The sequence below is a fragment of the Microtus oregoni genome, unplaced genomic scaffold (assembly GCF_018167655.1).
Source record: "Microtus oregoni isolate MIOR12 unplaced genomic scaffold, Mior012 000007F_ref0000211, whole genome shotgun sequence".
In the NCBI taxonomy this organism is placed as follows: domain Eukaryota; kingdom Metazoa; phylum Chordata; class Mammalia; order Rodentia; family Cricetidae; genus Microtus; species Microtus oregoni.
This window is the reverse complement of record NW_024543066.1, coordinates 56036681-56108386: the sequence shown is the minus strand read 5'-3', so window position 1 is coordinate 56108386 and position 71706 is coordinate 56036681. Positions and strand designations below refer to the sequence as shown.

At 43.6% G+C, this 71706-nt stretch overlaps 5 protein-coding genes across 5 annotated transcripts; 1 reads left to right on the top strand and 4 right to left on the bottom strand.

Annotated features, from left to right (window-relative positions):
- Nucleotides 1-12812: 12812 nt before the first annotated feature.
- On the bottom strand, nucleotides 12813-13133 carry LOC121450397 (late cornified envelope protein 3D-like). Its single transcript, XM_041655237.1, has one exon. It carries the CDS (start codon nucleotides 13131-13133, stop codon nucleotides 12813-12815), a length of 321 nt encoding a protein of 106 aa, XP_041511171.1.
- A 5524-nt stretch (nucleotides 13134-18657) lies between these two features.
- On the bottom strand, nucleotides 18658-18978 carry LOC121450376 (late cornified envelope protein 3D-like). Its single transcript, XM_041655191.1, has one exon. The coding sequence runs from the start codon at nucleotides 18976-18978 to the stop codon at nucleotides 18658-18660; it is 321 nt and encodes a 106-aa protein (XP_041511125.1).
- A 12692-nt stretch (nucleotides 18979-31670) lies between these two features.
- On the bottom strand, nucleotides 31671-31973 carry LOC121450379 (late cornified envelope protein 3D-like). The gene has a single exon (XM_041655194.1). The coding sequence runs from the start codon at nucleotides 31971-31973 to the stop codon at nucleotides 31671-31673; it is 303 nt and encodes a 100-aa protein (XP_041511128.1).
- A 20788-nt stretch (nucleotides 31974-52761) lies between these two features.
- On the bottom strand, nucleotides 52762-53064 carry LOC121450378 (late cornified envelope protein 3D-like). Its single transcript, XM_041655193.1, has one exon. The coding sequence runs from the start codon at nucleotides 53062-53064 to the stop codon at nucleotides 52762-52764; it is 303 nt and encodes a 100-aa protein (XP_041511127.1).
- A 7627-nt stretch (nucleotides 53065-60691) lies between these two features.
- LOC121450377 (late cornified envelope protein 3D-like) lies at nucleotides 60692-61012 on the top strand. The gene has a single exon (XM_041655192.1). It carries the CDS (start codon nucleotides 60692-60694, stop codon nucleotides 61010-61012), a length of 321 nt encoding a protein of 106 aa, XP_041511126.1.
- Nucleotides 61013-71706: the final 10694 nt, after the last annotated feature.

The window sequence follows — 71706 nt, the reverse complement described above, 5'->3', positions numbered from 1 at the left end:
TGGATGCACACATCCATACACTCATGTGTGTACCACACATGCACCACAGCACCCACACACAGAGAGTGTGTTGGTTTTTATTGTCAATGATCTATCTATGTCAGACCTGCTTATTTGTGAACTGAATTTGTAGTGGTAAAAGCCCCCCCCCCCCTTTTTCCTTGCTTCCCCCGCAAAGACTGTTTTTCTACCAGTTTGAAGTAATTATATGCACTGGAAAGCTAGGAGGAATTAACCCCCACCCTCTCTTCTATTCACTTACATGATTTTTCGTTCATTCATCATGGTAAATCTTTCAATCATTAAAGTTGTTTGATTGTTTATGGTGATATCTGTGGCACTTTTAGGATGCAAAAAATGTCTTAATGAGAGAATTCAATGCAATGTAGTGTGATGAGGGATTGACACCGTCCCATGAAATGAGCACTACACAGAGATGACAGCTCACACTGACAAAAAGCATTGTTTGGACTTAACGCTGAAGATTGTGTTGGTCAAGCTGAGAACACAGAAAAAAATATTTAAGTTGAATGACACCAAGGGTGAGGGCAGTGAGATGAATCTGTGATTTATAGCAAACAATTTTGCACGGATGGACCTTGAGGAGTTCAGAGAAGTGAGACTATCCACATAGCTGCTCAGAGAACAGATGAGGTAAAACATCTGGAGCCTTATCCTACAGGCATGGCTGAGCATGGCATTATGAAATATAGTATTTTTATTTATTTTATTTTAATTTTTATTTAATTTCCCATGTGTATACAAAGTATTTTGATCATAGCTAGTCACCATTCTCCTTACTTCCTTTTGCACTGGGCCTCATCCCCAACACATCCTTCTTCATGTACCATTTTTAAATTTTTAAAAAATAACCCACAGAGTCCAATTAATGCAGTTTACTTGAGTATAGTTGTGGGACCATCCACTGAAGCATGAACTGTTTACCAGCTGCTATACCCTCAAAGGAAAATATGATTGTCTGTCTCAACAGCTCCTCAGCTAGGGATGGGGTCCTGTAGCCCCTCCTGCATCTATGCTGGGATTCTGACTGGCTTGATCGTGCACAGGTGACCACAGCTGCTCTGAGCTTACAAGCCCAGGATAACAGCCTTTTAGAAACGGTTAGATTTCTCTGCTCTTTTCATACATATTGGAAATACCTTACCTTAAGGAACCAGAACACCAACATCTTCTCTTGCTACAGCTGGTCTTTTTTTGGTATCTTCTCCAAATACCAAGTGTCTTCCACAGTTTGCCATTCTTTACCATACTTGACTGCACTGACCAACTCTTGTCCCACCAACCACCATGCAGTATCCTATCCTATCCTATCCTTCCAGTCGTTAGTTATCAAAGCTTCTCTCAGCTCTGCATCCCGCGCCCTTTCTCATTCCCAGAGCCTTAGGCCTTCTTAGGGAAGTCAAGTACTTCCCACTTCTGATCAAAGCTTACCCTTCCATTCTGGAGCCCGCATTTCTATCGGTTCCCCATCCGTTGGTTCACCCCATCCCTCCTCTGCCTCTCCCATCCTAGTTTCTCTTTTAAGTCTCAGCGTTAAACCCCAAGTTCTGGAGTTTTTCTTTCTGTCGAAATTCTCATTCATTCCTTTATTCATGTATGCATCATGACATCAGGTATCTTTCTCATCTGCTCTCTATTGGGGCTCTCACTGAATCCGAAACTTACCTGTTTGGCTGGACTGACTGACCAGAATCTCCAGGAATTCACATGCCTCTACCTCATACAGCTGGGGTTACAGATCTGTGCTGCACCTGGCTGGGGAACTGAACTCAGATCCTCATAGTTGTGAAGCAAGCACTCTACCACCCAGCCCCTGCTGCAGAATCTTAGACATTCTTCCTGTTTGTTTTGTGTTTTCACAGTGGCCAAGCATTCAAATATATGAGACTGTGGGGGCCATTCTCGTTCAAACCACCAAACCCTGCTTACCATTGTTCTAGATCATTCTTTCCTTTGAAATTTGGTTTTTAATCTTCCTGAATTAAGCATTCTGGTAGTTATTATAGACATTTTCATTATGCATGCAGCAGGTTTTAGATCACTATAAAGTCAGTAGCAAATGCACTGCTGAGGGGTACTGATACGGGGGAAAGTGTGCAAAGCACTCTTCTGCTTTCTTCTCTATTTAGCTGAACCTAAATATTTTCTAAAAATATAAAGAGCTTTTTTAAAAGTATGATTCAGATGCCCTAAATACAGAAAATAAGAATTTAAATCATAAAATGTAGAGAGATTGAAAAGAAGCAAACAGTACTAAGAAAAGTTTATTAAATTGTCCTTGAATAAATGGAATAGAGAAAGACTGGCTTTGGATACAAATAAAAGACATAAAATGATAATATTGCAATTTGCATGTATGAAAGTAATTTACTATATAAGATTCTGCAGTGGTCTGGGACTGGTTTGTCTACTTTTCCATATCAGTTCCCAGTCATTAACATTGGTTCTTGGTAGCTGTAGCTGAGAAACTAGAACTCAAAACCTTAACCAAAGATCAGTTTTTCTCTGTTTGGAAAAGCCACTCTCTTTTAAGAGCATGAAGTTTGGAGTCAGTGAGGCAAGAAGGGAACACCTGCCTAGCCAACCCGAGCAGTTGAACCAGTCCTGAAAATCAATGGGGTGAAAGATGCCGTACACAGATCACCCATTCAGGATGCCAGCTCTTTCCCTCAGCATGTATTTCACACCAACAGTGTACAGTTCAAACCAGGAGAAGAAGGGGATGAGGAAGGAAAGGGACCATGAGCATGGGTCTAGCCTTTAACAATGTCTTAGAGGTATACCTACATTGCCCAGGATTGAGGAACATGGCCACACACTCACCTAAACGAGTGGCCAGGATATCTGCTAAGATTTATATGTTTTGTTATTATGGAATAAGTGAGTTACAGACATGGAAATAAATCAATAGCTAAGTGGCAAACAATACGTTTTTTTTCTTTCATTGCATTTGTTTATCCAACAGCAGAGCTCAGGTCACCAGTTTTGGTGCACATTTACCAGTTGGTCATCAGTTTTGGTGACAGGCATATTTACTGGTTGGTCATCAGTTTGGGTGGTTAAGCCGTCTCTCTGGCCTGCGATCCATCTTTGACTCAGCGAGGTTGTCTATTTCTTTAGTTTCCTAATCTTTGCAGTCTTGGATCCCAAATTTCTAGAAAATGACTTTCCACCTTCAGAGAGCTCTGGTTTTATTTCTCCCTTCTACTGAAATATGGGACATTTTCTTTCTTTCCTGTAAGCATGGGTAGTCTTTAAAGTCCTGCTAGACGCCCTTTCCCTAACATTTGTGATGACTATTATGTTACTCTTTCCAATAAGCAGTCCCGCCAGAGCTAGTGGTCGGCTCTTTGGAAGTCCTACACTGTCTTTCCGGCTGAGGGAAACCAAGGTGGCAGGATTTCTGTCTGCCTGGGCAAGAGTATGCCCTGGAGACCACTGGGGAGGGAGCAGTGATACTGTGTGAGTCTGAAGGAAGCCAAGGCCCCAGGGAAGCTGTGGACCCTCCAGCTTTGCCACATACCACGTCTCCTATGCCATCAGCAGCCAGTAGCTTCCCGGGGACGTGTCCTACACGTCTTGATGATTCTTTTGCATCTCGGTACTCTGACTTGTATATGGAAGTTACTCAACAGAGCTGTTGATTGATTGTTGACAGGGCAGTCTATGCAATTTAATCCTTGCTTTGTACTTTATACTCATCGGAAAATTATATCAAGGTGTGGCACATTTCAAATACAAAGTAGCACATTAACCCTCTACTCCACCCAGTCCAGAAACATAGGGAAATGCCTGGACTCATTTTTGGCATTATAGCCATTCCATAATTAAGTTACAAGCAATAGGAGATCAGGGATGATTTAAAATGTTACTTCTGTAGTTCAAAATATGTTTTGGAAAAGCTTTCAGGGATTTGTAGTCCCAAATTTCTTACACCTTTCGCCTTTGGTGGGGTTACTACAAGCCCTGGAATCTGCTCAGTTTTAATCCCTCTGCCGTGACCCGGTTAACACTGAATGTATCAGAGCCGGCGCATTAGCTCCATCCCACCTGATGGTTAATTTCATTTTGAAAATTGTTTTCTACAAAAATATATGTAGTTTTGATATTGGCATAAGCTTTCCATTTTCCTGAATGATTGTATCCATTGAAGACAAGAGCAAATTATAGATTAGCAAAAGATACCTTACATTTTATGGCTGATTGCATGTTTCTCCATATCATTCTTTACACTTGATTTGTTCAATAAACCTATTAGGCTGCAGTGTTATTTGTCATCTTCCTAGTTGTGTATCCCTCTGTATCTCCATCCTGACTCTTTGTTTAATAAAGCATCCAGGCTGTGGTGCTGTCTCCCCCACCCCTTGGTTTTCACTCAGGAGTGTAAGCCTTCTGTTCATTAGAGTAAACACACCTAGCAAGCTTTACATGCCTACATAGTTTTCTATTTCATGCCTATCTACTGTTTATTCGGCCACCTCCTCGTTATTGGACATTATCTTACCTCCAAGTCTTTGCTATAATTAGGTACAGTGTGATGCACATAGCTTATTCACTCAACAAACATTGATGAAGTGCGTTAACTCTGCTCACCACTATGGAAGGAATTAAGGAGGCAGAACAGGGGACACAATTCCTGGTGACTTCTGCTAAGGATAGAAACCGAAAATAAATAAGACAACCACAAACACTGAAACAAACAAACAAGTAAAGAGCTAGAGAGAGACGGGGTCCAGCCTGTAATTTAGGCAATGGTGGTGGACTGTGCCACAGAACTGCAGGATAAACCTCAGATGAACCTGCAGAGGTGGAACACTGTACTGGGAATTATGCAAACTCACACCACGTGGGAGGGCTGACTGCTCAGCATGCTGGCTGGCGCTGGGCCCTGTCCTGAGCCTGGGGCCCACGTTTTGATCCTCCTGCTGTGCTCCTCACCTGCCTCATGGCTATTGTCTGTCATGTGTGCAGATATTGTCACTTTACAGAAAGCCTTTACAGGCTAACCTGATGCAATGTCCGCTTAATTAATTAGTTAATTCTGTGGAAATCTTCAAATCTGAACAAAAAGCGAGGGAGCAATGATCCCTCAACTACAGTGCTTTTATTTCTTTTACCCTCAGTGATTTCCCCCTTGACTATTTTAAGAAAAAGTCCAGAATGGCATCTTTCCCCACCTTCAAATATTGAAGCACTTGTCTCGAACATATGATGTCTGAATAACTTGTTTAAAACGCCATCGCTAGCTGATAGTGAGGTCTTTAATCCATTTGGACTTGAGTTTTGTGCATGGTGATAGATATGGGTCTATTTTCATTCAAAATTGCCAGGGAGAAAATTGAGATCTTGGGGGTGGGGTGGGATGGGGGTAAGGGGAGATGGGGAGAGAAAAGGGAGAAGGGGAGAATGGGGGGAACTTGGGGAAAAAGGAGGATTGGGATAAAGGAAGGTTGGATAGGGGAGCACAGAAGCACAATTCTTAGGTAAGGGAGCCACCTTAGGGTTGGCAAGAGACTTGAACCTAGAGTGGCTCCCAGATGCCCAAGCCGAGGTCCCCAGTTAGTTCCTTGGGCAGCTGAGGATAGGGAACCTGAAATGACCCTATCCTATAGCAATACTGACGACTATCTTGCATATCATCATAGAACCTTCATCTGGTGATGGATGGAGATAGAGACAGAGACCCACACTGGAGCACTGGACTGAGCTCCCAAGGTCCCAATGAGGAGCAGAAGGAGGGAGAACATGAGCAAAGAAGTCGGGACCACGAGGGGTGCACCCACCCACTGAGACAAGGGGGCTGATCTATTGGGAGCTCACCAAGGCCAGCTGGACTGTGACTGAAAAAGCATGGGATAAAACCGGATTCTCTGAACATGGCGAACAATGAGGGCTGATGAGAAGCCAAGGACAATGGCACGGGGTTTTGAACCTACTTAATGTGCTGGCTTTGTGGGAGCCTAGCCAGTTTGGATGTTCACCTTCCTAGATATGGACGAAGGGGGGAGGACCTAGGGAACCCTGACTGCTCTTTGGACTGGAGAGGGAGGGGGAGGGGAGTGGGGGGAGAGGGAGAAGGGTGGAAGGAGGGGGAGAAGGGTGGGAGGAGGGGGTGGGAAATGGGAGGCGGGGAGGAGGAGGAAACTTGTTTTTTTTTTCTCCTTTTCTCAATAAAAAAAAAAAATAACGCCATCGCTATTCCTGAGAGGACTAACAATACTTCAATAACACGAATTAGTTTGTGCTCACATTTTTACAATCATCTTTAAAGTAAGGCTTAAGAGTTGGCTTGTTTGACACACGTTTACACACGTTTACACATGTTTGGTTGCCATGCCCCTGAAGTGTCTTCAGAGGTTTTTCTTCCATATCATTTACTTTGTAAAGAAGTAGCTCACTTGACAAGAGTTACTCACATTTTGCGTTAGGCTAATTACTCTTTCATGCCGTTTCTCTTTCTTGTGATGCCCCCACAATAAATTCAAGTTCAATGTTTTTGGCAAGCATGAATCCAGTGCTATCTTATATTTTTGCTAAGCCGTACAGAAGACCGGCACCATCCGGATGTCCCACTTGAGTAATGTTGGCTAAGAGCGACCTATAGGCTTGGATGCTGTCAGTACCGTCATCCGTCCATCTTAAAGCTGCCCAAAAATTTCTCACTTAATAGTATAAGTGCTTCTCAGTGATTACTTCATCATGGATTAATAATAGAACTTTTCTGTCACTCATTTATCACTTATTACCTGAAATCATGTAGGAGCTTTCTCCCCAACTACTTCATAGCTTGAAATATAAGTTATACAGAAAATGAAGAAACACTTATTAATATTTATAAATAATATATAATTTATAATTAAATCTTCCTGTGGCCAAATTTTTGGGGCAACTAGTTGACAACTTGCCAATTTCTAAAGATAGCTCTTGAAGGTCACCACTATTTCTGGGTTTCTGTTTTGAAGTCCACTGATCAGGTGAGGGATATTTGTCATATTTTCCATCGGGTGAGAATCCTCTAAAATGACCTCCGATGTGCTTTCCACACAGCCTCAGTGGCCTTCCACAGCATCCCTGCTTTCTGGTACCACATGGTGGTTCATCTTGTATATCTCTTGTCTCAGAACTCGACAAGTATTTCTTTAAGGATTCTTGCTTTCTTTTAGAGAGAAATAGCATTTAGAGACCTCAGTGTGGACATCAGAACTGCAAAATGCCACTATTTTTTTTTAAAGTAATGCTAAATCTTTTTAGCGAATAGCTAGAAATATATTTAAGGAGAAAATTATTAACAAATAATATTTTTAATTCAAATTTAGTATTTCAGCAATATACATCATTTCCTGGATTCTCTTCTTATAGTCTAGTATACTGAGAATAATTGGTATTTTATTTACTCTATAATACAGCTGTGCTATTTTCTAAATGATAATGATATTATTATTATTATTATTGATAAGACCATTCAATACTTTGTATGTTTTATCTGAGACTTATTTGGTCCTTTAAATAAAGATACATAATACAAATATTTAAAGTTGTTTGAAAAAATTATTTTTTTTCTCTGTAGTAACTTGACGTAGTTACTCCAGTTGCTTTATTTTTGGCATTTAGAGAGTTTAACAATTTTATTTTTGTTGATGCATATAGCATTTACATGAACCTACAGATGCACTTAACAAGGTCGAATTTCTTTTTTTGACTGCCCTCTATTGTGAAGTTAAATATTTTTTATTGAGGTTTAGCTTATATTTTCTTTGTCGTTATCCTTTATTCTCATCCCCAACGCTCTTATTTAGGCAGGAAATCGGTGATTATAGTAATGGAGGAAGTAGCCCTGCGACGTTGGAGCCCAGCTTTCCTGTGTCACACTGCCCCCCACCGTCTGCTCCAGGCACCTCAAAGGGAGGAGCCATTAGCTCACACTAGGTGCTGGTTAGATGCCCAGTTTCAACCAACGCCTTGTGAAGTACCTATGAGAGCTATTTTTGGACTCCACATACTGCTGAGTGCACAGACAAACTGTGACTACACAGGTGTGTGCTGTCACTTCCTGCTAACACTGCTATGATGAAGGACTGAGGGACACAGTCCTCATCACAGATGCTGAATGATTCCTGAGGCAAATATGGAGACAATTCACCTGAGGAGAGCGGTCCTGAAAGGAATAAAAATCATGTTCAGGGAACGACTGTGATTTCTTGAAGTCTTGGTTGTCATCTGGGATCTTTTAAGAGTAAATACTGGTGAAATACCCTCCAGATTTAAAGATGAGAACACACATATTATTTTCTTTCTAACTTAATTTAAAATGGTATTGGCAATGAGGCAGAAAATAGAGGCTATAACTTCCTTAATAAAACTTCTTAACAGGGTAAGTGCACATGCAAGGCCATTAGATTTTTAGGGTAGGCATTACTAACCACCAAGAGGTCCTCAGAGTGCTTCAGGTCCCCTGGCTTGCCCAGAAGAGATGCTGGACTAGCCATGGCCATGCTGGTAACTTTCTTCTAATGTCCATGGGAGCTTCCAAGTCACCTTCCTGTTTAGGTCTGCTTCCAGAGACAACCTAGAAGTAAAACATCAATCCTCCTGGGACTGTCCTCCTCACCCCTCTCTCTAGCTCTACACCTGCTGTTCTCCTTCTTCTCCACGCCCCCCCCCCAGTTTCCTTACTTCTTTTTTCTCTTTTCTTTCTTTCTTTTTCCCTCTTTCCTTCTCTTCCTGCCCTCCGCTCTCGCTCCTTCTCCCCCCCCCCGCATCCTCTCCCTTTCTCTCCCCTCCTCTCTCTCTCCTCTCTCCTCCACTCCCTCTCTTCTTTCCCCTTTCTTCCTCTCCCCTCTTTTCCCTTTTATGGATGCTGTTGGGCATCCAGGGAGGTTTTTAATCCCTTCATGTCTAAAGAATGACACACACATTTTAAAATAAAAACTTGAGCGATTTTTCCCAGTAGTTATCAGTATGTCAGATGATAACTGTCAGGTTTTGGAGCCTCCCCCACTTCCATGAGTACACCTCCCCATGCACAATTCCAGTACCCAGAAGTATATTTACTAAAAGAGATAAATATACATATAAAGAAATTAAGTCTATATTAGTATTTAAGACCATTTATAGTCCTGTTGCGTATTGTCTTTGCCTTTTACCTAATTTATAAAAATTAAGAAATATTTTGTGTGCCTTAATGTATTAGGAGTTCTTGGTCCTTGTTAAGTAAGTATGTACCACTTACGCTGTATAGTCATCATAATATTGCTGAACATATGTTATAAAAACTTCAGTCAGCTGGTACGTCCATTTACTTAAAACAAATAAACAAAACAAAACACACAGAAAAAGCAAAATAAAACTCATTCCACTAGTTTTCACTCTCTGGTGTGAAGTCACACACAGTCAGCTCAAGAACTCTTTCCAGAGACCTGAGAAACACTGGCCTCAGGTGGCCACTAGGTGGCTCTGAGCCAGGAATTTCTCATAGTGGCTGATGCTGAACACAGTAACAGGCAAGACTGGAGTGGTAGGAGACTGGGCATTCATGAGTTGGTTTCTGTGATTTCAAAGTGATCCTCTCTCAGGCCCCAAGCTCACTGCCAGGCGGTGGGTTGGGAGAGTGGGCAGGGTGAGATGAAGATTTGGAGTGACAGGGAAGCTTTTATTTCCTTCCTTCCAACTCCAAATTTTCTGCTTCTCCCAGGGCAGAAAGAAGAGTTTTAGAAAATTCTCGTCTGGTGCCAATTTCAGTCCTTTGTGTGTGCTGTAGGCTAGGCATGCTAATTCTGTTTTATTAGTTAATTTATGCACTTGCCCTAAAGCTACTGATCTCACCTTATATAGCTAGCACTGCTGTCCTGGGAGAAGAGGGCTCACAAACGAACACAACAAAAATCCTTTTCTTGGGTGACTGAAAGGGGAGTGAGCCAGACCAGCATCCAAGTAGCTCAGATCTATGTCATGTACATGAATGGAATGCCTCTGAATCTTAGGTCAGAGACTTGGGTGGCAGTGAGCCCAAGGAGCAGTGAATCCAAGTCCTGTCACTTGCTGTTGTTGGGATGGTGGACCAGGTAAGATCACCATCTTGGTCAACAGTACCTGTCAGAAACGGAGGTGTTGGTCCCATCTCTGTACAAGGGCAACACGCAGAGGCTGGACACCCAGGTAGAGCTAATGAGATCTTAGAGGTAACAAGGGTCCACAAGGAAGAGATAAAGGAGTGGTAACAGTGGGACAAATTGGGGAGTCAGAGGGTACCATGGGCAATCCATGACTGCAGGAAAAGTAGTAGTTTAATCAGGAGAGCAGATATTGGAGGCTCAGATATTCCTAGGATGTACTGGTGTATCTGTTCTGTTCTGATTCTTGTAATGATGTGTTACTGAATAATGATGAATTACTAAATAAACTCAAGCATGAAACACAAATGTGTATACATGTGATGTACGGGGGGGGGGAGGGAGGGAGAGAGAGAGAGAGAGAGAGAGAGAGAGAGAGAGAGAGAGAGAAACAGACACATGTCAACTCTAAAACTTGCCACAATGTGTTCTTATGCAGTGGTTGTGTAAAGCCAGGGGGATCTAGAGGAGGGAGACGGCAGTGAAGTGATTTCCAGAGATCAAAAGACCACAGAGATGTTTAAGGCCAACTCAAGCATAAAACATTGAGGCTCTGTGTTAAGATGACAGCACTGGAAAATTAAAACAAATGTAATGAACACTGTATGACTATCTAGGCAGTGGTAGAATCCATTTTCAGAGATTTGGGAACTGTAGACTACTAGGAATAATTTGTATAAACTGGATTAGCTTAAAGGAAATCACAGCAAATATGAATGATGGTTGACTGTATATAATGAAGTTGTTATTCCAACTTTGCTTCTTGGACATAGACCCCCACATTATTCACAAAATTTTCTCAATACTATCATGAAGGAAAACATCAACATTTCTAAGGGACTCCACAGTGAGGTATTCTTTCTGACATTATTGAGTCCTTGGGCATTGCTCACAGGGTCAGAGGGATGCCTGGGTCTGACTGAGTGTGGGCTTAATATTGTTTCACCCCATCCATTCACTAAAGATCAGTGGTGCCGCCTTGGAGCAAGAACAGGAACTGCTGCTCTCCCAGCATCACCAAGTGTTTCCAGGCTGTGGGAATGCTGTGCCTACTCTTGACAAAACTCACAAAGAATTCAAGTTGGCATTGGCTTGTTCATTATATCACCATGACCATAATCATAAGTACATTTAGTGTTTTATCTTTGAAATTTCTTCAACTGTCCTGTCAGCAGAATACTTACAATGATGGAAGAGCTATAGTATGTGGATTTATATAAATTATATATTTCCTCATTCTAGCTTATTGTAATATTGGAGGTATATTTCAGAAAGAATATAGTATCTCCAAAAATCACACTATAGATATTTGAAAGCATATATAGATATAAATTTGAGAATGAGAACCATGTTGTCTTTATCTAGTAAATGTATGTAGTAAACTTATCAAAATCTGTAGAAGTGGTCCCCACCTCTTAGGAACCAAAATGTAACATGAAACAAGCTAAGAACTTCCAAGAAATGGGCTGGGATACTTATTACCCCATGAAGGCATGAGCACAGGGACGTGGGAGGGAGTGGAGCAACCCATCTCCTGTTGGCAGTGTGTCCCATGCTGTGCTAAGTTGTTCTGGCCGTTGTGGAAACAGGCTTGTACCAGATGTGCCACCGGCCATCATCAAATCTAGCATAGCTAGATGCAAGGCTTTGCTCGGTCTTGTGTCTTGTCCCTCGCCCTATTAAACCTACATAGGTGCTTATTACACAGCAGGGGGGAGTAAATGCCTTCACTCTCGGGGGCTGCTGTGGCAGAAGCATGCGGCTGCTTGAGACCATAGAAGCACCAGCTCAGAATGTTGTTTCATAGAGTAATTGAGAAATTATGTCAAATAATTAAGGTCACTCTTTTGTTTCAGTTTTTCTAAATTTTTCATTCCAAATGATAAGTAAATATTTTATTTAGAAAAATGCATTAATAAAACCAGAATATTTTTTATTTTCAATTTTTTTTTAAACCAAAACTCAGCTTCGTTCTCCCCCCCCCCCCCCCGCCCCGGCACTCACAACATCTTCAGCATTAACCCTGTGGCACCCTACAGGTGCTGCTGGAGAAACTGTGTGCAACCCCATGGCAACCTTCTTTGCTTCCTTACTTTTAGCCACCTGTCTTCCAGTTTTTGCTTCCTTTGACTTCCCATTTTCTGTTTCTTTGTGGGGGATCAAGGAACACCCATTCTAATATAAATCTTCCCCTTCTAACAGAATCTGAATACAGTCAATGCACTTTTCATACATGCTACAGGGTCATCAGTCAGATCTCCCACAGACATGGAGTCAATGCCAGTGACCCCTCCTTTTCAGGATGCAGCAGCCCACCCGGCAGTGCTGTTCCTCTCTCTGTCCCATGTGCTAGGTAGCACTGACTAGTGGAGCAGAGGACAGGAGAAGCCACAAAGGAAGACACGAGAGCCACAATGGGGTTGAGAAACAAGTTCTTTACTTCCACAGGGTCAAGAACAGAATATTAACAGACTGGGAAGTTATCACAAGCTCTCCAGATACTAGAGTGCTTACTGTGTGAGCATGCAGAGAACAGGATGAGCCAGGAGAGCTCTGAGCTCCCTTGCAGAAACATCTCAGCTCTTAAAGGGAACAGAAAAACTGGGAAAGAGATCCGCATGTTGGGCAAGGTTGTTAGACTCGATTCTGGAAAAGTTTATCTTCCGAACTTCACTGTCCAGGTCAGCAACAACCCCGAGAGCTGTGGCCACAGCCTGAGCCCCCAGACTGCTGACCACTGCCACGGTCACAGGAACTGCCACGGTCACAGGAACTGCCACGGTCACAGGAACTGGAGCTCCTGTGCCTGCATCTGTGGGACCTGCGCCTGTGGTGGCTCAGGAAGCAGCCTCCCTCAGAGCTTGGGACACTGCAGCCCCCAGAGCTTGTAGCACAGCAGGAGGAGGCTGCAGGCAGACACTGTGCTGTGCTCTTTGGGGGGCACTTCGGGGAGGGGCACTTGGGAGGAGGCTGGCACTGCTTCTGGTTCTGCTGGTAGGACATCTTTCAGGAGTCAGTCTGGGAAAGCAAAGAAAATGTCTTTAGACCAGTGTGTCCCTTGGGAATGGTTTCATAAAGCCCTATTCCTAAGACTTGCTGCTCCCTGAGCTGTGATCATTTCAAAGGCAAAGGGTAACTGGTCTGCATGACCTGCAAGCCACTGTCTTCCTGTTGCCCTGCTGGCAGGAGGGAATGCTAATACTCCTAAGTAGCTCTCTGGTGAGCTGAAGCAAACACAGACAATGGGAGAAAGGCTCTTGAAGAGTTCTCTGGGCAGATGCAGACTCTCAGGAGAGTGCAGGGAATGCTGGGAGCCAGAACTCTGCTGTGTCACAGGCTCTGATGCACCCACACAGGCCCCTGTCTGTGTTCTCCTCCCTGTCCCTTGTCCCCAGCAGGTCCTCTTCCCACTGCCTTCTCCATAGACACTTCTGCTTCCTCCTCCCCAGTCAAGGCTGGCTTGTCTTCTCTGCACACCCTAGATGAGGCCCTCTCCCTGGTCAGGTACTCACCAGATGCAGCAAAGGCAGGAGGAGAAGGCTGAGCTGAAGAGGCTGTGGATGAATGGTCCAGGGCAGAAGCCCTTTTATCCTTGGCAGGCTGTGATGCACAGCCCAAGCATGCTGCTGCTTTCCCAACTAGGGAGGTGACAGAGCTCCTGGTGTCTTCCTCATGTTTCCAAGTTTCCTGACAAGAGAGCATTACGTCACCTCTGCCTTTGCTTCCCTGGTACCAGAGACCTGCCATTTCTTCTTTCATGCATCCCGCTAGAGCTTTAACCTGTCTGTCTCTACTATTATTTTTTCTGTGCAGTGTGAATGTAGAGATGCATAGAATACATTTCCTGCTCTTGAGCATGTCAAATTTAGCTGCAGAGAGAGAGGGGTGTAGTGTGTGTGTGTGTGTGTGTGTGTGTGTGTGTGTGTGTGTGTGAACATCAGATCTTGTGGACCCAAGAGCTCCAGCCTCTGAGGCACTCAGGAGGAATCAGGACCTGAGGAAGGGTCATAGCATCAAACATCCCCAGCTCAGCAAAGACCTTCATCTTTCTGGTCATAGGGCAAGGCAGGTTGCAACAGAACAGGAAGCCCTGACATTTACCTATATCTTCTACTTAGGCAACAGTATGAGACTAGTAAAGATAATGTTTGGTCCCCGGCAGTAGAATTCAGAGTAGACTGTGCAGAACACAGTCTGCCCTAGAGTTATTAGCTATGCAACTGCACTAGAAAACACTTTAAGTTATTAAGCATGAAGTCTGCAGTTCTCTGGTGAATTTGTCTAAATAGAATCATGTGTGTTTTCCCTATATGTCGTTTTAATTTTGAAGAAAAATCTTAATATTAAGATACTGACATTTTATAGTTCCCTTTAGGAGCACAGCGTCTCCCCCCCCCCCCCAAGCATTAGAAAATGAGCTAAAAAATTATGGGGAAGAGAGGGAGGGGGATCTCTGGAACATGATGCTTCTACCAGAATTTCTTAGACAATCAAGTCCTGTGTGATGGGGGAAAGTCACTTATGGAGTGTATCTCAGCCCTGAGCAGGAGGGGCACTGATACTGGGCCGTCGGTTTGTTCTTACATCATGGTTATAGACACAGTGTAGAGATGTGGGTAGCTGCCTGTCATTCACTGTGAGCATCTGTATCAGAGCAATTCGAAGTGGATGTGAGAGCTCAGTATTCTGACTGAAGAAGCCAAGCAGCTTTCAAACTCTCCTTTCTTCTCTCCCTCTCTCCTTCCCTCCCTCCCTCTTTTCCTCCCTTTTCTTTCCTTGTTATCTTCTATTCTTCCTTCTCTAGAATGTGCTAAGTCAAGCAGCTTCTTGTAATGCTTATCCCAGGCCATTCACATCATCCAGGGAAGATGGGAAGAGTTTTCCTAGGTAGAGTCACATGACTCCCCAGTTACCAGTGACTCAGCCTTCTTGCACACCTTCCATGCTAAATTTCCATTCTGTCACTCGTTCCATATTTGATGCATCACAATGATGTAACACACCTCGCACTGTGCACACTCTAGAAGTGTCCTTAAGCAGCACACATGAGGTGGGTCAGGCAAACACCATGAAAGAAGCATATGTCACAGAGGCGAGAGCTTCACTGTTGGTGTATGGCCGCAGTTCTCAATGTGTGGGTCATGACCCTACACAGGGGTCACCTAAGACCATCAGAAAACATAGATATTTACATTAGAATTCATAGTAGTAACAAAACTAGTTATGGGCCTGGCAGTGGTGGCGCACGCCTTTAATCCCAGCACTCAGGAGGCAGAGGCAGGCGGATCTCTGTGAGTTCAAGGCCAGTTCCAGGACAGGCTCCAAAGCCACAGAGAAACCCTGTCTCGAAAAAAACAAAAAAAAAAAACTAGTTATGAAGTAGCAACAAAAATAATTTATGATTAGGGGTCACCACAGCATGAGGATCAGTATTACAGGGTCACAGCGTTAGGGAGGTTGAGAAGGTAGTGGAAATGAGAGCGAGGGTCTCTGACTATGTTCTGCAGCCCACATCCATTTGTCAGACTCTGATCAGAACTGTGAGAACAGTCCAGGGCTGTAGCTGTGTGCCCTGTCCCTGGGACGTCAGTCTGATGGCAGGACTGAGAGAGCCTCCTAGACCCAAGGCCATCCACATCAGCAGAGAGATGGTGCTAGGGTGTGGGCCTGGGGTCGTGTGGGGTCATGTAGGGTGAACTAAGGAATCTGAGCTTGTTAGGCACATTCATTTTAGAACTGGGTGTTTCTGAATTTAGACCCTGGATCTCTAAGTAACAAAAACTCTGACGTGAGAGGATAACAGGTGAAGACCTCTCGGGAGAAGAAATAAGAAATTCATGATGTCTGAACTGAAATGGCTCAAAAATTCAAAGGCTCTGAAGGGCCTTGTGCAGGTAGATTAGTTAGGACCACGTCTACCAACAGAGTTGTGAATGGCTCTGGGGAGGGGGTGATGCAGCCAGGCTGGGGTGACAGAGAGCTAAACTGAACACTGAGTCATCCTTTCTGGGTGTAGTTATTGAGGTCTGTAGTGACAGAGTTCAGCAGTGGTTCACCCAGGTTTTGGAAGTTGCAGGGTGGTAAATGCTCTAGGGTTTCCCAATGCATTTCAGTATAACACCGGAGATAGTGGCTCTCTGGAAATCACATTCAAGAGCAGAGCAAATCTTTTAAATCATAAGCAGCAAAACCACTGCCTCAAGATCTCAATACTTTAACCAAACTGGTGTCTCATCTGGGTTTATTAAACACAAACGGCAGCGTCCACTCATTTCCAGAGAACTAGTGTTTGCTTCCTAGGGTGTAGGCCATGGTTTCACTGCTTGTCAAATTAGGAACTGTCATTTCTGGAGCCAAATTCTACTTCTCTGACTCCATGCTGTCCCTGTAGGGCCCAGCGTTGAGTGTACAGCAGACAATAAGAACAGGAAATGAATAGATGGGCCCAGGGGTTAGAACTCTATTATTGTCTCCCTCATGAGGTCTGAGGCTCCACACTCCACTAGGACCTCCTCTTGTTCTTTGTTCCTCCCAGCTCCCCAGGTCTGGGTGTCCCACTCAGCACTTTATTGGTGACCCTCTGTCTTCTCTTTGCCCCAGTAAGAGTGAGCCAGAGTGGAGGCTCCACTGTGCTTTTGAAGTGGGGTTGCTTCTGAACCTCTGAATCTGCTTGTAAAGCTTCTGTCTGATGGCAAAATCTGACACTCTAGTTCTGTCCAGTCTGTGGGACACCGTGAGAGGCTCCACAGAGCTGTGCGACCTTTTCCTGGTATCACTCCTACCTACTGTGTGACATCTCTCAGGCTGCCACAAGTGTGCACAGCTCTTCCTCTTCCTGACTGCTCTCCCTGTCTACAGCCTGCCAATCATCCTGGCTCCTGCGACTTAATACAGACTTTAAGGCCAGAGCTGTAGCTCCTACTTCAATGGATATTTTGATTTTTATACTTGATCAGTAGATGTCTAAAATTAAACTTCTTTCAGGTTTTTTGATTATCAAAGTCTGAGTGAACTCTTTTTCAAATTCATTGAATGCACGATGTGAACCGGAGTCCCCGTTGTTTTCTCCTCCCAGTCTCAAAAATCAAGTCCTTTCTCATTTACAGTTTAATTAGAGTTGGGGCTCTGTGTTATTTCTCTGGTTTTCAGATTAAGGCGCTCTCTTATTCAGTTACAGGAACATTATTTTAACCCAAGCAACACCTGCCTTTCACAGTTTAGGTCATGGCAGGTCTGTGTGGAGGTTGGAGCTCCCAAGTATTGGAGTTGAGACAGTGTAGAGTTCCAAGACCATAAATATTTGCCTTTCCAATTGTCCTTATTTTTACTATGACAACATTTCTCCTCATCTTTTCTCTAAAAATCCCCTTCTGTACACTCCAGTCACCTCATAGACTAAATTCCGAATCTCTGGCAGCATCACCTCCTCTTGGCCTTCTTAAACAATTATCTAAGATTTGCTCCGTTTCCTTGGATCTTCATGTGGTAATTGTATTAGCCACCCCTCCATTGTTTTCTTCTTCTGTCTTCTTTGCTTATGTATGTACGTATGTATGTATGTATGTATGTATGTTTGTTTGTTTTTATTGTTTTTTTTTTGTTGTTTGTTCCTTTCTTTTGCTAGGAGCAGAACTGGACCTCACACATGCAGACACACCAGGAGACCCTAAAGCTTTGTATTCAATTCTTCCTCTGCCTAATGTCTAAGCCTTTGCCTCTTGATTCTGACTCCTATGTAATGAGGACCTTAGAAACAGCTCATTAAAACAAATTAACACAGGTTAGACGTTTACGGGTTAGATCAGGACCCTGTATTGTTTCAGAAGAAAAATTTCTTTCAGAAATTTCAGAACACCAGCCAACAACAGCCCATAACCTTTCTTCCCTCTTATTCTGTGGTAAGACTCTCAGCAGCCCTTCCAGAAGCAGGCAGGAGTGGTAGCTTCCATTACTTCCTGTGTACAACCAAAGATTTGCCCCAGAGGGGGCTGGAGAGATGGCATTGCCTGCTCTTCCAAAGGTCCAGAGTTCAATTCCCGGCAATACGTGGTAGCTCACAACCATCTGTAATGAGGTCTGGTGCCCTCTTCTGGGCTGCAGACATACAAACAGACAGACTATTATATACATAATAAATAAATAAATAAATAAATAAATAAATATTTTTTAAAAAAACATTTGCCCCAGAGATGGTTGTAATGGTCAAGGAGCTAAGGATTCTGGGACACGCCCACGGAAGTTCAAGAGTGGCACAGGATGGAATGAACACGAGATCCAAGCAGTTGCAGGGTGAGCATTTTATTTTTGAATTGGGTATGCATGGGACATATGTAGTCTTCATCTGGGACAGGAGGGGGGACTACGGCGCCCTGGAGAGCAGACAGGAAGAGAAGTCCTTAGGAGAGTCAGAACCCTGTGCAGGTGGAGTCAGCAGAGCCTTCAGGAATGGACAGGCAGGGTGCACTTTCCTTGGCCCTTGGGATTCTTGTTTCCTCCAAACTCTCTTGTCTCAGCCTCAGGATCCAGGTCAGCAGCAACCCCCAGAGCTGTGGCCACAGCCTGAGCCCCCAGACTGCTGACCACTGCCACGGTCACAGGAACTGCCACGGTCACAGGAACTGCCACGGTCACAGGAACTGGAGCTCCTGCGCCTGCATCTGTGGGACCTGCGCCTGTGGTGGCTCAGGAAGCAGCCTCCCTCAGAGCTAGGGACACTGCAGCCCCCAGAGCTTGTAGCACAGCAGGAGGAGGCTGCAGGCAGACACTGTGCTGTGCTCTTAGGGGGGCACTTGGGGGAGGGGCACTTGGGAGGAGGCTGGCACTGCTTCTGGTTCTGCTGGTAGGACATCTTTCAGGAGTCAGTCTGGGAAAGCAAAGAAAATGTCTTTAGGCCAGTGTGTCCCTTGGGAATGGTGTCATAAAGCCCTGCTCCTAAGACTTGCTGCTTCCTGAGCTGTGGTCATTTCAAAGGCAAAGGGTAACTGGTCCTGCAAGCCACTGCCTTCCCCTTGACCTGCTGGCAGGAAGGAATGCTGATACTCCTAAGTAGCTCTCTGGTGAGCTGAAGCAAACACAGACAATGGGAGAAAGGCTCTTGCAGAGTTCTCTGGGCAGATGCAGACTCTCAGGAGAGTGCAGGGAATGCTGGGAGCCAGAACTCTGCTGTGTCACAGGCTCTGATGCACCCACACAGGCCCCTGTCTGTGTTCTCCTCCCTGTCCCTTGTCTCCAGCAGGTCCTCTTCCAACTGCCTTCTCCATAGACACTTCTGCTTCCTCCTCCCCAGTCAAGGCTGGCTTGTCTTCTCTGCACACCCTAGATGAGGCCCTCTCCCTGGTCAGGTACTCACCAGATGCAGCAAAGGCAGGAGGAGAAGGCTGAGCTGAAGAGGCTGTGGATGAATGGTCCAGGGCAGCAGCCCTTTTATCCTTGGCAGGCTGTGATGCACAGCCCAAGCATGCTGCTGCTTTCCCAACCAGGGAGGTGACAGAGCTCCTGGTATCTTCCTCATGTTTCCAAGTTTCCTGACAAGAGAGCATTACGTCACCTCTGCCATTGCTTCCCTGGTATACCAGAGACCTGCCATTTCTTCTTTCATGCATCCCGCTAGAGCTTTAACCTGTCTGTTTATTATTTTTGCTGGGCAGTGTGAATGTAGAGATGCATAGAATACATTTCCTGCCTTTGAGCACTTCAAATTTAGCTGCAGAGACAGAGGATAGGTATATGGTACTGTGCAAGTTTATTGTGTGATCCAAATGTCTCTAAAGCATATATGGATTATTTGATCAGATGTGATGAGCTCCTGATTCTCAAGAGTGTTAAATCACCAAACTTCTGGGGCCTGGGAATGAAATTCATTTGCTAATGGACCAAGAATGGGTCCCAGACCCTGTGCAAGGCAGAACTGAAGTTCAGGTAGTATATGCATGAGAGGCAAAGCCCTGAAGGCTACTAATATCACCCCAATGGAATGTGGTCAAGGAGGGTGTCCATATTTATTCTCTGAGGAATATTTGGTATGGAGTATGAAGGGATAAAATGATCTTGATTATGGAATAATGAAGATGATTGATGAATGGCAATAACTTTTAAACGTGCTGCTAATGACTAGGTTGATGATATGGGGGTAATGTCTTCATAACAATTTGTGAATTTAGCATAATAACTTCCAACATTTATGTACTTGTTTGTAACAGAGAAAAGTTTTTTTGCTTTGTTTGTTTGTTTTTGTACATTGCAGTGGAATAGGCAGTGTTTTGAAAATACCTTCCTTGGGGAGATGTAAAAAGACTCTACTCTTTCCTTGCAAGTTCAAAACAATAAAGCAAAGTTTGACTCCAGTAGGGTGAAGCCTAGTGAAACCATGGACTGAGTGGGCTACTCTAAAGATGGAGAAAGAGGTGCATGCAGGAGTGTGAAAGATCACTCACTGTACTGGAAAGTCTCTGCCCAGAACGGATGATGGCGTCTTCGTAGTCATATAGATGGAGTTCCTCTCAGTTAGTCATCCCAGCCCATACCTTAGCTCCTCCCAAGACGGCCTGGTCTTGTGTAGTTAGGGAAGAATTGCAACTTCACAGAAATAGCTACCAAGAGCTCCTGGAACTTCAGATGAGGGCCCAAGGACCCTTCCATCTCTCCCTCTTCTCTGAAGGGACGTCACCAACCATCAGGCAGCTGGTGATGATTTTTATGTTTTGTTTTGTTTTTTATCAGACACAGGTGATCTGATGAAGATGGATGCTGCTTTGCTCAGTAGCTCCCATTGTATGACAGACAGTAATGAGCACTGTCTGTCTGTAGAGGATGATTTTTATGAAATATGAATCTTCTTTTACCAGATCTCATTGCACTATTAGAAATGGATTTGCCTTTGGATTCATCTGCTATCATAACTATTTGGCTATTTGTTTCCCATATTGCAATCAGAAGTATAATAGAGCACCGTTTATATATTAGATTTGGATCTATTCCTTGTACCCATGTTTGGAAAGGTCATGCTTATGTAAGTATATTAAGGAATGAGTGTATTTTACTTCATACCGTCTTCCCTCCCTCTTCATTTCCAGCTTGTCTCCTGTCTGCTTTGTTGCCTACACAGGTTCGCTGCTACTTTCATGCAACATACAGACACATTTTATGTATGTTTGTGAAATATAGGATCTACCAAAGAAACAAAACATGATATTTGTCTTTCTGGGACTTTCTTTCACATAATGCAATGACTTTCAGCTGCATCCATTGGGTGATAATTTTTAATTGAAACACTTTTATGACAAATCTGGGCTTGCTCTCTATATACTTTAGTTTCAAAAACTACTATAATGATGTACTTTACTCTATTTTAAATGTGGGGATTTCATACTTTCTTATGAAATAGCCACAGAGCCATGAATTGCACTTGGTCTTAATGGATGAGGAATGAATGAAAGTGGAGGGATTGAGTAGTTCTCCTTTCTGATTTTCTTCTGACTTCAGGTATTTCGTGCCCCAAGAATATTTTCAAAGCTTAGATCATTAATAATGCTGAAGTGTCTAATAGTTCAGCATCCTATAGATTGTTACTGTACTAGAAGAGATTATCTGTCACCCATTGTTTGTTGAGAAAAGTCTCCCTGATCTCAAGCACTTGGATATTTGGTCCCCAGTTGGTGGCTTTGTTTGGGGATCTTAGGTGGTGCAGGCCTGCTAGAGGACATGCAGCACCAGGAATAGACTTTGAGAGTAAAAGCCATGGCCTGTTTCTAACTCGCTCCCTCTTCTTATTTCTTTCATTTGAAAATGTGAACTCTAAACTTTCTGCTCCTGCCTCCACGGCTGCTGTGTGGTGCTGTGGATGTCCTGCCGTTCTGAACTCCTGTTCCTCTGGAACAGCAAGCCCAAATCAGCCGCCTCTGTAGTATTTCAGTACCACAATGGAAAAGCAGTTCGTGGGCTTATTAAAGTTACCCTCTCATATCAGTCAGTACTATAGCTGAAGGTCACATTATCATGTAACGGGGAGGCCAGGAAAATAGGATATGGGCAGGAAACTAGCTTAAGGAACGTGTGTTTCTTTAGAAGGTACAGAATTCTAGACCTTTTAAAAGGTTTATGCTGTCCCATAGCCTGTGTCTCCAGTTGGAGGTAACTCCTCTCTCTTGCCCAGAAATCTCCAATACTTTCCCTGATTTCCTTCCCCTTGCTAATTACTACCACTAGTATCTCATCTCAATGAAATTCCTTCTGCTTCAAAAAGCCATTCTTTATTTTTCATTAATAGCCTTCTACCAAACACCATTATTATTCTTTACCCAAATAGCCCCGTGAGAAGGTAGACTAAAATCTTGTTGGTTGGCTTGTTGTCATGATGGAGAGACTAGACTTTCTGGGGCCATCAAGACTTGGCTGTAGGGGACTAGAGAAATGGCTTGCAGTTCAGAACAATTTGTATTCTTGTAGAGGACCTTGGGTTGTTTGCCAGTGCTCACATGCTGGCTCACAAACATCTTAACTTCATTTCTAGGGGATCTAATGTCCTCTTCTTACCTTTATCGGCACCAGTCATGAAGTGGAGCACATGCATACATGCAGACAAAACTCTCATACACATAAATGACCATTTTAAAAACACAGAAATGCTTGTTTTAAGAATTGAGTTCAAGTTATATAATTTGGGAAGTTGAAGTTTTCCTGGAGTTGGCGTTATCAAAAGGCACAAGATATTTAACAATACAGTTATCAATCTTCATCATTGTCAACCAGAAAGATGATAAACCTTCTTCATCAAAATTTAAAAATCTTTATCTTTTTAAACTAGATTCATGAGGCAGGCTAAAGCTATAAATGCTAAAGACATGGTAGTCACTCACATTAGCTAAAGGAGTGGATGTCTGGTGGTATGTGGTTTAGACACACACCATTTTAAGGGCCTTCAGAATAACCTTGGTTGTGAGTTACTCCCTTATGGCCCGAGTCAGCCTGACTATTGGAGGTCTGTGAAATGTGTGAAATGCTTGTATTCAACAGAGGATTATCATAGCATTAGCTCTTAGAACCAGCTCAGCTCCTCCCAGACTGTGGGACTGCTCTTTCTTTTCTTAGCAGTGACTATAGGCCAGTCATCCTAACCATCAATAAAGATACAGTGGTTGTCACAGATCCACAGTGTATTCACTATTCTCATTCTATGGCAGATTGAGCTACTACAGAACAATTAATTATACAGAGGTATAGAGTGACAAAAGAAATTCTAAGTGCTATAGGTATAGAGTGACAAAAGAAATTCTAAGTGCTATAGGGTATATAAGAAGAAAATGATATTTGAACCTATATTTCCTACAAAAACGTCTGTTGTTGCCTCATGTCTATGGTCATCAGAAGCAAGCTTTGTCTCTCAATAGCAGACCTTCAGCTATTTTGCCTATGGGTTATATAGACAAAAGGAATAGATGGGGGTAGGTAGCAACAATTGAACAAGGACATATATTACACTTTTGAGCTAATTCAAAGTATCAACCTATAAGTTCCAGTGTCTTTCAGTGCATAATCTCACCTCTCTTTATGCCACACAAGGTTGCCTGAAAGGCTTTCCTCTGGCTCTTTCCCCAATTGTTTATCTGGGAGATTCCTGAAACACCTGAAGATGGAGATCATTAATCTTATGTCTACTTTGGTGAACTGTCTTGTCTCTCACTTCCTTTTCTTTATGAGATCACGTGATCTACAGTGCATCCATCTTGTGATGACTGACAGCTCATAGCTCTGAGTGTCTGATGGTTCCCTTTCCCACCACCTCCCCTAGAATAAAGGCTCCAATCCCAGTAGTCTCACCCTGGGTAGCCTTCTCTCTATATGGTTTCAACACATACAGGAAATACAGAGACTTGTCTAGCTGGTAGAATCTTGGCAGAATTTTACGGCTTAGTCATTCTAATTGGTACTACAGGAAAGATCAGTACAGGATTTCTTTGTAACATATTTTTAATATTCTTTCCAACAATCCAGGATGAGTGAACAACACAAAAATAATCTCTTTTCCTTACAGGTCAGTCCCTCCCATCCTCATAACATTTGCATCCCAGAAGGAAGTGGCAGCTGGAGAGCCACCTATTTTTAATGCCAATCTGTAGATATGTGCCACAGAGCTTTTATATAAATTACATATAGATGCTTATTCCCTGTTGTGATTAAGTTGTAATATTTGAAAGTATTCATATATTCATAGTCCTCTCTGAGAAAGTTCCAGATGGATGCAGCATGTAGGTAAGCATAGACTAGAGTTTTATTCTAATATTGGGGTGCTATCTAAAGAGTCAGAACTGAAAATCAAGAAGACCTATATCCACTTGTCATTTCCTGAGATACTGTGCTTCAGTCAACACAGCACAGGGGGAAAGTGTAAAACAAAAGCATCCTCTTCCAATTTGACTCTGCTGAAAATAGGACATTTAAAAGGCTCTAAGAAGGTCTTCGCACCAAGGAAGCATCTTGTAGATCTTGGCTTCCTGTAGCATCAGTTCAGAACTATAAGCTTTATGATTCTAGGCCACAATGGACCAGCCATAAGCAGTTATTTAAAGTGGCATTAGTTTTACAATGGACACACGTAGGTACTACACAGTTACTTAGGAGTGGAAACAGGGTGGGTGTGCTACAGGAAGGGTGTGTGCCAGAGCACATGATGAAGGTCAGAGAAGAAGTCTTCCTCAGATAGGAGCATCTGAGAAGTTAAAAAGTATAGAGTGGAACTTAGGTGTGGACGGAAATTACGTCCATGTGCTACTCACCTGTAGTGCATGGAGAAGGAGGAAGAAGGAAACCCTTGGGAGGCAGATGACATTGCCAAAGTCTTTTGGCTTAACCTGATGTGTTTCCCTTCAATTTGTCACTAAAATTCTTTCATTTATGTTGTTTTCTTTAAACTTATTATTTTTCTTGAATGTGAGGAGAGGGGTTGACACATTAGGGCCATGGAAGGTGTGTTCCAGCTCTGGAGCAGGCAGGTAACTTGGGAATTCACAGTGCTTAGGTGACACAGTCTCAGGAAGCTGTTATCCCTTTGGGTCTCAGCTTGACTCAGGCTCATGCATTGTGGGGCTGGCAGCTGCAGAGTGGTTGAGAGTGAAGGTAATTGGAAAGAACGCAGTGTTATTTGACAGAGGTTACCAGAGGCACCACCACAAAAATAGGGTGCCTCGGAAAACAAGAAGATCTTGCTGAGTAAAAGACTTTATAACAATAAGACCCAAAGCCGTGCCACTAAGATCAGGCCAAGGTGAGAGCCAGAGGCCAGATATTTACTGGCACATGTGGTTTAACAACACAAAGATTAGAATGTACGGCACGTGCATAATGTTTTAGGATACCCAAGTGCTTTGAAGAACTTATTTACTCCTCTAAGCATCATTATTGCCCTGTGTGACTTCTTCAGGAGGTGTAGAGATGATGGAGTAGGAAAAGCTTCATCCATTTGCTTTACTGGGTCGTCCAGTTCTGCTTCTCTGGTGCCCAGAACCCTGATTGCTCCAGAAGTGACAGGAGCTGATGCTCAGGAACTGTGTCCACTGGATAGGTCAAGTCTGTAGTTTGTCAGGCAGAAACACTCTCCAGAGTTGAAGATGGGCATTCCCCAGAAGTAAAGGACAGTGAGAAAAGAGTGTAGCAGGAACCAGGCAGGATATTGGGTGGGTACTTTGACAGGCACTTGTGGTGGTCTTGGCTTGTCCTGATTTTACTTCTGAACACCTTAGGGGAAGGCTAGAGGCTGCATGGAATAAAAATGAAAATGATGGCATGTGATGGCACTTGCTTATAAATTGACATTTTTTCCTGATGTTTCAGGGGTGTGGCTCTGAACCCACAGATTAGAAATAGTTCCTGGGAAGACATGGAAAATAAATACCAAGTCAAGAGATCCTGAGTCCAATGAGGAATGACTAATCGTTCAACTTTTTTTTTCTGCTTTATTTTACAGATGGGAAGTAATAGGGATGGGGTGAAATGAGGGTAGCAAGCATTATTTAGAGAACAGCCTTGTGATGGCAAGTATAGAGTACCTAGAAGAGGAAAGAGATATAAAAAATCCCAGATTATTAAAATATTTGTATTGCAATCTATAGTGCTGCTAGATTTTTTTACTCATTAAAGTAATTTAACTTCTGAATCAGTTCATATTGAGCTAATGGTCCAGTGTGTGAATGAAAGGTAACAGTAAAATAGCGATGATCCAACCAAGGATGCTGTAGTCAGTCTTTGGGAATGAGGTCAGAGACCTAGGATCTTGGTCCCTAAGGCTCAGAATCTGGTTAAATGAGAATGGGAAGGAGACTCCAGAAGGGGCCTTAATCTTGAGCCTTTCACAATTAGGCTCCTTAACCTTTCCTTCGCCTTCTTAGCTGTTATCTTGGAAATGGAAGCATGCAGATGTTAGACTAGCATTTAACGCCCATCAGAACATTGGTGTTCAGTTCTAAAATTTTGCTTCTGATGCATATTTTTACTGAGTTTAGTGACTCTCTGTTCCAGTGTCCAGACAATGCCCTGGAATGAAATAAAACTGAATGCAGAACCACTTCCTGTAAACAGAGACTGAATTTTCATTTCCAAAACAAAATAATCATATAGAAACTATACTAATTACAACACTGACTGATGGCTCTGGAATATTTCTAGCTAGTTCTTACACCTTAAATTAACCCATTTCTATTAGTCTGTAGATCGCCATGAGGCTGTGGCGTACTGGTAAGGTTCTGGTGTCTGTCTCCTTCAGCAGCTACGTGGTGTCTGCCTGACTCTGCCTTCCTTCCCCCTTCATTCAGTTTAGTTTTCCTACCTAGCTGTCTTCTTTTGCCATAGGCCAAAGCAGTTTCTTTATTAAGCAATGGTAATAAAATATATTCACAGCATTCCGAGGGGAATCTCACATCATCTCCCCTTTTCAGTCTACATAAAAAAGAAGGTTTTAATTTTAACATAGTAAAATTACATATAACAAAACAGCTATCAATCAAGAATTACAATAGTTAGTCTATTTGCATCTGGCAAAATTTAAGAAAATTTTATATCATCCTTTTTGCCTCCGTGACTCTAAAATTTTATATCTAACTTAGCTTTTATCATAACTAAGGAAAACCAAAGCCATAACTTTCTTAAACTCCATCAAAGACCCAGAAGGATATAAAATTACCTAGGTAATTATTATATTAAAATATATAAAATGTATTTATATAATATATAAATATAATAATATTATTAAAATTAGCAGGGAGTGCATTGTAAGCAACTTCCAAAACTCTAGAAATAACAGAGATATCTTGCTGCCTGGACAGTCACCCAAAGTTCTTCTTTAAATTTGGGGCATCCGTCTTCAGCCTACAAGCCCATAGTATCTGGCAGACTTTTCCATGAAGCAGGAAATTTGAAAGACTGTTTGACCTATATTGGCAGTTTGTTGTCACTTTTACCTGCATCCTTCAGAATATCTGGTAGACTCTTTCATGAAGCAGGAACCCTGAAGGACTGTCTCATTTTCTTTTGGCAAGTTCAGCAGCCATTTTTCTGTGGGTCCTGCATTCCAGTTTACTGTCAAGTATACCGTCAAGCAGTCCAGGCAAGAGCAGTTTCTTGCCCAAATGGCCAGCCAACTCCATAAAGAGTCTCTTCGATGCCCATTATCCTCTTGAAGTAATTGGTGCTGATAGGAGCAGATGGGTATCATTGTCATGTCTAAGTTCTTGAAACATTTTAAATGTCACATTCTGTAGAACTTTGAAGTATTAAAGACTATCTACCTAACTAAAATATACCTCTGTTTATTTAGAAAACCTAACTAACATGACTAAAAGTTTGATAATTATAGATGACTATTAATACATAATTTTAATTATTCATTGCATTTAAAGAGCTATATAAACATAAGACCTTAAACAAAAGTAGAAATATACATATAACAAAACTGACCTTAAATGTGTATCAATAAACCAATCTCCATACCAATGTAGTATTTATTTCTATATCTTATCTCCCCTTTTTTTTTCTTTAGAAAGACCTTGACTAGCCAGGTGGTGGTGGTGCACGTCTTTAATCCGAGCACTCAGGAGGCAGAGGCAGCCAGATCTCTGTGAGTTCAATGCCAGCCTGGTCCACAAGGGCTAGATCCAGGACAGGCTCCAAAGCTACAGAAAAACCCTGTCTCGAAAAGCAAAACTAATAATAATAATAATAATAACCCACAAAAACAAAAACAAACAAGCAAACAAAAAGACCTTGCCTATGTCTATTAATCATTTATAATCAACCCCCTTTAAATGTAAGCAAACATTTATAAACAATATTTGGGCTAGCAAAGAACATTTAGTCTTTTCTAGTTGTTTCCCGAGCATCTCTGTTTCCATGTCATCTGGGCTGAGACTAACATAGGAAAGTTGCCTGGATCAGATCTAGCAGGATGAGCAAATCTTTCAGAAGACAAACAGAAAGAGAATAGGGGTGACTGTGGCCTGTGACATTTGTAGTGACAGAACTCCGGAAACACCCACTAAAGTGCTCATTACCACATCACCCCCTTTGTCTTCCTGCTGCCTTCCTTCCACACACGATGTTCCTGCTCTAATGAGGAAGGCTGGGCTGGTCTTCTCAGCCGTTCTATCATGGCACGAGTCTCCAGCTAAATATTAATCATGCTCATGAACATCAGATCTTGTGGACCCAAGAGCTCCAGCCTCTGAGGCACTCAGGAGGAATCAGGACCTGAGGAAGGGTCATAGCATCAAACATCCCCAACTCAGCACAAACCTTCATCTTTCTGGTTATAGGACAAGGCAGGCTGCAACAGGACAGGAAGCCCAGACAGTTACCTATGTCTTCTACTTAGGCAACAGTATGAGACTAGTAAAGATAATGTTTGGTCCCCGGCAGTAGAATTCAGAGTAGACTGTGCGGCACACAGTCTGCCCTAGAGTTATTAGCTATGCAACTGCACTAGAAAACACTATAAGTTATTAAGCATGAAGTCTGCAGTTCTCTGGTGAATTTGTCTAAATAGAATCATGTGTGTTTTCCCTATATGTCGTTTTAATTTTGAAGAAAAATCTTAATATTAAGATAATGACATTTTATAGTTCCCTTTATAGATACAGCACAGTTGGGAGCACAGCGTCTCCCCCCCCCAAGCATTAGAAAATGAGCTAAAAAATTATGGGGAAGAGAGGGAGGGGGATCTCTGGAACATGATGCTTCTACTAGAATTTCTTAGACAATCAAGTCCTGTGTGATGGGGGAAAGTCACTTATGGAGTGTATCTCAGCCCTGAGCAGGAGGGGCACTGATACCGGGCCCTCGGTTTGTTCTTACATCATTGTTATAGATACAGTGTGGAGATGTGGGCAGCTGCCTGTCACTCACTGTGCCCATCTGTGTCAGAGCAATTCGAAGTGGATGTGAGAGCTCAGTATTCTGACTGAAGAAGCCAAGCAGCTTTCAAACTGTCCTTTCTTCTTTCCCTCTCTCCTTCCCTCCATCCCTCTTTTCCTCCCCTTTCCTTCCTTGTTATCTTCTATTCTTCCTTCTCTAGAATGTGCTAAGTCAAGCAGCTTCTTGTAATGCTTATCCCAGGCCATTCACATCATCCAGGGAAGATGGGAAGAGTTTTCCTAGGTAGAGTCACATGACTCCCCAGTTACCAGTGACTCAGCCTTCCTGCACACCTTCCATGCTAAATTTCTATTCTGTCACTCGCTCCATATTTGATGCGTCACAATGATGTAACACACCTCGCACTGTGCACACTCTAGAAGTGTCCTTAAGCAGCACACATGAGGTGGGTCAGGCAAACACCATGAAAGAAGCATAAGTCACAAAAGCGAGAGCTTCACTGTTGGTGTATGGCCGCAGTTCTCAATGTGTGGGTCATGACCCTACACAGGGGTCACCTAAGACCATCAGAAAACATAGATATTTACATTACAATAATATTAGTGACAAAACTACAGCTATGAAGTAGCAACAAAAATAATTTATGATTAGGGGTCACCACAGCATGAGGATCAGTATTACAGGGTCACAGCATTAGGGAGGTTGAGAAGGTGCGTGGAAATGAGAGCGAGGGTCTCTGACTATGTTCTGCAGCCCCCACCATATGTCAGACTCTGATCAGAACTGTGAGAACAGTCCAGGGCTGTAGCTGCGTGCTCTGTCCCTGGGACGTCAGTCTGATGGCAGGACTGAGAGAGCCTCCTAGACCCAAGGCCATCCACATCAGCAGAGAGATAGTGCTAGGGTGTGGGGGTGGAATCATGTGGGGGTGAACTAAGGAATCTGAGCTTGTTAGGCACATCCATTTTAGAACTGGGTGTTTCTAAATTTAAACCCTGGATCTCTAAGTAACAGTTGGTGTCTGGGGAGAGAAAAAACTCTGATGTAAGAGGACAACAGGTGAAGACCTCTCGGGAGAGACATAAGAAATCCATGGCTCAAAAATTCAAACACACTGAAGGGCCTCGTTCAGGTAGCTCAGTGAGGTCCAGGTCCACCGGCAGAGCTGCAGATGGCTCTGGGGAGGGGGTGATGAAGGGCATCATCCAGGTAGCTTAGTGAGGACCACGTCCACCAACAGAGCTGTGGATAGCCCTGGGGAGGGGGTGATGCATCAAGGCTGGGCTGAGAGCTAGCTGAACTGAGCACTGAGTCATCCTTTCTGGGTGTGGTTATTGAGGTCTGTAGTGACACAGTTAAGCAGTGGTTCACTGAAGGTTTGGAATCTGCAGTGTGGTAAGTGGTCCAGGGTTTCCCAATGCATTTCAGTATAATGCCAGAGATACGTGGCTCTCTGGAATCACATTTCTTCTTTTCTTTTGCTAGGAGCAGAACTGGGCCTCATACATGCAGATATGCCAGGAGACCCTAAAGCTTTGTATTCAGTTCTCCCTCTGCCTAATGTCTAAGCCTTTGCCTCGTGATTCTGACTCCTTTGTAATGAAGACCTTAGAAACAGCTCATTAAAACAACTTTTCACAGGTTAGACGTTTACGGGTTAGATCAGGATCCTGTCATGTTTCAGAAGAAAAATCTTTTTCCGAGATTTCAGAGTACCAGCCAACAACATCCCATAACCTTTCCTCCCTCTTATTCTGTGGTAAGACTCTCTGCAGCCCTTCCAGAAGCAGGCAGGAGTGGTAGCTTCCATTACTTCCTGTGTACAACCAAAGATTTGCCCCAGAGATGGTTGTAATGGTCAAGGAGCTAAGGATTCTGGGACATGCCCACGGAAGTTCAAGAGTGGCACAGAATGGAATGAACATGAGATCCAAGCAGTTCCAGGGTGAGCATTTTATTTTTGAATTGGGTATGCATGGGACATATGTAGTCTTCATCTGAGACAGGAGGGGGGACTACGGCGCCCTGGAGAGCAGACAGGAAGAGAAGTCCTTAGGAGAGTCAGAACCCTGTGCAGGTGGAGTCAGCAGAGCCTTCAGGAATGGACAAGGCAGGGTGCACTTTCCTTGGCCCTTGGGATTCTTGTTTCCTCCAAACTCTCTTGTCTCAGCCTCAGGATCCAGGTCAGCAGCAACCCCCAGAGCTGTGGCCACAGCCTGAGCCCCCAGACTGCTGACCACTGCCACGGTCACAGGAACTGCCACGGTCACAGGAACTGGAGCTCCTGCGCCTGCATCTGTGGGACCTGCGCCTGTGGTGGCTCAGGAAGCAGCCTCCCTCAGAGCTAGGGACACTGCAGCCCCCAGAGCTTGTAGCACAGCAGGAGGAGGCTGCAGGCAGACACTGTGCTGTGCTCTTTGGGGGGCACTTGGGGGAGGGGCACTTGGGAGGAGGCTGGCACTGCTTCTGGTTCTGCTGGTAGGACATCTTTCAGGAGTCAGTCTGGGAAAGCAAAGAAAATGTCTTTAGGCCAGTGTGTCCCTTGGGAATAGTGTCATAAAGCCCTATTCCTAAGACTTGCTGCTCCCTGAGCTGTGATCATTTCAAAGGCAAAGGGTAACTGGTCCTGCAAGCCACTGCCTTCCCCTTGACCTGCTGGCAGGAAGGAATGCTGATACTCCTAAGTAGCTCTCTGGTGAGCTGAAGCAAACACAGACAATGGGAGAAAGGCTCTTGCAGAGTTCTCTGGGCAGATGCAGACTCTCAGGAGAGTGCAGGGAATGCTGGGAGCCAGGACTCTGCTGTGTCACAGGCTCTGATGCACCCACAAAGGCCCCTGTGTATGTTCTCCTTCCTGTCCCTTGTCCCCAGCAGGTCCTCTTCCTACTGCCTTCTCCATAGACACTTCTGCTTCCTCCTCCCCAGTCAAGGCCGGCTTGTCTTCTCTGCACACCCTAGATGAGGCCCTCTCCCTGGTCAGGTACTCACCAGATGCAGCAAAGTCAGGAGGAGAAGGCTGAGCTGAAGAGGCTGTGGATGAATGGTCCAGGGCAGCAGCCCTTTTATCCTTGGCAAGCTGTGATGCACAGCCCAAGCATGCTGCTGCTTTCCCTACCAGGGAGGTGACAGAGCCAGGACTATCCAGTCGTCATCTGCCTGTGTTCTTACTACAATCATCATCATCAGACAACCAGGAAGTTTTGATGGCTGTCTGACTTCTTGTTTGAGCCTGCTTGGTGAGGGCGACAGGGAGGCTGCCCTGCCACCTTTGCCATAGTCACGTAGTTCATATTCTTTAACACAGATCTGTGTTGTGGTCTTTGCTGGAAAAAGCCATAAGGCAGCTAACTATAGTGTTTTCTCATCTTCAGTAGATCACGATATATTGGGAAAGAGGTGAAAATATTAATAAACCTACAGAGTCAAATATCACAGGCCAAATGCTGCCATCTGTCTATGTATTATATTGCCAGTCTTTAGTGCATGGTCTTTAGTATGAACCTTACTTCACCCTCTATGTAAACCAGCGTATCCTGCCATATCTGGATGCAGCCAGTGAGCATCCTCTTGACCTCTGGTGATGAGAAGAGTAGGTGAAAAATGTTTAAGTATAACCAAGACCTTGTCTAAATGATAGGGATTCCTAAGAAGATCTCATGGTACTCAGAAATCTAATCAACCATAATGTTTCTTGGGAAGATGGAGGTTGACCTGAATTGACATTTGTTTGATGTGAACAACTTAGTAGAATTTAAAATATTTAAGACTGACCTATTTGAATAGGCTGGGGCTTTCCTTATTAGAGTGTACCATTTGTTACCTACAGTTTCAAAGAAAATATAGGTATCAAGAAGATGACCAATAGTGCTGGAGAAATGTCTCATCAGTTAAGAGCACTTGTTGCTCTTGCAGAGGACCTAGCTTGGTTTCCAGCACCCGCATGATTGTTTGCAACTGTGTGCAACTCCAGCTCCAGGAGGTCCAATGCCCTCTCTGGTCTCCATGGTCTTGAAACACACGTGTGACACACAGGCATACATGCAGACACTCACACAGAACAAAATAAAACAAACCACAAAAAACCATGATCAGAATTTAATAGCTTATTTAAATTATATTTTAATTTATGTAACATATTTTTAGATTATTTATGACTGGTTATAACACTTTGTAAAATGTACAGGGTTAAATGTTTTCCTGCTGTCTCACTCTCTTGTGACTATAAGAGACTAAATGACTGGTTACTTGCTGTTAGAGAAAAAAATATTTCTTAAAAGAATCTCTCTCTCTCTCCCTCTCTCTCTCCCCCTCTCTCTCTCTCTCCCCCCTCTCTCTTTCTCTCTCTCTCTCTCTCTCACACACACACACACACACACACTCACACCTTTCTCTCTCTTTCTCTCACACACCTCTCTCTCTCTCTCTCTCTCTCTCACACACACACACACACACACCTCTCTCTTACACACATACACACACCTTTCTTTCTTTCTCTCTCTCACACACACACACCTCTTTCTCTCTGTCACACACACACACACACACCTCTCTCCCTCTCTGTCACACACACACACCTCCCTCTCTCTCACACACATAAACACACACACCTCTCTCTCTCTCTCACACACACACACACACACACACACACACACTTCCCTCTGTCTCTCTCTCTCTCTCTCTCTCTCTCCCTCTCTCTCTCTCTCTCTCTCTCTCTCTCTCTCTCTCACACACACACACACACACACACACACGTCTTCCTTGGCATCTGTGGCATCAGCTTTTTTTCAGAGACATGTGAGGTAGTGTGCATCCTCATAGAAGGAAGCAACACCTCAGGATGCTTTGGGAAGAGCAAGGAACTCACAGTTTGTTTGCAATGGCCATCTCAGTCGCATTGTTTGATGTTCACAGACTGTATCATGCCAGGAGAAGGTGCTCACAAGGAAGGATAATGGATGTCTTCCTGGCCTTCCACATGGCAATGGTGTGGATGAATGTGGGATGGTGACATACACGGCTTCTTATTGGCCCGCTTTGCTGATGGCATCAGACTTGGGGAAATGCGCCATTAGAGAAAGGGCATATTTCAATTAGCAGCTACTTTCAGGGAATTCTGGACTCCATGCAAGGTCCAGCTACTCTCTGGTCTAAGACCCTGGTGTGGGAACCACCCACTGTCTTCCATAGGCTTAGCATTTGCCTTGAGCTTCTAGTAAAATGAATATTTACTCTCCCTCAAATTCATATGGAAACTCTAACCCTTAATTTTATTATATTAAATGTATATAGTATTAAAAGAGCAATTGAATTATAAGAATGTTGTCAGATAAAATGTAGTTGTTTTGATATCATCCATTGCAGCAGCCTGAATGAGCTAAGGAACCCCAGCTTTCCACACGTGAGGAATTGGTTACCGGAAATTCTTGAGGAACACCCTTTTCTTGAAGGCTCTAGCTTTCTAGATGTTGTCCACACCCTTCTTTCTCGATGTTCCTCTCATTTAAGCCATTCATTTCTCTATATTTAAGTCAAACACATTTTATGGGGCATGGCTCTTGAGCCAGGCAGCATGAATTGCACCGTGAATTTAGATGGGACCAAGTGGGAGGAGAGTTTACATAGGGCAAATAGCAAGGGAAGAAGGATGCTCATGTCCACAGCTGGGGCTCTCAGTTCCCTGCATTGTGCTGCAAGCCTGGGGCTTCAGATCCTTAGCAGAGTGAGCACTGGTTTTGTCTATTTTGTGATTCTTCAGAAGTCACTGTTTTTCAGTCACTGGTTTCTACCAGATAGATAAAATCTTAAGCTTGCTGGGAACAGCACTTGGAAAGTAACCTTGGTCACACTTGGCCAAGTTTCACATCAACGTCTTCAGAAACTATCAGGAAGGAATCTCCTCATGAAATGCAAGGCATCTTCTCCAGTTATTTCTACCCATCTGTGGAATCTTCTATCCTGAAGAAGGAACTGTCCCACCCTGCACACACAACACATATGTAAACTGCACCACAGGGTTCCTGATGGGAGAGGTGCCCTCTCAGGGAGAATGGGCATCTTGTGATCCAGAGAAGGCAGCAGCAGCTCAGAACCGGATCCACACTGATGGACTGGGAGGAGCTCTTGAATTACTAACACTCGTGGGTGTCAGAAGGTAGGCTTGCAGCCTTTCAGGCTTACCTTCTCGGTACACTCTGCCCAGTTCATATAACTTATAAGTCAGTGGTGACTCTTTCCTTCCAGGTGAGCAGAACTAACTGCCAATTTAAGGTTTTCATATTACCATAATGAGGCTTACTTGATGACACTTATTTGAGTCACATCCATGTAAAACTGGAGGAGAGAGACAGACAATAAATACCATAACTCTTGTTACATGGCTGAACAATCCACCTTAATAAGGTGCACAGTTTTTGGTGGACTTAGGACATTCAAAAGCTGTAATTACCACTAATTTCATAACAATTTTAAATCTTTAAGAAAAAACCATACATATAAAACCTCCACTTCTGATTGCCTTTTGCCCCAAAGGACACAATGGAAATGAAGAAACAAGAGCCTTCTGTTCTGGTCTTTTGTCACTCAGCGTATTTTAAAAACCTCTTTCAGTCATTGTTGTAGGAGGTCGCTTGTTTGTTCCCAGCTGCCCAGACTCAAAATAATCACACAGAAACTATTAATTACAACACTGCTTGGCCTTGTGCATATTTCTAGCTCACTCTTATCTCTTAAATTAACACATTTCTATTATTTTATATTTTATCACAAAGCTCATGGCCTACTGGCTAGGTTCCAGATGGCAGCTTGTGTCTTTCTCCTCTGGCAGCTCCATGGTGTTTTGCAGACTTCACCTTCTTTCTCCCAGCATTCAGTTTAGTTTTCCCCACCTGCTTCTGTTCCGCCCTGTGCAGGTCCAAGACAGTTACTTTATTAACCAATGGTATTTACAGCATACAGAGGGGCATCCCACATCAAATCATTTCTTAAAATTTCTTCCTAAAAGGGGAACTGGAAAGATGGCGCAGTGGTTAAAAGCACTGGCTGCTCTTCCAGAAGACCTGGGTTCTAGTCCCAGCACCCACAGAGTGGCTCACAACTATCTGTAAGTCTGGTTCCACAGTGTATGACACCGACACCCTCATTTGACCTCTGCAGGAACCAGGCATGTAAGTGGTGAACAGACACAGGCAAACACACATGCACATAAAATAAAAGTTCAAAGAAGTTTTTAAACATGGTTTCTAAAAGGGTTGTTTGATGTGGAGATGAAGCTACCTGGGCAAATACTTTTGCCATTTTGTTTTTCGGAGTTGTTCCTGAAGCATGGATAGTCCTTCCACGGCCCAGCAATGAACAAGTGGGCTACAGCTAGCTGTGGTTCTGCAGATGGTAGAGAGCACCACCTTCATTGTCTCCTTTCACCTCTCATTAAAGGCTTCGTTGGTCTTCTTTCTTAGTGTCTTGGCAATGGAGCTTAGGTTGTTGGTGTGAGATTTGCTTCCTTTTCACTACGGTATCACAGTTACATATTTATCTTTGAGTGTTCTTTCAGCTGCTGTCCATAAACTTTGACACAGTGGTTTTTCCCTTATTCTCATAATTTAAAAAAGTGCCTTGTGAGTTTCTTCTCTAATTTATTAGTTATTTAGGAGTATGTTTTTGCTTTATAAATATTTCTTAAATTTCTAGTTTCCATTCTGTATCCCCCTTCTCTTGATACTAAATATAGAACCTAGACCCTAGGGCATGCTAGGCAAATACTCTACCTGTAAGTGACATCTACGGACCAACTTTTACATTTTTTATTTTTCATTTTCAGACAACACACACAATTATCAGTGTTGGTCTTAATTGTGCAGTTTTCATGTCTTAGCTGCCCAAATAGCTGAAACTTCAGACATGTCCCACAGGCAGACTTGTTCTACAGGCAGACGTGCACTACAGGCAGACCCCACAAGTAGACCTTACAGGCTCCACAGGCAGATAGGCACCAGAGGCAGACATGTCCCACAGGCAGACCTCACAAGCAGATGCCACAGGGAGACATGCCCCACAGGGAGACCTGCCCCACAGGGAGACATGCCCCACAGGGAGACCTGCCCCACAGGAGGACATGCCCTACAGGCAGACCCCACAGGCAGACATGTTCCACAGGCCAACATGCACCACAGGCAGACATGTCCCACAGGGAGACCTCACAAGCAGACCCCACAGGCAGACCTGCCCCACAGGCCAACATGCACCACAAGCAGACATGTCCCACAAGCAGACCTCACAAGCAGCCCCCACAGGGAGACATGCCCCACAGGCAGACCTCACAAGCAGACCCCACAGGGAGACATGCCCCACAGGCAGACATGCCCCACAGCAGACATGCCCCACAGGGAGACATGCCCCACAGGCAGACATGCCCCACAGGGAGACATGCCCCACAGGGAGACCTGCCCCACAGGCAGACCTGCCCCACAGGCAGACCTGCCCCACAGGCCAACATGCACCAAAAGCAGACATGTCCCACAAGCAGACCTCACAAGCAGCCCCCACAGGGAGACATGCCCCACAGGCAGACCTCACAAGCAGCCCCCACAGGGAGACCTGCCCCACAGGGAGACATGTCCCACAGGGAGACATGCCCCACAGGGAGACATGCCCCACAGGGAGACCTGCCCCACAGGGAGACCTGCCCCACAGGGTAGACCTGCCCCACAGGGAGACCTGCCCCACAGGGAGACCTGCCCCACAGGGAGACATGCCCCACAGGCAGACCTGCCCCACAGGGAGACCTGCCCCACAGGCAGACCTGCCCCACAGGGAGACCTGCCCCACAGGGAGACCTGCCCCACAGGGAGACAGCAGACCCCACAGGGAGACCTGCCCCACAGGCAGACCTGCCCCACAGGGAGACCTGCCCCACAGGGAGACAGCAGACCCCACAGGGAGACCTGCCCCACAGGCAGACCTGCCCCACAGGGTAGACCTGCCCCACAGGCAGACCTGCCCCACAGGGAGACCTGCCCCACAGGGAGACCTGCCCCACAGGCAGACCTGCCCCACAGGGAGACCTGCCCCACAGGGAGACCTGCCCCACAGGGAGACCTGCCCCACAGGCAGACCTGCCCCACAGGCAGACCTGCCCCACAGGGAGACCTGCCCCACAGGGAGACCTGCCCCACAGGGAGACCTGCCCCACAGGCAGACCTGCCCCACAGGCAGACCTGCCCCACAGGCAGACCTGCCCCACAGGGAGACCTGCCCCACAGGGAGACCTGCCCCACAGGCAGACATGCCCCACAGGCAGACCTGGCCCACAGGGAGACCTGCCCCACAGGCAGACCTGCCCCACAGGGAGACCTGCCCCACAGGGAGACCTGCCCTACAGGGAGACATGCCCCACAGGGAGACCTCACAAGCAGACCCCACAGGGAGACATGCCCCACAGGGAGACCTGCCCCACAGGGAGACCTGCCCCACAGGGAGACCTGCCCCACAGGGAGACATGCCCCACAGGGAGACCTGCCCCACAGGGAGACATGCCCCACAGGGAGACCTGCCCCACAGGGAGACCTGCCCCACAGGCAGACCTGCCCCACAGGCAGACCTGCCCCACAGGGAGACCTGCCCCACAGGGAGACCTGCCCCACAGGCAGACCTGCCCCACAGGCAGACCTGCCCCACAGGGAGACCTGCCCCACAGGGAGACCTGCCCCACAGGCAGACATGCCCCACAGGCAGACCTGCCCCACAGGGAGACCTGCCCCACAGGCAGACCTGCCCCACAGGGAGACCTGCCCCACAGGGAGACCTGCCCTACAGGGAGACATGCCCTACAGGGAGACCTCACAAGCAGACCCCACAGGGAGACATGCCCCACAGGGAGACCTGCCCCACAGGGAGACCTGCCCCACAGGGAGACCTGCCCCACAGGGAGACCTGCCCCACAGGGAGACATGCCCCACAGGGAGACCTGCCCCACAGGCAGACCTGCCCCACAGGGAGACCTGCCCCACAGGGAGACCTGCCCCACAGGGAGACCTGCCCCACAGGCAGACCTGCCCCACAGGGAGACCTGCCCCACAGGGAGACCCGCCCCACCTGTCTTCTTTCTGCTTTTTGGACTCTAGCTTCAGTCTTTCTGAGATGGGAGGACACGCACTGTTGTGATCTTTTCAAAATCTAGTTATACTTTTGTTTCAGAGAAAAATTATTTTTTGCTGCAGAACGTTCCACGTGCACTCTAAAATGTTTGGGATATCTGCAAAATATTGGTCTAATTGGACAAGGGTGTGTTGTTAAAGATTTTGTTTCCTTCTTCTACCTCCTTTGGTTTAACAGTGGACTCGAAACTTTGAAGATGGCATTGAAATATGTAGCTGCAAGTTGTCCATTTCTCTTTTCAGTTTTGTTAATCTTAGGTCAAGAATTTTTGGAGTTTGTTTTGTTATGTTTTATATGCATTTATTTAACTGATTGATGCTTTTATAATTATAAATGCTTTTGTATCTAGTATTTTTACTGATGCCAACATAGTCATTTTAGCTGCCTTGTTTCTATGTATAGTATGTATTTTTATGCTCTTTACTTCCTTTTTGATAGAGGGTGTTCGAGATAGGCTTCCTCTGTGTAGCTCTGGCTATCCTGGAACTAGCTCTGTAGACCAGGCTGGCCTCAAACTCACAGAGATCTGCTTGCCTCTGCCTCCCAAGTACTAGGATTAAAGGCGTGCGCCACCACTGCCTCCACCCCTGCTCTTTTCTTCTTTAAACCTAAGTGTCTTTTATAGACAGTTTACAGTTGGATCATGCTATTTTGTCTGTCATGCCTTCTTATTTAGTAGCTAGCAAATTCATAATCAATCCAATTGCTATAAGACAGAATTTACATCAGTAATTTTTACCAGTGTTCTTGCACTGTTCCTCTAGTCCTATGATTTCCTTGTCAGTTAGTGAGTAATTTCTAGACTACTCTTTCCCTTCTGTATGCTGTTACACAAACCACATCTTTATTCTTTATGAGGTGATCATCATAGCTTTATAATTATTGCTTTATGCAGTTACCTGTAGCTCAAATATTGCAGGTCTCCTAGAAACAGATTGGCTTTGTTTGTATAGCAAAGCTGTACTGCTGGGTGTTGTGTAGGGTTTCTGTGATGACTGAAACATCCTATCTCGTGGGGAAGCTCCAGAAGACTGGAGGTAAAGAGCTCAAAATACTTGAGGAAATTCCGGAAACCGATCAGATTCACTAGCTCCCCCCTCACACCTCCCAGAATAAACAATAAGACTGCTGTGAATCACCACCACCCCCCCCCCCAGACAAAATGCAAAGAAGACTCTCAGACTAGCCAATAGCCTTAAAGAAGCACAAACCAGCTACTTTGCCTAGAAGATCCTCAGACCTTCTAGGTCCACCTGGAAAGGTTGGTCTCTCCAGTCTTGTGAGCAGCCTTCAGTGTGTGCTGTGTGCTCCTGGATCCTAGCTTTGGTGAGTTATAACCCATGCTGGGGTGGACTTTGGTGATACAATATTCTTTGAGTCATTTCTGCTCCTGTAAGTAACCCCTGACCCGTATTCCCGTAAGTAACCCCAATAAAACTCACTGGTTCACCAAGGTAGACTTGGTGGTTGTAGGACCCAGGCCAGCTTGTTACACACCTGCCAAGACAAGCTCTATAGAGACCAACCAGAAAGTAGGCTTGAGTTTACCCTAAGGTAATAACCTGGTTCCAAGAAAGACAACAAATTGAGACCACCCAGGAGCACACCATCCAAAGAAAATTCCTAATGTTACAACTATTGTACATAGGATCACCTGATGTCCCTTGGCCTAGCCTACACCCTCCCCTTTGCACCAGGGCACCGCTAGACAAATGTCAGTCCATCAAGTGTCCTGAACATTAGAAACGCCTCACCCCAACCTCTGCTATTATAAAGACCTATCCCCAGTTGTGCTTGAGACTCGCTGATGGACACACGAGTCTGAGCCCAAACTTGAATAAGAACAAAGGTTCTTTGCTTTTACCTTTGCCACGCCAGCACGGCAACTGTAGTTCTTCTGAGCGAGGAACGTCGGGATTAACACACAACACAACTTCAGGTTCTGCAGACAAGCCTTTATTCCACTTTCTCACACAGTATATATAGCCCTCAGCAGGGGAGGCCGAGCCAGAACAAGAGCCAAAAACAAGAAGCTCATCACTGTAGGGGTAAACATCTTTAGAAACATTGCTGAAAACAACAGATTGTTCTTGTTTTTGCTCTTGTTTTTGGAACAACCAACCACAAGAGTGCAAAACAGATCAAGTGGGGTGCAAAGGCCTGTCCTCTAGGGATCCAACAACATATAGGACCTTATCTTCTTGTTAGTTTTTGGGAGACTCTGTGTATCAGGGTATAACTGTTTTATCTGTACTTTCATCTGTTTTGGGCTTCCTTTCTGGGGTGAGTAGATGTGTGTGTGTGTGTGTGTGTGTGTGTGTGTGTGTGTGTGTGTGTGTTATGTGTATTGTATCTTCCATCTTTCATGTCTTGTCCCACAACATCATGGCTTGATGGAAGGGGGTCACTAGCCCACTAGAGCATGCAACTCTGACAGACCTTGCCCTTCTCCCCCATCTGCTCTGTCTTGCTAAAAACCATTAAATTACATTCCTCTAAAGCTAGTCACCAAGGTCTATGTTGGGAATCTCAGCTCCTATTTCACTCTTCCCATTCCAGACCCTGCCCCTCAGAAAGTCCACCAGGGGCCAACTACTCCCCAAGAGGTGATCACACAAACAGGGAATTTAATATCTGGTTGCCAGACCTGCCACGTGATTCTTCTTCTGTCTTTCCAAGAGTAACATGGGAGTGCTCTTCTTTGCTTTGCTCTGTCTATTAATACTGTAATCTGCAGGCCTGGCCTGTCATCTGGGTACCCTGTCTCTTTAAGGGACAAGCCCCGCCTACTCCCAGTCATCCCCACCCCCAAACATAAGCCAATCTTCTCCCTCCTCTCCAGCCTGCTCTATCTCTGTCCATCCTTCTCCCCTTCCCCTCTTTTCCCCCCTTCCCTCCCCCTCCACTAAATAAACGCTATACCCAAGCTCTTCCTGCATGGCACATTTGTGCTTCTCTCTTGCGGCCTCAGGTCACCTGAGGAGGCCTTGGGCCACTTCTGCCCCTGTGGGACTGGCCTCGGGTCACCCCATATTATAAATAATAGCAATTAAATCTGATATTATTCAGCTTGATTTGGCTTATTGCCTCAGTGGAGGAATCCAATAACTGGGGATCCAAGACTTTTTAGTCACTTATTTGACCATTTCTTCCTCCTGAGGCTGACTGCCAAATCAGAAGCCCCCGTTGGCTCACCTTATTAACATTCCCAATTAAAATTAAATACGCGTTTCCGCCTTTACCATTAAAAACCTCCCTGCCTATGTTTCAGGTCTGTCTCCCCTCCGTCAGAGGCAGTCCATCGTCCCACCAGGACAAATTCACCTTCCTCCTTTCTTTTGTTCCCTTCCCCTTCCTCCAGTCCCCTAGCTCCTCTGCCACCACATCCTAGTCCATTCTAGCCCAAACTTTCCCTTTACACCAGCAAGGCCATTTGCTGCTGTTTGCCTGTCTGAGTCAGAAAGCAGCCATTTTAACTTTCTTCCCCACTTCATACATAAAGGATCTTTTTGTGCAAATAGGTGTTTGGAGGTGGTTTGTGCCTAATCCATGTCCAGAGGGAACTCCTGCTGTGCAGGGGAAATGGGGGAGGGTCCCCTTCTGAAGGCAAAGAACTCTGAGACTCACACCTATGAGACTGAAAATTTAAGGGAGTTTCTTTTTTTAATTTTTTTTTATGATTTATTTATCTTTACTTTATGTGCGCTGGTGTGAAGGTGTCAGATCCCCTGGAACTAGCTGACATGTGGGTGCTGGGAATTGAACCCGGATCCTCTGGAAGAGCAGTCAGTGCTCTTAACTGCTGAGCCATTTCTCCAGCCCAAGGGAGTTTCTTAAAAGGTCAAACTTTTAAAGTCAGGTTGCAGTTATGTGAGGAGAACCTGTGCCCAATTTTTATTATCATTAACCTGACAGTGACTCGTTCACACAGAGGAGGTGCAGCCTCCCTGAGACATCAGCAAAACTGGTCAAGTGTGAGAGGCTTGCCTTGCTTGTTCTCTGTCCCTGACAAAAAACAGACAAGGTGGGTGGCAGCATCTTGTCCATGCTTTTCTTTAAAGGGGAGCCAGTATAGAATAGTAGAATACAGAAATGGGAGAAATTGAGCTGTACACACCAAATTCATATTGTTTATTGTATCTCTCAAAAGTTGCTTGGAATATTTGTGTTCTCCTCCTTTTCAGCATCCGTTAGTAAATCAACACCCAGTTTTGTAGAGTAGGTAATATTTTCTAGGCTTCTTTAGGGAAACACTTTATGTTGGTGAAGGGACTGGTATTATTAGCACAAAACACTCCAAGACCAACCTCTCAGCACAAAGAAGATCTATTTGCCCCAGAGGGACAAAAGGCAGAGAATAAGAGACAAGGACCAAAGATAGAGGGTATGGGAGAAAGGGAAGGGAACAAGGGAGAGGGTAAAATGATATTTGTCCCAGAGGGGCAAAGGACTGCCTCTGGATAGATAGGAGACAGATGGGGTACATAGGAAAACAGCATTTTATAGAGGCATAACAGGGAAGCCCTCTGTTAGAATGAGTTGAAAAATTTGATTGAAAAGTTAATTAAGACCACCACAAGGGGGTTGTTGATTGCTGGACTTCAATACTTTGATAACTGGACCTTGGTGGTCAGCCTCAAGAGGAGGAAGTGACCAGGCAGTGGGAATGGGGGAGAAGGGCAAGGCCTGCCAGAGCCACATTTGCCATGCTCAGACTGGCTAGAGTCCCTTCAGTTGGCATTAGTCGTCAGACTTGTGTTAAAAAAAGATGTGAAAGTATGCAGAAATTAACACCAGAATCAAGTGTGTCTCTAAACCTCCTATCACTCTTCAGACAACCAGTTTTCATGAACTTCTGGGAGGGACTCAGATATAATCTCTTTTCTGTGGCAACCCTCCTTGAGCTGGAAACTTGTTATTTATGAATGTTGGTAGCAGGCAGTGATGCTCAGATTAAACTACCAGGCAGCTAGGAATGTTGGGTACGTAGGGCCAAAAACAAACAACAGCAATAAAAACCTGGTTACCTCTCAATGTCGTATATAAGTACTATTTTATAACTTTCCTCTGAATTTGAGGTTCAAAACAAGAAAGGAAACAACTCACAAGGCTCAGGAAACTCCTGAAATTTACAGGATTCACCAAGATTTACAGGATCAGTAATGATTGCTGGGAAAGAAACTTTACAACCATTGGAGCCTCCTGAAAGTCATGCAAGGAGCTTCAGAGCTCTGACTTTAATGAATCATCACCTGTGCTGGGTGGGCACTGTCTGCTGGAAACTATGGACCTGTAGGCCAAAGATAGATGCTCCAACGGTACAAAAGAACTTTGGGTGACTGTACAGGCAGCAAGATGTCTCTGTCATTTCTAGAATTTTAGAAGTTACTTATTTCTTGTTTGCTTAGGTAATATTATATCCTTCTGAAGTCTTTGATGGAGTTAAAGAATGGATAGTTATAGTTTTCCTTAGTTATGATAAAAGATATAGTAAATATAAATATTGTAACTTTAATTCTTACTTGATAACTGTTTTGCTATTTGTAATTTTACTATGTTAAAATGAAAGCCTTCTTTTTTTGTTTAAACAGAAAAAGGGGAAATGATGTGGGAGTGATTTCTTTCTAATCTGTTGCTTTCATTGGTTAATGAATAAAGAAACTGCCTAGGCCCATTTGATAGGCCAACCCTTAGGTGGGTGGAGTAAATAGAACAGAATGTTGGGAGAAAGAAGCTGAATCAGGCACATTCGCCATGATTCTCCCACTCCAGACAGATGCAGGTTAAGATTTTCCCTGGAGGGCCACCGTGTGGGCTACACAGATTATTAGAAATGGGTTAGATCAATATGTAAGAGTTAGCCATAAAAGGCTGAAACTAATGGGCCAGGCAGTGTTTAAAAGAATACAGTTTCCGTGTAATTATTTTGGGGGTAAAGTAGCCAGGTGGCAGGACGCAGCAGCCCGCCGCTCCTTCAACACATTGTGGTGATACAACTGCCTTTGAGTAATTCATGCTCCTGTTAGTAATTCCTCAGCCATGCTTTTTAGTAAGCCCAGCAGACATTAGTTTGCAAAGCTGAACTTTGGGGAAATTATTACATTGATCTGCCATTGTTGCCTTAATCTGAAATAAAAAGTTTTTTGTTGTTTTAGTTTTTTTTTTAAACAAATCACATGAAGGGGGTGGGAGAAAGAACTAGAGTTGTAAAATGGGATTTCCTGGTTGTGTTTTCCTCTAGTCTACTGATGAAAAGTTCCTCAGTGCTGTCTTTGACCAGTCAGGAGCTGGCTGCCTTCTCTCAAAGCCACTCTTGCCATTCTCTCCTAAAACTCTTACCTCGAGCTCCTCACATGTCTGTAACACCCAGAGATCTGAGAGCTTTTGCCTGGAGCTGACATGAGGACTCCTTAGTGACAGATGCTTGGCACTCTAAGTATCTATATGAAAGATTCCAGAGTCAGAGTTCAGTCCCCTAGACCTTAGCACCAGATCTGTTGTTTCTTGTTCATAGACTCAAGGTCTGGTGGAAGATTTTCCCTAAGAAGCGCCTAGGCTGTCCAAGTACTTGTTTCTTAACCTTGCTGTGGGCTTGTTTCCTCCCTACTCTCCTTTCTTTCCTTTTAAAACTACTTTTTCTACTTTTATTTTCTTTAAGTGCTTTTATGTGTATAAAGTTTTAATTGTATATATATATGTGTGTGTGTATATATATATATATATATATATGTCTATGTACTACATATATGCACTGTTCATAGAGGTCAGAAAATGATGTCAGAGCCCATGGAACTAAAGTTACAGATAATTGTGAGTTACTATGTGTGTACTGGGAATCAAACCTGGATCATACAGAAGAGCAGCCAGTGCCCATAACGGTTGAGCTCTTTTTACGGCCCTAATTTTCTTTAATTATTTAAAAAATAATGACTGCTTTGGCAGCACATATATTAAAATTGGAATAAGTTATCATGGTTCCTGGGCTAGGATGACTCACAGGTTTGTGAAGAGTTCCATTTTTAAAAGAAAAAATCAAACTAATATTGTAGACCAGATGCTGTGATAGACAAATAGCCCATGAGATGGTAAATGCTTCTAACCACAAATGCATATGGCACAGTCCTGGTCGGGTAACTTGCTATGTAACAGGACAAACAGACAGGTGGTTAAGTCAGTGCATTGGTGACAAGCTCACAGGTGAACACCTGAGAAGTCATCAGGCTTAGGTAAGAGTTCACAGGTATCAGTCTTTTATTGCAACTCTTTGTGTTGAGATGATGTCATTTAATGTCACTTGGGAGTGACTGGGATGAGGTGGGCAGCCAGTCAGAACTGACAGTGTTGGGCATGCAGCAGGAACAGTGTGATGAGGTGCTCCACCCTTGCCAAGGGGGCAGCTGGTTCTGGGACACTGAGAATAATGCATGAAACTCAGAAAGCTGGGAGGTCCCAGAGAGCAGATAGCACACATAAAGCTCATATCTCAGAGTAAAATGTTATATATAGTAAAAGCCAGAATAGTATGCTCAGTAAAAATGCTGATTCAGGAATCCAGTATTCCATTCTGATTTCTATAGATGATAACTATCTTAAGGTCCAGGTGTTTGGGAAGAGAAAAGGCTACTCTGTGGTGAGATCACAATAGAGTACAGATGTCAGAATCAAGACCTAAGCTTCATCTACTGAACAATTTGTGAGTCTGTCACTTTGTATATCTCTGAGTTTCAGACATAGGTCACTAAAGGAACTAACTCCCTTTTGTTTGGGATTCCCAGGGTGAGTAAGTTGAAAGGTGAACTATAAATAATTTGAGGTGATTAACAACAAACGTGGCAGTGATTTTGTGTACACCCAACATAGTGCAGCTGATGCAATGTAGTCACACCCATGCATTTAAATTAGCTTTGTCAAATTTTCCTATTAACACTAGAGATATATTTCCTTCTGATGTTAACCAGACACTTGGAACAGGAACCCTAACCCACTCAATAGTTTTCGGTGTCCATTTTCTGGTGGAATGGTTTTGTCCACTGATTCTGGATTTATGGCTCTCTGTCCACACAGCAAGACCATATACACGTGATGAGAGTCCCTGGTCCACTGCTGCGGGCTGTTTGTTTACACTGTGTGAGGATGTGTCATTGTTATTGATTTAATAAAAAGCTAGGCAGGAGAGGTTAGGTGGGAGTTCGGGGCAGAGAAAGGAACTTAGAAGATTAGAATCTAGGGTGTGTGAGACACACCAGTGAGACGTGAAGTAAGTTGCATGTAGAGAGTGAGAGAGAGGTAAAGGACACTGGGTAGAATGTAGATGCATAGAAACAGGTCAATATAAGTGATAAGAGCTAACTGGGAACAGATCTAAGCTAAAGGCCAAGCTCATAATTAATAATAAGTCTTTGTGTCATTATTAGGGGGCTTGTGGCAGACAAAAAGTCCTACTACTGCCTTATCATCTTGAACAGCTTTGGCTCATATTTTGTAGATAACTTGTCAGCACGGCTGGCCCAAGATGGACTGATACCCACAATTTCTTCAGCATTGAGTCATGAGTGTTTGTGGTGATACAACTTCAAGAAGTTGTGTTATCCTGAAAAGTGGGTTTAACCTGGTCCTGGTCAGGGTGTCTCATGACATTCTTCGGAAACCTTTTTTTTTTTATTAAATTATAAATATTTTGAAAACCCTGAGACCTTGGATCATGGAGTGAAAATAATCAGATATTTTTCAATCTTTTTAAATTCAATTAACCTCTAAAGTTCTAGATGTGGTTTCTCCTGTTCCATACCTAAACTGCTATAGATTTCTCCTTCATCCTCAATTGAAATGAGTTCAGGTTCTGAGATGTTCTTCAGTTTTATTCTGAGAGCTCCCGGAAGTTTAGTAGACTGTTCTTTTACAGAAATATGTTTTAGAGTCTGGCAGGTGGCTGAGACAAGTGGAGGGAATGATTGCAACCCAGAGGAATATTAAGTCTTATATTTTAGGTTTCAAATATGGCAAATGAATTATTAAAAAGGGTTTCTTCATATGCTAAAATATTAGTTCCAAATATTAAAATCAAATATAAGAACAAAACTAAATTGGACAGAGACTAAGCAAAATGAAGACTGTTTCTGCAGATGTCTTGAAAAGTCTTTAGGGAGAGTCAAATGCCAACTGGTCAAGAATAGGGACTTACTTAGAAGCTCTGTGTTCTGGGTCCTGGGACAAAGCAGTTTCTCCCCTATGAAATGTGTGGCCTTCCAGAAAAATGATTGTATAGGTTACTTAAAGAATTGAGTGTCCATCTCTTAAAGGCTCCTCACACAATAAGTTCCAGTGAACTATTGGTAAAAACAATTATATAAATTCATAATCTGACCAGTATTTCTCTGTTCCCCCCCCCCCCAAACACACCTCCTGACTGTCTGGTATTAATATTCATCATCGTCCTATTTTCTGAACCCTCAGCTTTGGCTCTCTCCTTGACAGCATACTATGTTTTTAAACTTGGCTTCCTCCCCTGATCTCCCTGTAAGAGTTTTATTGGGTCTGTCCCTCCTATGCCGTCCTTCTATACTTCTTTCCTGAAGTTGAGTATTTTCAGTCGTTGTGTTACTGGTGCCTTGGAATGACTGTTTCCTTGCTGAAGAAGCTAGCTCCTGTTTTGTAGGATGTTGAGGGCTATGCCTAGCTTCTTCCCACAAAATGTCAGCAACATTCATCATAAGCCCAGGACTATTTTAATTACAAAAAAAACTTATTAGCCTACAAAGATTTAGGTTTAATTATGAAACTTTCTAACAAAGTCTGTTTCTGTTTCCTCCTCTCCCATCACCTGTTCCTCCTTTGCCCCTCTGACCTCAGCATTTTCCTTAAGTGTCACCTTTTGTTGCTCCTCTCTGCTCTTTCCTCTTTCATGGCCTTGGTCTAGTGTTGTGTCTGCATCCACCCATATTCCTTTTACTCATACACACAAGCATTAAAAACGTCCTCCCATGAGAGAAAACATGTAGGTGGTGTCTTTCTGAGTCTGGGGACTCTCACTTATGATATTTTGCAGGTCCATTCATTGCCTTAGAGATTTCACAATTTCAGTCTTTACTCGGAAGTAAAATTCCATTGTGTACAGAGGCCAGATTTTTATCATCCATTCTTCCGTCAATGGGCAGCGAGCCTGGGTCCATTTCCTTGCTCTAAACATGGATGTGCAAGTGTCACTGTGGTTGGCTATGAACACCTCTGTGCATGGGTCCAGAGACAGGACTAGTGAGTTATACGGCAGCTCTGGATTTGAGTTTTGCGGAGTTTGCATCTTGATTTGTAGAGTAGCTTTACTCACTTACATTCCCACCCTCACCACTCTTCCCAGGAACTGCCCGATCAGCTCTCATCGACTTTCTTCTTTGTAGCCATTCTGATTAGGTGAAATGGAATCTCACCTAATTTGCATTTCTGTGGTTCTAAACCATTTTTTATTGCCAAAATTGTCTATCAGTGTAGTAATAAGAGCGGCGGGGCTGCGTCCCCAGCACCCCGGCCACCTGGCTAGCTTATACCCCGAAATAATTACATGGACCCTGTATTTTTTTAAACACTGCTTGGCCCATTATATCTAGCCTTTTCTCGGCTAACTTTTGCACCTGGACTAGCCCATTTCCAATCATGTGTGTAGCACCCCAAGGTGTGCTTACTGGGAAGATTCTAGCCTACGTCCATCCTGGGTTGGAGCTGAATCGTGTCTGCCCGGGAGAGAGGAGCATGGCGTCTCTCTGAGCTCACTTCCTCTTCCTCCCAGCATTCTGTTCTGTTTACTCCTCCCACCTATGTTTTAACCTATGAGACCAAGCAGTTTCTTTATTACTTAACCAATGAAATCAACAGATTGATATATGACACTCCCACATCACTTCCCCTTTTTCTGTTTAAACAAGAAAAAGGAAGGCTTTAACTTTAACATAGCAAAATTACATATAACAAAACAGTTATCAAGCAAGAATTACAGTTACAATATTTATATCTATTTTATCTTTTATCATAACAATGGAAAACTATAACTATCTATCTTTTCTTCAACTCCATCAAAGACTCCAGAAGAATACAATATTACCTAAGCAAACAAAAAGTAAGCAACTTTTAAAACTCTAGAAATGGGAGAAACATCTCGCTGCCTGTACAGTCACCCAAAGTTCCTCTGTACCATTGGGGCATCCATCTTTGGCCTACAGGCCCATAGTTTTCAGCAGACATTTCCACAAAGCAGGAAATTTTAAAGGCAGTCACTATCTGCTTGTCCTGGAGAATGTCTTGCAGACTCTTTCATGAATTAGGAACCCCAAAAGACCATCTCACCTTTAGGCAAGTTTAGCAGTCCTCTCTCTGTGGGTTTTCTGTGTCCAGTTTATGTAATAGTCCAGGCAAGAATAGTTTCTTGCCCAAATGGCTATCAAACTCCATAAGGATCCTCTTCGATGCCCATCTTCTTCTTGAAGTAGATTGGTGCTGTCAGGAGCAGAGTGTCTCATTGTCATGAAAAGTCCTAAGTTATTAAAACATTAAATGCCATATTCTGCAGTCTTTGAAAGATATGAAGAATGTCTATCTAACTGAAATGTATCTCTATATATCTAGAAAATCTAACTAACATGACTACAAGATTGACTATTATGATTATCTATTAACAACCTATATACATTACATTTTTAAATGTACTACAAAATCACAATACCTTAATCAACATCAGAAATACATATACATATAATAAAATTGACCTTAAATCTCTATCAATAAAGCAAAATCTATACTAATGCAAATTATTCATATCTATATCATATCCCCCTTTAAATGTAAAAGAACGTTTATAAACCATATTTGGGAACAGGGGCGCAGTTTTTTCTCTCCAAACTGTTTGTGCTGAATGGAGGCGTTGTTAATTAGGTCTTTCATGGTATAACCTGTGTGCTAGTTTCATCTCAGTTGGCAGTTGAGCGAAGCAATTTTCTGAAGATGTTTACAGCAACCCTTCAGGAGGGCATGGTCCATCATACCGTATCAGAATAGAAGAAATGAACAGGGTTTCATCCTCTGTGAAAACAAAATAAGAAACTCCTTTTCAAAGCATCGTGTCCTTAGATCCAAATTTGAAAGTCAAGGCATTTTCAAAATATCTATGTTGGATTAGTTCAGCAGCATTTATAAATAAATATCTTTTAGCAGCTGATGCTCTTTTCTCAGCATTCAAATAATTTAAAGAGAGCATAATAGCATACAGTATCAAGATTCTCTGTGTATTTTCCATCTTTGTGCAGCTTTGTTTTAACCTCTATTTTGTTTATTTTTACTTTTAACTTTTTGGTTTTTGAGACAGGTTCTCTGTATCTTTGACCTGGAATAACTCTGTAGACCAGGCTGTCCTTGAACTCTCAGAGATCCACCTGTCTCTGCCTCCCAGGCATTGGGATTAAAGGTGTACAGCTAGTACACCTTGAACTCACAGAGATCTCTTTGTCCCTGCCTTCTAGGCACTGGGATTAAAGGCGTGTGTTGGAAAGCCACAACATTCATACTTTAAAAAATGGGTTTCTCTATTTGAATACTTATCTAACTACAAATTCATTGTCTCTTAATTAAATGCTAGAAATCAAAGAGAACAGGGGCTCCTCCCAGTAGGCACAGGGTTCCACTGTGAGATAAATATGCACACTGCAGTTCATAGGACACATCATTCCTTGTTAGAGACCTTGGCCTTGTTCTCTTCCTGCCCCAGTGCTTCAACTGAAGTGAGCATTGGCAGACCTGAGAAATCTCTAAACTTTTCTTACAGAGTTATGATCTTTTTCATTTCTGCTCTGGATTTGTGCAGCGTTGGAGCTGAGAGTTACTGAGGAGGAGCATGTACCCGCTACCTGGGGAGGGACAGAGAACAATGACAGTGAGACACCAGTATGTCTTTAAATAGAAGCTTTATTCTTTGTCAGAGTTAGGGATAGACACTGCTACTTCACAGTAAGAGTGGGGATTGAGGGCCCAGGGTATCAGACAGAGAAAAGTCTCCAGGGATGGACTAGACAAGGCTGGCTTTCTGTGGCCTGTGGGAGTCTTGTTTCCTCCAAACTCTCTTGTCTCAGTCCCAGGATCCAGGCTAGCAGCAACCCCCAGAGCTGTGGCCACAGCCTGAGTCCCCAGACTGCTGACCACTGCCGCGGTCACAGGAGCTGCCACGGTCACAGGAACTGGAGCTCCTGTGCCTGCATCTGTGGGATCTGCGCCTGTGGTGGCTCAGGAAGCAGCCTCCCTCAGAGCTGGGGACACTGCAGCCCCCAGAGCTTGTAGCACAGCAGGAGGAGGCTGCAGGCAGACACTGTGCTGTGCTCTTTGGGGGGCACTTAGGGGAGGGGCACTTGGGAGGAGGCTGGCACTGCTTCTGGTTCTGCTGGTAGGACATCTTGGCAAGAGTCAACCTGGTAAGCAAAGAAAACAATCATCAGTAATGTACAACCCAGTGTCTCCTTATCTCTGGAATTGTCTTCTTTCTGGGCCAAGAAATGCAGGAAGGTGGGAAAGCTGATGTGCATGGAATCCATCGGATCATGCCAGCTGCCTCCCACTCTGTTCTCTACCCAGACACTAGAAGCACAGGCCAAGTCTGTGTGTGAATCTGTCATTTTCTGTCTTTGAAGAGTACCCAGCAGATGTACCTGCTAGGGAAAACTAAGCGGGAGTAGAGGTAGTGTAGGAAGCAATGTGAACTACTGAATGGAAGGAGGTGAAGTGTGGGGGTGGATGCTGAGCTCCTGGGTGTGGCCTTTTGTAGGTTGCAGAATTCTTGTCATTCCTCACACCCCACCCCCATGATTCTACCGTTTTGAATAATCACCTGCTACAAACTCATTGTTTTTTAAATTGAATATCAGAAACTGCTTATCTTCCCCACTGCACCTCGTGGCTGGGTTTTTATGGAAGACCTTATCCCTCTTCTCTTTTCCTCTGAAATCATAGTGTTCCCTCCCAACTTCTCATGCCAGAGCCCACCCTTGCTGGACACTCACTCGATGCAGAAGATGCAGGAGAAGTCTGTGTCTGAGGATGCTGTGGCAGAGGAGCCCACGGCCGGGGCTCTTTTATCCTGTGTAGTTGGTGATGTCACCTGGGTATGCCCTTGCTTTCACAACCAGAGGAGGTGTTACCTGAACGCCTGTCCAGCATTTTTTTTGTAACTTCCATAAAGTCCAGCTAAGGATTGAACCAGGAAGAAGGAAGCTTGTCCATAGGCCTCCCTCTGAGGTCTCCTGGAAACTGATCCCTGTTCCTTCTACCCTCCCTTTCTTCTTTCTACTTCCTTTTCTGTTTCCCTCTTTCAGGTCACATGCCTTGGAGTATTGCTTCCCTTGTCATGATTGTGAATAAATTCTTTACCTGCACACACACACAATATCTTCCAAGAACAAATCTTAAGTGATAAAATATTGTAATGTCCAAAGACCCTATGCTGCCCCATAGACATGGGCAGATGTAATTCACTGCTGTCCCCTGAGCTCCAGCAGTGGAGTGCCTGGGAAGTGATGGGGGACTGTGTGGGGCTTTGTTTGGTGACAGTCCTTGAATGACCCCATGGCTTCTAACAGTAGCGTGGACTTACTGAGCACAGAGGGATGGAAGCAAGCTGCTAACTTTTAATAGATAAATAATTGTACCACACAGATGGAGATGTTGTTAGTAAACTCATGTGGGCTGAAATCTGACTGAATTATTGTATTATCATGCTATGCGCATAGAAAAACATAATTTTGGCTTTAGCTAATGGCTTTAATAATTCACATACAGCTTAAATACTTTGGTTATTAAAATATCAAATCATGTATTTGTATTTTCTTACAGAGAAAAGTATTTGTGGCTTTGAACTAACTTGTAAAATGCAGGTGATGAGCAGTATACACAGTTAATTTTATCTTAAAATTAATTCTTTTGTAAATAAAATATATAGTAAAGTATCTCAATATGTATGCCCATTAAACCTATATGATAATTTAGACTATTACATTTTTCTCTCTTTGTTCTGACATTAACTGATGCTAGTGCATTGTTTCCATTCTGGGTCAAGAGATGCAGGAAGGAGGGAAAGCTGATGTGGATGGACCCCATTGGATCATTCCTGGTGCCTTTCTTCTCTACTCAAGCAGGCAGTAGAGGCACAGGATGAGTCTGTGTGCAAATTCAGCTTTTTCTATATTTGGAGAACATGCAGCAGATGAACCTGTTTGGGAAAAGCAATCTGGAGTACAGGTGTTCCTAGTTATTTATGGCCTTTTGTGGACAGGACTTTCAAAGACTCTTAGGAACTTAGCCCCAGATGGACAAAGTGGAGGAGGTAGCAAGGGAAGGAATTTGCCTGCATTGCTTTCTCTTCAGAAAGAAGCTCTTGGTCCCTGGTGCTTAGCTCCGTCTTAGCCTCCTTGCAGCTCACGAGCCATTTCTCTTGCATAGTTGAGAGCCTGTAAGTAGACAGTGGATGGGAAAGGGGCTCAGATGAGTGGTGAAAATACAGATGGTTTCCACGGAGCCTCGGTGTTGTGGACACACCGGAAGAGAAGAGTGGAAAATGATGTCTCTGTCCTCAGCAGCTGTGCTGGGCCGAGTGAGCCTCAGCAAGTGCCCATGAATGTGGTCAGGTTCCTTCTTGGTTTTCCTGAGAGCTCTGAGTCCATAACTCATATCCCAATGTAATTCTTCAGGCGTGCCTTGGTATAGAGCGGTGGGCTCAACCTTACTAATGCTGCGACCCTTCGATACAGTTCCTCATGTTTATGAACCCCAAGCATAAGATTACTTTCATTTCTACTTCATTACTGTAATTTTGCTGCTGTTACGAATCACAATGTAAACATGTTGCTTCCCAAGGGTCTTAGGTGACCCCTCTGAAAAAGTTGTCTGACTCTCAAAAGGGTCATAACCCACAGGTTAAGAACTTCTGGTATAGGTGATTACACAGAGGGCAGAGGTCAACCAAAAAGAGGTGATGTTAACAGCACCTTGGAATGTAGCCTCACCTCATATGTAACTTCAGACAAACCAGATCCACTCCTTCTTAATGACCATCATTGTCTCTTTTCCTTGAATTTCTTCTCACTTGGTCATTAACTTCCAATGCCTGTCTTCAACTATGCATCAACTGTGTGCTTAGCACGGTGACAGAACTGTAAATAGGAGGTCCAGCTTGTCCTTGCTGGTGCACTATTATCACCCAAGGGAAGTGTACCAAATGATGGACTGCAGCTTTGGTGCACATAAAAGAGAAATTATAGGTTCTGTAGGGTAAGAAAGGTCTTAACTTCATTAGGGATTCAGATCTTTGGATAATTGAATAGCTTTTCAATTGGCTTATTGTTCTATAGAAGCAGTTACAAAGACTCCTCTCGGCTTAGAGAGGGTTAATCTTGAGTCATAAGGGCAGCAACAGGAGCAGTTCAATGGCTGGTCAATCACAAGGCTTCTGGGTGACTCAGTGGGGAGAAGAAACTGCTAATTCCTGTGAGCCAGTCAGGCATTGAAGCCATGAGCTGGGGAAAGAGCCTGACCCTGGTGGGCTGTGTCACCAGGGCTGTCTGACTGGCTTCTGTGACCATGTGACACACATTTATGTAGATTCTGAACAATCATGCACAGTCTGTGACTGCTCGAGCTGTTGGTCCTTCTTAGCTACCCTGATTTGGGCAAATACAGTTAATGTGATCTCACCTTGCACATCACGCCACAGATACATCCAGAAGACACTCGTGTTTCTAAAAATATACTTCTGTATAAATGTAGAAAACTTCAGACAGGACATCAGTTCCGTGTGCGAGGTCGCTGAGACAGGGCCTCACAACAAAATAAAGGGAAGCTAAAAACAGGGAATCATTTCCACAGAAACAGAGAAGTGACTTAACAAAAGTCAGTAGCAATCCATCAAAAAAAAGTTTCAACAAATAAATAGCAAAAAGGCACATCTTCCATTTGAGAAAGGCAGAAAAGCCTTATGACTAACAAGCTGCGCAGTGAAAATGAGCCCTTGGTTCCCAGGATGGAGAGCAGTTCAGATGTAGATCTATGATGCTTAGTGCCCAAAGTTAGACCTAGAATACATTCCAAACAAAGATACTAAGTTCAGATGTAGATCTATGATGCTTAGTGCCCAAAGTTAGACCTAGAATACATTCCAAACAAAGATACTAAGTTCAGATGTAGATCTATGATGCTTAGTGCCCAAAGTTAGACCTAGAATACATTCCAAACAAAGATACTAAGTTCAGATGTAGATCTATGATGCTTAGTGCCCAAAGTTAGACCTAGAATACATTCCAAACAAAGATACTAAGTTCAGATGTAGATCTATGATGCTTAGTGCCCAAAGTTAGACCTAGAATACATTCCAAACAAAGATACTAAGGTAGTTTACTGGAGGAGGGATGTGTTAGCATGGATGGGAGAATGTGCCACAAGACCCCACCCCTAGATGGAGAGCTACAGGCAATCAATGGCTGCTGAGGGAGGTAAAATCAGATGTTTTGTTTTGTCTTTTGTGTGTTTTTCCATTTTCCTTTTTCTCCCTAAGGGCTGAGACCCAATCCTAATCAGTCATATCTAAACAAACGAGAATCTAGGCAATAAGAGGTGAGCTTAGTAAATTGTGTGTGTGTATGGGGGTGGCGGTGGTACGTGAATATATGAACATGATGGGGTCATGAATTTGAGAGAGGATAGTCATGGTCACGGGACAAGGGAGGAACTGGAAGAGAGTGTGGAAAGGATTCAAATGAAGCAAACACACTGATCTCATGTGGAAATCTTCAAACAAAATAAAATAACACAAAATTTTTAAAAAGGTGCTGAAGCAATTGGGCGTCTTTATGTTAAGCAAAACATATTTAGTACTGTATGTTTATACATTTATACACATATTTCATATATGTATATATATGAAAGGCATGGATAATAGATCAATGTATAAAACAAAAACACTTCTAAAATATAATAAAGGACATAATTCTGTGACTTTAGTTATGTAATTCTTAATGGTAATTTTTCATATATGACAAAAAAGTCATAGTTCAAAAGCAAAATACTGAACTTCACAATTAAAACTACTGAGGTAGTGGTACGTGATTCAACATGCCTGTAGTGGTATATTACTAATTTCAGTACTCTTGAGACTGAAGCAGAAAGATCTTGTGTTTGAGGCCACCTTAGGTTACAATGAAAAGAGAGCAAAGAACAAACTAAATAATTAAAACTTCTGCTTTGCAAGTGACTGTTGGAGAATACATAATTAAAACTCACAGGTTCAAAAACTTGCAAAGCACAAATCTGACTGAAGGCTTGAGTCTAGAATATTCTAAAAGCAGCAAAACACATTAATAACAAAGCAATCTGATTAAAATGGGAAATATTGAAAGAGAATGATATTTCAACAAAGATGATCCATGGATGACAAATCAGCTCGGGGCCTTACTCATTAGGGAAATGCAATCAGGAGCGAAATGACAGATGAACTGCACAGGTCACCAGCTAAACTAAAGCTCTTACCTGACAGTGTGGAATCCTGCTGAGGCTGGGGAGTGGCTAGCTTCAGCCACTGCTGGCAGGAAGATAAAATTTTACTGCCATAATGGATGCTTCTTTTAAAGTGTCCTTACCAAATTAAACATATGCTCGCTGTTTCTAAAATTTAGTATTTATTCAAGGAAAACAAAAGTCATAGTCATAGGAAATCTCAGTGCTGATATGTGTAGTGCTTAATTGTTTCAAACTCAAAGCCTATTGAATGATATTCAACTTGTGAATGGATTAAGGAACAACATGGTGTGTGTATGTATATAGGTATATATATGTGTGTACATACATAGACATATATGCATATATACATATACACAATGAAATGCTATTTAACAATGAAGAAGGAAACTATCTATTTATAAAACAACAGGAATGAAACTAAGCACAAGAAACAACACTTTAAGTGCTACTCTCTTCTTCCCCACACCCCTGCTACAGACACATGCGCAGGAACACACACACACACACACACACACACACACAGAGCAAATGAGTTAATATAGAAACAAAATGCCTGTGTCCAGCCAAAGAAACAGGAAGAGTCAAGACAACTGATAGGGTGGGAAATATATGTGAATGATACACCCTCTGAAGAGTCAATATGCTAGAATATTAAGAATGTAAAAATCTCAGCTGGGCGATGGTGGTGCACACCTTTAATCCCAGAACTCGGGACGCAGAGGTAGATTTCAAGGTCAGCCTGCTCCACAAGAGCTAGTTCCAGGACAGAAAGAATTGTCTCAAAGAAAAAACAAAAACAAAAAACAAGAAACAAAACAAAATAAAACAAAACAAAAGAATGCAAAGATCTCAATAGCAAAGAATAAAAGCGAACTAGGCTTTAAAATGGAGGTTTTATCCCTAATTACCAAAGAAATGCAAATTAAAGGCACAATAAGACCTAAGCTCACACTTGTTAGAATGGCTATTACTAAAGATGCAAGAGAAAACAAACATTGCCTATAATTTGGGGTGGGAGAAGAATACTATTGGAAGTGTAAAGTGTCTCAGCCTTTATAAAAGATAGTATAAAGGTTCTGAAAAACTTAAAAATTAGCTTCTGTGTGATCCTCAATATCACCAGGTGTGTGTATATCCAAAGGGAAGAGATGTTCATACACTGAAAAGATATATACACCCTATGTTTGTTGCAGCACCATTTGTAAGAGCCATAATAAAGAATCTGCTTAAATGTATATCTGTGGATGAATGCTTGTAGAAAATGGGGCATATGTAAGCCTTAAAAAGTAGGTAAATCCTGTTATTCTGTGACACCATGAATGAATGATCCAGGAAGATATTATATTAAGTGAAATAAATCATGGACAGAAAGGTCAGTTTTTCATGATGTCATTTGCATTTGGATTCTAGAATGAATTGCACTTGCGGACACAGAATGTAGGATGGGGGTTGCCAGATACTTGGAGTGCGATGAGGAGACTGAGAAGACCTTCCTTCTTAAATAACAAAAGTTGTGAGTCTTGTCACTTCTAGAGTGCTAGGTCCCCCCTCTGTAACTGGTTCCAGGTGTCTTTCTGTGCCCTTGTTGTACACATGACATCCCTATGGGACAGTCCTTTCTCTGCTGCCACTCTCAGAAGATGCCTGAAGGTCCCTTCATATCAAACTTTGGTCTGCAGTGCAACGTGGGCTTGACTTATAAAGGCCAGGGCTTTACGCTTGAACTCTTTGCAGGTGCATCCAGGTTAGCACTGGTCTTATCTGATCAAACGCATCTAATGTCTGAGTGAAGGGTGTGCAGTATACATCTTCACGTTAACACTGTTGAGTGACAAAACAGGGTTAGGCTTGTGAATGAATGGGCAAAGCTGAGAATGTCCGGGGAAGAACAAAAGGAAGTGATTTTGCAGTCACAAGTCCCTCCTGGTTCCACCTTATGAGTTCTTTAGGCACGTGCACAGGAAAGCCCTGGAGGCCATCACTGGGAAGTGGCTAGCACTGTCACCTCCTCCATTGTGAAAACAGCAGCATGCTTGGGTGATGCTTCACAAGCTCTACACAGAATAAAAAGGCTTCTGCTCCGGACTCCTCATCCACAGCCTGCTCAGAATCTCTCCACTCTCTGTTGCATCTGGTACGTGACCATGTGGGACCATTTCATCATGTGGGAGTGTGTGGGACAGACAAGCAAGATCTAAACCAGAACCTTAGGAAGAGGCCCACAATGGGTAGTGGTGGGCTGGGGGGAGGTAATGGCGAGGGAGGAAGGAGTCTTGGTGTTGGTCAGGGAGCTTTTGTTCCGAGTGTATTGTTAGAGATGCATGCTGGTCTCTCTGACAGTCATGGTCTGTACAGTTGGATGTGTGCCTCCATGTTCCTCTTTACTTCATAGAAATCTTGGTTTTTGAAGCCAATAGGTCATGGGAGGCCTGTGTGTGACAGACTAGGTCAATTGATGCTCACCGGAAGCCTCTTTACAATGTTTCTATTATACTTTTCTAGGTCAAATTCCTTCCGAGATGTCCTGCCAGCAGAACCAGAAGCAGTGCCAGCCTCCTCCCAAGTGCTCCTCCCCCAAGTGCCCCCCTAAGAGCACAGCACAGTGTCTGCCTGCAGCCTCCTCCTGCTGTGCTACAAGCTCTGGGGGCTGCAGTGTCCCCAGCTCTGATGGAGGCTGCTTCCTGAGCCACCACAGGCGCAGGTCCCACAGATGCAGGCACAGGAGCTCCAGTTCCTGTGGCCGTGGCAGTTCCTGTGACCGTGGCAGTTCCTGTGACCGTGGCAGTGGTCAGCAGTCTGGGGGCTCAGGCTGTGGCCACAGCTCTGGGGGTTGCTGCTGACCTGGATCCTGAGACTGAGACAAGAGAGTTTGGAGGAAACCAAGAGTACCGAGCAGTAGCCCCATCTTGGCTCATTCTTTCTCAGTCATCCTAATTTCTCTTGGGCTAAGTGTTCTTGGCCTCTTCTTGTAGCTTTCCCAAAAAGCCTGGTTACCTTGCAATTCTTGCCATCACCTGTATCTGGCCATGTAGGCAAATAAAACTTTTTAACAATACTTGAATGTTACCTTTCCCTTGATTTATTCCACCAAAGGCTGCTCACTAGGTGTTTCCTTTCTTTAGCTTCAGAATGAAGAAATCATGCCTTGGATTCTTCTTCATACTGAGGGATTATGTGGGAACTTCCAGGATAGGGAGTGGACAATGGTGTATACTTTGTCACTTGTATTTTAAATACACGTTGATTGGCCAGTAGCCAGGCAGGAACTATAGGTGGGGTGACTAGAATTCTGGGAAGAGGGAAGTTGCAGTCTGCAGTCGTCACCCAGACACAGAGGAAGCAAGATGTGACTGCCTCGCTAAAAAAGGTACCAAGCCATGTGGCTAACACAGACAAGAATTATGGGCTAATATAAGTTATAAGAGTTAATAAGATGCCTGAGCCAGATTGATGATTATATTAAATATCAACATAGAACCTTTGTCCGGCAACAGATGGAAACAGAGGCAGAGTTCCACATCAGAGCACTGGACTGAGCTCCCAAGTTCCAATTGAAGAGTAGAAGAAAGGATAATATGAGCAAAGAGGTCAAGACCATGAAGGGGTTCATCCACTGAAACAGTTTACCTGACAGGAACTCACCAGCTACAGTGGAACTGTGAAGGAACAAGCATAGGACCAAGCTAGTCACTCTGAATGTGGTTGACAGCTGTATGGCTGGGGCAGACTGAGGGTCAGTGGCACTGGGATTTGTCTCTGCTGCATGTACTGGCTTTTTGGGATCCTATTCTCTTTGGATATATACCTTGCTCAGCCCAGATGTAGTGGGCAGGGCCTTAGGATTGGAGGGGGATGTAGTAGGAGGATGCATGGAGGGAATGGGAAGAGAGTAGGGAGTCGGAATTTGGGTTGGTATTTTTTAAAAATAAATAAATAAGTAAGCCTGAGTTAATAGGCCAATCAGTTTATAATTAATATAGACCTCTATGTTTTGGAACTTAATGATTGCGGGAACCGAGCAGGACAGAAACCCCTGTCAACAGAAGGGGAGAAGTGTTAGAGGGTTTCCAAAGAACCTCGTGGGGAAAGGGCTGGCTTTTCGTCTGTAGCTTGAGGCTCGGCACTATTTGAACTAATTTTAGAAAGGTGCCCAGACCTTGCCTACAGTCACAGTTGGAATTGTTGTGTATAATTTGAGACTGGGCATGGAGGCTCTAGGCTAAGGATAAAATCCATGTCAAGTGTTGGGAATTTAAGTCAGATAAAATACCTTGAATAGCTTTGCTTTTTCATTTTCTCTAAAAGCCAGCTGGAAATTTACGTATTAATATCCTTGCACACATACCTTTTTTATGTAAGAGAAGGAACCACACCCAATGGTAGTCTATGCCTGAGACAGAGTGTTCTGAGAGAGTAGCCACAGACATGGGACTTCCGTCTGAGCAGGATGGAAGATCTACATGATAGGCTTCATGACCTCAAGATGCTCTTCTGGAATACTCTACAGAGTCAGAATTAAAACACATCGCAGACAAAAGGGAGAGAATGGAAAAACTCTATTTGAGAACATATGGCCTCACATTTGGTTCTATTGAACACCTAGAACCATAAACACTCGCGAATCTGTTGGTTCACCTAGAGCTCAGGGGAACCATGTGCATTTCATGGTGGATAAACAAAGATTCATCAGTCAAGTTCCAGCTGCACACAGCAGCAGGGAAGATTAGCAGGTCAAAGCCCAGCTCTGCAGACTCAACAGCCGAGCAAAGCATCTAACCTCTGTGTCTACTCCCCTCACCCAAAACAAGAGACTCAGTTCCCTTGGAGAACCAAAAGGTTCATGTTAATATATGTAATCATGCCAAACATTGTTTAAATGCTAATTCTTATTGCTTGTTCTTTAATTAAAAACTGAGAAACAAGGCTCAGAGTTCAGAAGCTTCTAAGTCAGACTTGAGCTTCTAAGCACAGTGCACCATTTGGATTCTTGCTGTTGGTAAAGCTAAAGGGGATGAGCTAAGAAAGAAGCAGAGCTAATGACCCGATCTGGCTGGTTATGAGAATATCCATATAATTAATTACATCTAGCCTTGTTGCTAAAAATATTTCCTAATGGATGAAGTCCTTGTGGATAGAAGAAAAGAAGAAAAATTGGTTCTTTGGACTGATTATGTTATAGACATGGGTCAGAGTTGAAGCAGTGGGACAGGGCTGGGGCACCTCCGGAGATGCCCAGGTTCTTTGTACCAGAACAGAGAAGTGTACCATGGACATATGATTAGAAATAGAAATATTTACTAATAAAGAGAACACTCCAGAAAGTGAGCTAGAGAGTAGGGGCATGCGGTGCTGGCTCTCTGGACCCTTCATCCTCATTTACATAGCACCCACCTTCTCCAGGGTTTGCTTGGAAATTGCATTTGTTTTCTTTCCCATCTTGCTATACATGCTACATATTGCCCATGTAAGGGAGGGGTCCCTGTTGTCACGAATGATGGCTTCATTCATATGCTAATTTTGAGAGCTTACTCTTTATCTCTTTAGTCTCTGGTCGCAATTAGGATGCAATCAAAAGCTTGCTCAGCAACCATCAATTCGCTTTATCATCATTTGATCCACAAATAGTTGCCTAGTATCCACAAATGTGCCATATACCATTCTAGGCACTGGGTTACCATGGAAGCAAGGTTCGCATTTCCTTGGAGCAGATGCCCATCTGAGTGAACACTTTCAGTTTGGTACCTGTATTTTTTCTCTATAAGCTGTTGCATTTGTAACCTCTTTGGTAGTAGTCAGCAGTGTAGGGTGGGTAAATCCAGGCCTCAGCATGAGACATGAAAGTTAAGACATGAAAATGCTTAGTTGTATAGAGCTTTGGGAAGTCAGACTGTGACTACTGGATTCTAAGCAGAGTTAGCAGCTTTAGTAATGGGGGAATTCAGCAGACCCTGGTTATTGTTCACATGACATCATCCCGCTTCGTGGAGCATCTAAGTACAAAAGAGGAGACAGGGACAAGACACACCCATGTCTGGTGCTGGTTCCGGAGTTTACAGATTGTTCTCCAAGGTTCTTCTCAAATGTTTAATCCTGGTCTCCAAGTCAGCAGCACACTTCATGTGGTGCCCACAACAGAATCCCCAGCATGTGACCATGCTGCTACTACAGAGGTCACAATTCCAACCCTAGCATCCATGGTAAGCAGCTACGGTGGCTTGGGCAGCAATGCTCTCAGAACTGAGTTCACTGCAGCCACCAGAGCTTGTAGCACTAGGAGGAGGCTGCAGGCAGACACTGTGCTGGGTTCTTTGGGGACATTTGGTCGCGGAACACTTGGGAGGGGTGGACACAGCTGCTGGTTCACTGGCAGGACGTTTCAGCAGAAGTCAATGAGCCTTCTCAAAGTAAAGTAAAATAAAGTAATAAGACAAAACAAAATGCACCAATGTATAAGTTTCAGGCTAGTGTCTTCTCATTCTTAGGTTGGAGATACTTAGCCTTTCATTCAGTCAAGATCTAAAGAAGGGAAATGGGTTGTTTTGGAATCAAATTTTGGTCAAGTGAACTGTGGCTCTTCCCCCTCTATCTTTCTGGAGAAGGGCATTTGGCATCCTTTTGGGTAACCCTTCGCTTCTGCACTGTACAGGTGATCATAGACTGCATGTGAACAGTGCCCCCTGTAGGTATTCAGTGCACAAGACATAATACAATGACCCATTGCTTTCCAATAGATCTCATCTCTCTTTGTGAAGAAGGTAAAAATCAGTGAGGATTTGAGGAGTCAGCAAGTGTCTCACCAGACATGAGAGGGAAGGGATGGTTTCCCGAGGTCAGTCTCATCACAGAACGCTGCCATGACTCATAGATCTTCATCTTTATCCCATTCTTCCACTGTTGCCTACCATCCACCAGGGCAAATTGATTTGAGCTGAATGCTATTTTCATCTAACTTTAATTATTACCCCAATGATAAATTATCCATTGGTTCCAATACAAATGTTGTAGATGCTACAGAAAGAGTAATGCAGAATTGTTTTTTGAGACAGATTTTCTCTGTCTAACAGTCCTGGCTGTCCTGGAACTTGTTTTGTAGACCAGGCTGGCCTCAAACTCACAGAGATTTGCCTGTTTCTGCCTCCCGAGTGCTGGGATTAGAGGTATGTGCCACCATTGCCAGGCCAGAATAATGTATTTTTAAATAACATTAATTTCTCTTGTATTAACCTTCCCCCTTTCTTTGTTCTTCACTTTGAGCATGTGCAATACTGAGAGTTCCTTAAAGAGTCCTGTAGAGTTATTCAGTTGGTGATGTAGCTCAGTTGGTAGGGTGTCTGCTATACATGTTTAAGACCGTGAATTTTGTCCCTAGTGCCACAAGAAAGAGATTCCATAGAGTACAAAGAAGGAAATGAGCATTCCAGACAGAGAGCTGGTGAAAGGCTGGGACGTGGAGGAATGTCTCAGGATCATGCTTCAGTCTATGCGATGGAGTCCTTGAACTCTGCCACAATCAGCCTCAGGACTAAGCTGGAAGTGACGTTGACTCCATGTCCCCAACGTTCTTATCTCAAACTTTACTTGGAGATGCTGCAATAAATGTAGTTAAGTCCAAAGAATAACAGTGAGCATCTGTGAAATGCAAGACTAAGTGGTGAGGCTGAGAGGAAAGTTTAAAAAACAAAGTCTGTTTCCAGACAAATAGTACGAGCACCAAATCCTGTGGTGATGAGTATTGCTGAAGAAGAAATTCAGGTCACTTGTGATGCTCTGTAGTTTGGGTTCAGAGCGGCCTGCAACAGTAATATTTTTACTTTTTGGTCACATCTTCTCTTTAAGTATAAGCACAGGCCATTTACAATCCAAATTTAGGTAATTTGGGGTCTTTACTGGGCAAGAACCAAGACATAACACATGGTACCTAGATTAGTTAGGAGCCCAGTGATTAAAATGTGCCAGAGACACCTGTTCGAGTTGTCATGGAACACACGCAGACTTCCTGCTGGCTTTCCTATTGGAGGATATCATTCCAGACCCATCCAGGAGAAGGTGAGTCATTATCCCCTCCCTGCACAGAGGACAGACAGGAAGAGAAGACATCCGGTGAGGACAGAAGACTGAGTCATCAGAGCTCTGGGCAATCCCAGATAGAGCATCATCATGGTTCTGGCACTGTGTGACCAGCAGAGAAATTGTGAAGACTGAACCTGGTTCAGCTGATTGGACCTTTGGAAGAGTTCATCATCTGGCTTTGCTACTTGACCTAATAGGAGCACACAATGCAGGTTTACATTCAGAAGTGTGTTTCTGCCAAGGTACATCAGTGACACACTAATAGACAAGACTATGAATTTCCATGCAAATCTACATGATAATTGACAAGTCATTTCCCTTCCAGTCAGATCAGCATGCTGTATATGCTACAGAAATACCTCGTCATGGGTTTTTACATAACATGGAATTTTAGGTAATCTGTTCTGTACCCATAAATGCAAAAATGAATGCTGAAACACACACACACACACACACACACACACACACACAGAGAGAGAGAGAGAGAGAGAGAGAGAGAGAGAGAGAGAGAGAGAGAGAGAAACAGAGAAGCCATACCACTGTTGTGCTGCTGGGAGTCCCTGCAGGTCACATGTCCACCTCTAGAAACTCAAGGTGAAAATCAACAGCAGGACCAAATGAAGGGATATTTCTTTTATTCTCAGAAAAGAAAAAAAAAACTGCCTAAAATGTGGAGGGGAAAGACGACACTCCAGTTAATTCTTATTAGCACTGGGAAGATACTATTTGAAGTGAAGGCTCATGTTGAATTAAACTGGATTAGGTTGGGGTGGTGGTGGTGGTGGTGGTGGTGATTGTATGTGTGTGTGTGTGTGTGTGTGTGTGTGTTAATTTCACTGATTAAAGTGAGTGACAGATCCTAGTGCACGAGATGGCAACTCGGGATAGAGTGTGAGTTTCTGCTTATCTTTATACCAAGTGCTGTTTTGGAGTCTTTCATATCTAAATCAAAAGATGAGTGTCACACTGCTCATGAGACAGGGCTATTTCCTAAACAGTATTAATGGAATTAGCTCTACGAATTAAATGTGCTTTTATGTATATATGGGCCAGTCACAGAGGCTGAGAAATGCTTGTGTTCCTAAAAATACCCCCTTCTTTTACCTGTCAATTTGTTTAAGTGAAGTGAATCACATTTTGAAGCTCGTTTGCTCTTGGGCTTATATTTTGAAGAATTTGTAGGAAGTATCTGTTTTTTATCTTAAACAATATTATGCAAATAATACATGGTTAAAGTAAACAAGTAATGAAAGAAAAATCTTTTCCTGGGATAATTACTTTACTAGGACATTTCACTCTAGAAAAATAAATAAGCTTGTGTCTGTGCATCATACATATACATATACACATACATATACATATACATGACCTTGGCCTGGCTCTTAGCTGCCTTCAGAGACCCAGTCCAGGGAGACAGCAGTGACTTGACCAACATCCACATCGCCTTGGGCTTAGGTCCATGAAGCTCCGGGGGTGACTCCTCTGTCTGGACTTCTGTGTGCTCCATCCTCTACCAGTTCTTTTTGTTCTTTCATTCCCACCTTTTATTACCCCAGCCTGTGAGTTTGGACAGAGAAGTTTCTTTGGTTTCAGCCAAGGCCTCCTCCTGTGGTGTCAGATCACAGGAGGCTTGTGCAGAAGCTGCCTTTCTTTGACTGACCTCTGAACTCAGCTGTAGATCTCGAGGGAGAAGGTGGAGGCTCTCACATAGCAGAGCAGGTGATACTGCTCATGGTATACACTGACATTAATCCCGCCCAGAGTGGCCCCATGGAGAGCTCTTAAATGGCCCCTTTCTGTTTCATCTATGGAGAAGATGAAACCACTAAGACACATACTTTTTTTTAGGCTGGACATATCTGGGCAGCCTGGGCATTTTAAGGAGGAATCTACTATATTGGAGATTCTGGAGATCCAGGTACCAGTGTACTTATCCTAATTATTAAACAATTATGAGGGTTCTGCCCTCTCCTTCAACCTATTTAAAAAGAAGGCAACAAGAAGGAAAATTAGTTGCTGGTAGTGGGGCAGATTATCTTAGCAAAGACTTTGAAGGAAGCACATTCAAGACTTAGTAACTCCCTGCCCTTGTGAGATGGAGAGCAAGGGTTGGTCAAGATGATGCCACTGACCATCCCAGCTAAACGCTAGGGTGTGGAGTTATCATGAATGAAACTAAGCAGAGAAGTATTTTAGAGAATTGAGACCTATCACAGAAGGACTCTGATAGGTGTATCTTCAGCATTTAGACAAATGAGTTTAGGACCTAGTGCTCTTCTTGTCAAAAGAGGCATGAAGGAGGCTTCTGAAATGCAATGTTTATTTTCTTCCTGTATTTCTGTCCTTCTCATTTTTCTACCCAACCATTCCCTGCTCTCTCTCCTTTTATCATTCCTCCTTCTCATTCACACAGATCCAGTTTAATCTTTTTATTCTTATTCTAAGATCCACAGCCCCACACCCCACTGAGCTATGAGCAGTTTGGCAGGCAGGTGTTTATGTGTTATCACTTTTGCTTTCCGAAACAATGATGGATTGGAAATAGATCACACAGGAAGTATTTTATTAATCTTTGCTTAATTAAATGAAAAGTGACAAGAAGATGGAGATTATGCTGAGGAAAGACAATGAATGAGAAACTGGAGACCAGTAAGAACAAAATGCCCCAGGGAGCTGGCTTACTGGTGTGGGAAGTCCTTCTGTATATGTGTTGCTTTTATTGGTTAATGAATTAAGAAACTGGCTTGGCCTATGATAGGGTAGAGTAGAGCTAGGCAGGGAAAACTGAATTCTGGGAGAAAGAAAGCAGAGTGAGAAGATGCCATTGAGCCACCAGAGGAGAAAGACACAGACTCCCAGCTGGAACCTTGCTGGTAGGCCATGAGTCTTGTGGTAAAATATAAAATAATAGAAATGGGTTAATTTAAGAGATAAGAATGAGCTAAAAATATGTATAAGCTAATAGGCCAAGCAGTGTTGTAATTAATACAGTTTCTGTGTAACTATTTTGGTTCTGGGCAGCCAGGAACAAACAAGTGGCCTCATACAATTGCTACCAAAATTGGGTTACACTGTGTGCCCCAAATCATGTTCAGACACCCACACTCAATAAACCAATTAAAAGAGACAATTTTCCAAAAAGTGGAAAATAGAAAGTGAAGATTTATTTAATGTGGTCACATTGGGAGAGTGACAAAGCAAACTTGTCTGTCTTACCAATGTGGCCAGGCTGAATGTTACGTGAGAGCTGAGGATCTGAACTCATGCCGTCATGCTTACACAGCAGACATTTACCAACTGAGCCATTTCCCTGGCCCTCTTCGAAGCTCTATTGTCACTCTGAAGGTATAGAACTCTAGTTCATAATACTAAGTTATGAGTTCTCCTTTTGTTGCCCAGATTCGTCTTCCCCACTTCTGTGCCTAGTTTAGAACCAGGACTCCTAATTGCATAGGAAAAAAAAAATACTGTCCTGTTTCTGGTTCAAAACATTTCAGATCCCAGAATATAGGAGCCAAGGAGCTACCAAAGGGGGCTTAAGTCCCACTAGGAGTAAGCCGGGGCAATACAGAGGAACCCTGCTCAGAGAAGAGGGTGGAAATATACTTGCCTTCAGCTTTGGAATTCCCACTCATTGTTTTTCCTAGGATCTGGTAGATACAACCTAAAAAAGCAACAATTAGTTCTGCGTGCAAGGAGGGATGGAGACGCTGGTGGCAAAGTGCTCACCTGATGAGTTGTCCTAAGAGCTTACCTTCTGCTTGGATTCTATAAAGAAGGGCTCATATTGTACTATATAGTCACTGGTTTCACTGGGACCTGACATAAATTTTAGAACTTTCTCATTATAGCTATCTCTAGTAATAATATTTAATACTCACCAGGAAAGTGGGGACTCACTGGTTTAATGACAAAACAAGTAAAAATTTAAAGTATTCTATTAAGAGAAGAAATATTAGAAATGATTCATTTGTAATGAACAAATATGTAAGGCAAAACTTACCACACATTCTATGAAATAGATTCTCATTCATCAACATTTTTGCTTCTCATGATAAAAACAACACCCGGCACACATCATGAGAATTCAAAGTAAACCTGGGATGGTGGTGAGGTAACCTTTTGCTCTGGCGTTTTCCAGCTTGAAGGGAATACAATAGGAAGATCTGTCAAAGTGCAGGACTATTTTTCTACCATGCTTAGAGAGCATCATCGAGCGCCATCTAGCGGAATCCTCTCCTCTGTTGCTGTGGCCTCTTTAGCCCCTGGGCCTACATTAAGATGCGTCAGTAGATGGCGCTAGAGGAGTGACCAACCTAGTGAGGAGAGGGGGTATAATCATCAATGTGGAGTCGTCCTCTCCCCGCCCCTCCCCCCACAGCAGCAGTAGCTTTTCACACTGGTCCTCACAGAAGCTCTAGCACCATCAGCCATACCCACTCCTCGAGAACCCTGCAGATCTCTTCTCAGAAGTCTTGCTCCTCTCCAAACTTGGGTCTAATGCCTTCCTGCCCACAGCCAGTTTGGCTCTTACTTGTATCTGAACTCTTGCAACTGAAGATAGCTGGCTTGCCCCAGAACAATGGTACATCACAAGCATGTTTTGTAGATACCCAGTGGCTGGCAGAGGCACACACAGAATATGGTGATGCCAAAAATTACCATGAAATGCCATCTGGTATCTTTCTCAACCTTGACTATAATCGCTTCTTTTCTACTGTAAATACATGTTGAAAATTTTCTTCCAATATTTTTAAAGTGTCAATGATGGGAAATGTCTTTTTGTATAAAAAGTACTTGAAGTTGGATATTGTTTCAAGTAGTGTTCAAGGGAGGTACCTCTGGCTCATCATCCCTTCCGTTCTCCAGCGCCACGAGTTCAGCGCGCCCTCTGCTGGACATAATGGAACGAACGTGTAAGTCATCAGGACAAAGTGTCAGAACTGTCACTGAGAAAAGGACTTTGGGGAGGTTGCCTTTTGGAGACTGCAGCTGGCCCAGGCTGCAGAGTCACACTGTTAGGAGGTCAAGAAGTTACTGCAGTCTGGTGCTTTCTGCTTTCCATGTTCTGTCATCCAGTCCAGTGCTGACAGGAAGACTCAGACGTCCTGAAGCCTTGGTGTTTGGCCAACCCAGATGCTTAGCTTGCTTCTAAGTCTTCCTCTACTTCATGTTACAATCAAACGCTGGTTTCCTATTCATGAAATGTCATTCCCTCTTAACTACTCCTTGTGAGTTTTAAGATAAATTCTCTGTATTGTAAAGAAATCGCAAAAAAGCATCTTGTCGCTAGATTAACATAGCCACTCAAATAAGCCCTTGCCAAGATGTGCAGTCTACACGTCTCTGTGAATTTTGATACAGTTAGAATAGCCATTCTGAAGCTATGCTCTTTGTGATTTTGCATGTCCCCTCTGAGGTCAGGACTACTGAGGCTTGCTCTTCACAAGAGGGGACAGGCTGA

What these genes read in the sequence shown, in the direction of transcription:
- LOC121450397 (XM_041655237.1), bottom strand. Translation starts at nt 13,133, where the DNA reads ATGTCCTACCAGCAGAACCAGAAGCAGTGCCAGCCTCCTCCCAAGTGC.
- LOC121450376 (XM_041655191.1), bottom strand. Translation starts at nt 18,978, where the DNA reads ATGTCCTACCAGCAGAACCAGAAGCAGTGCCAGCCTCCTCCCAAGTGC.
- LOC121450379 (XM_041655194.1), bottom strand. Translation starts at nt 31,973, where the DNA reads ATGTCCTACCAGCAGAACCAGAAGCAGTGCCAGCCTCCTCCCAAGTGC.
- LOC121450378 (XM_041655193.1), bottom strand. Translation starts at nt 53,064, where the DNA reads ATGTCCTACCAGCAGAACCAGAAGCAGTGCCAGCCTCCTCCCAAGTGC.
- LOC121450377 (XM_041655192.1), top strand. Translation starts at nt 60,692, where the DNA reads ATGTCCTGCCAGCAGAACCAGAAGCAGTGCCAGCCTCCTCCCAAGTGC.